Source organism: Delphinapterus leucas, chromosome 7, assembly GCF_059928025.1.
Source record: "Delphinapterus leucas isolate spDelLeu-1000000601 "Yukka" chromosome 7, BTC_Dleu_Yukka2, whole genome shotgun sequence".
NCBI classification, from domain to species: domain Eukaryota; kingdom Metazoa; phylum Chordata; class Mammalia; order Artiodactyla; family Monodontidae; genus Delphinapterus; species Delphinapterus leucas.
In genome coordinates, this window is record NC_143135.1 from 87,320,614 (window position 1) to 87,392,702 (window position 72,089).

Sequence of the window (72,089 nt, forward strand, 5' to 3'; positions counted from 1 at the left end):
TGAGTTCATTGAGTTCATTTCAGGCTCCTTCCCCTCCCCCCACACCAACTGACTGGAGAGAGCCCTGGCTGGATGCCTAATGGGCTCTTAGGGGCTGGAATCCACAGTAGATTCCCCATTCTAATCTCTCTGTGAGATTTCAAAATCTGCCAAAAATTGTGTCTTTTCTACTCTGGCTCCATCTATTGGACGAAAATGACCAATGCTGCCTAAATTTCCCCATTATGGCTTTGTCTGCAGTCTTCAAATTAAGCAGAACTCTACTACATCTTCCCTTAACATTATACTTAAATGTGACTCTGTGAAGCTCTATTCCTGGACAGAAGGAGTTTAAATGGTTTGTTGTTTTTTTCTTTTGCGGTACGCGGGCCTCTCACCGCTGTGGCCTCTCCCGCTGCGGAGCACAGGCTCCGGACGCTCAGGCCCAGCGGCCATGGCTCACGGGCCCAGCCGCTCCGCGGCACGTGGGATCCTCCCGGACCGGGGCACGAACCCGCATCCCCTGCATCGGCAGGCGGACTCCCAACCACTGCGCCACCAGGGAAGCCCTTAAATGGTTTTTGATCGTACCTCCTGGACACATTTTCTTCTTTGGAGGAAAGTTCCAGCGTTCCATAAGAGTAAATACTTACTTTGGTTAGTGGGAGCTTATGGAAGCTGGAAACTTCCATTCATTTTCAGTGATCCTTGGTTACTATTTTCAATATGCAAAGGTTCCCTTTCTGGAAGATCTTCTGTGGTAATTGCTACCTCTATTAGAATCACAGGAACTGACCTGGGTCTTGAGTTCTAAGTGAACGCATTGCTTATATAGCTTTCTAGTTCCTTTGCCTTCCTTATCTCAGGGAAATCTGGTCCACCATGTTATCTACATATTTCTAACCTTGGAATTGCATTTCTGGTGGTTTCACTTTACTTCTACTCTCAAGTCCAAGGATAAATATCTTTAGTTCATTAATTCTTTCAGCTAATATTTATTGACTGCCTACTATGAAAAAACATTGATTTATTTAAATAAGAGTATTAATATACTCGTTGGGAGTATATTAAAATTGCTACCCTCTTGGTGGGGAGCAAAAGGAACACTTCTACACTATTAGTGGGAATGTAAATTGGTACACCCACCAACTATGGAGAAGAGTATGGAGGTTCCTTTAAAAACTAAAAATAGAGCTACCATATGATCCTGCAATCCCACTCCTGGGCATATATCCAGAGAAAACCATAATTCAAAAAGATACATGTACCTCAATGTTCATAGCACTATTTACAATAGCCAGGACATGGAAGCAAACTAAATGTCCATCAGCAGATGAATGGATAAAGAAGATGTGGTATATATATGAATATTACTCAGCCATGAAATAGAATGAAATAATGCCATTTGCAGCAACATGGATGGACCTAGAGATGATCACACTAAGTGAAGTAAGCCAGACAAAGACAAATATCATATGATACCACTTATATGTGGAATCTAAAAAGTGATACAAAATGAACTTATTTCCAAAACAGAAAGAGACTCACAGACATAGAAAACAAATTTATGGTTACCAAAGGGGAAAGAGGGGTGGGGGGAGGGATAAATTAGGAGGCTGGGATTAACATATACACATACCACGTATATAACAGATAACCAAAACGGACCTGCTGTATAGCACAAGGAACTATCCTCAGTATTTCATAATAACCTATAAGAGAAATGAATCTGAAAAGGAATATATATATATATCTATCTATCACTGTGCAGTACACCTGAAACTAACATGATATTGTAAATTAACTATACTTCAATTAAAAAATTAAATTAAATTTAAAAAATTAAGTTGCTACCCTCCTGAAGAGTATCTTCTACGAGATGGGGAAGGGTGGATATGGAGACCGACAGTAAATAAGCAAGTAAACATAAAGAATGTGAGATAGCAAATAAGTGCTGTAGAAAACAGTAAAGCAAGGGAGAGGAGATAAGGAGTATGGGGTGGTGGGCAGTTGCTATTCTGTGATTTTCAAGGACCTCACTAAAAATGTAATATTTGAAAAGGTACCTAAAGAAAGTGAGTGAGTGAGGTATGTAGTTATCTGCGGGAAAACATTTTGGGCAGAAGGAACAGCAAGTGAAAGGCCCTGAGGTAGAAGACCTGAGTGGCTGGAACAGAACAGGTGAGGGGTAGGAAATAAATCAGGAGGGAGCAGACCAGGTGGGGTCTTATAAGCCACTGTAAGGCTCTTACTCCTGCACTGAATGAAATGGGAATCCATTTGAGTATTTTGAGCAGAGGAATGACATGATCCGACTTAAATTTTTAATAAAACCTGTGTTGAGAAGAAACTACAGGGATAGCAAATGTATAAGGAGAGATACAATAGGGGGATATTACAATAATACAGGCAAGAAAGGATGGTGGCTTGCTACCAGGGTGGTAGCAGCTGAAGCATAAGAAGTGGGCTAATTTTAAAACATCCTAAGGATAGAGCTGACAGGATTTGCTGGTGGATTGATTGGATGAGGAGTAAGGCCTCAAGGATGGCTACAAGGTTTTTAGCCTGAGAAAAGCAGAGGACAGAGTTTCCATTAGTTGAGACAGAGAAGACTAGGAAGAGGAAATTTTTCTCATGGAGATGATTCAGAAGTCAGTAATGTGATTTAGCATATGTTAATTTGAGAGGCCTTTTAGACATTCAAGTAGAGATGTCAAGTAAGTTGTTAGAAAACCAGATTTGGAATCCTGACTAGAGGCCTGAGCTGGAGGTATACATTTATGCTTCTGTATGTGTGTGTGTGTGTGTGTGTGTGTGTGTGTGTGTGTGTGTGTTTATTTATTTATTTATTTAGCTCACACAGCTTGCAGTATCTTAGTTCCCTGACCAGGGGTTGAACTGGGGCCCTGGCAGTGAGAGCACCAAGTCCTAACCACTGGACCACCAGGGAATTCCTTATAGATATACTTTTAATGTCAGGAGCCTGCATGAGATCACCCAGCAGAAAAAGGACAAATAGAAGGTTTGAGGACTGATCTCAGGGGCACTCCAACAAGGGCTTAATTTCCAAAAATACAAACAGCTCATACAGCTCAATATCAAAAAATCAAACAACCCAACCAAAAAAATGGGCAGAAGACCTAAATAGACATTTCTCCAAAGGAGAAATACAGATGGCCAATAGGTACATGAAAAGTTGCTCAACATCACTAATTATCAGAGAAATGCCAATCAAAACTTCAATGAGGCAGCACCTCACACTGGTCAGAATGGCCATCATCAAAAAGTCTACAAATAGGGTTTCCCTGGTGGTGCAGTGGTTGAGAGTCCGCCTGCCAATGCAGGGAACACGGGTTCGTGCCCGGGTCCGGGAAGATCCCACATGCCGTGGAGCGGCTGGACCCGTGAGCCATGGCCACTGAGCCTACGCGTCCGGAGCCTGTGCTCCGCAACGGGAGAGGCCACAACAGTGAGAGGCCCGCATACCGCAAAAAAAAAAAAAAAAAAAAAAAAAGTCTACAAATAATAAATGCTGGAGAGGGTGTGGAGAAAAAAGAATCCTCCTACACTGTTGGTGGGAATGTAAATTGGTGCAGCCACTATGGAGAACAATATGGAGGTTCCTTAAAAAGCTAAAAATAGAGTTGCCATATGATCCAGCAATCCCACTCTTGGTCATGCATCTGGAGAAAACTCTAATTCGAGACACACCCCACTGTGCATAGCAGCACTATTTACAACAGTCAAGACATGGAAGCAACGTAAGTGTCCATCAACATAAGAATGGATAAAGAAGATGTGATATATATATACAATGGAATACTACTCACTTATATATATAATGGAATACTAGTCAGCCATAAAAAGAATGAAATAATGCATTTGCATTATTTCCACATGAATGGACCTAGAGATTATCATACTAAGTGAAGTAAGCCAAATATATGATATTATGTGGAATCTAAAAAATAAATGATACAAATGAACTTATTTACAAAACAGAAACAGACTCACAGACATAGAAAACAAATGTATGGTTACCAAAGGGGAAAGGGGGTGGGGGAAGGAACAAAATAGGAGTTTGGGATAACAGATACACACTACTATATATAAAATAAATAACAACAAGGTCCTACTGTATAGCACAGGGAACTATATTCAATACCTTGTAATAACCTATAATGGCAAAGAATCTGAAAAAGAATATAAACATATATATATAACTGAATCACTTTGCTGTACACCAGAAACTAACACAACATTGTAAATCAACTACTATACTTCAGTTTAAAAAAATGTGTCCTTGGGACTTCCCTGGTGGTCCAGTGGTTAAGACCCCATGCTTCCACTGCAGGGGGTGCGGGTTCAATCCCTGGTCAGGGAACTAAGATCTTGTATGCTCCCGTGTGGCACGGCAAAAAAAAAAAAAAAATTAAAAATTTAAAAATGAGTCCTTAAAGACGAGGGGAGGAAGCATTTGTAGAGGGGAAAAGTAATTAACATGACAAATGCTGCTGGTCGATCAGAGAGGGCTGAAAATTGACCATGATATTTACCACGAGGAAGTCATTGATTACCTTGATTCAGGCAATCTCAGTGAAGTGATGAAGTGGAAGTCTGACTTTAATGGTTTGAATAGAGAACGGGAGAAGAGAAAAGGAACACAGAATACACATAACTCTTTTAAGGAATTTTTCTGTAAAAGGGAACAGAGAAATAGAACAGTAGATGGAGGGAGATGTGTTTTTAAGCCAACTTCATGGAGGCATATTTTATATACAATATAATATAAAATAAAATGCTTACATTTTAAGTATACTCTTCTATGAGTTTTGACAAATATACACAAACTAGTTATCTCCACTACAATGAACATATCGGATATTTGCATCACCTCAGAAAGTTCCTTCACACTTCCTGCTGTCAGCACTTCCTCATCCTCAAACCCAGGCAACCACTGATCAGATTTTTATCACCATTGACTTTGCGTCCATTCTAGACTTAATATCCTGGAATCATACAATATGCAATCTTTTGTGTTTGGCTTCTTTCTCTTCTTTCTCCGTTGTTGTGTTTATCAGCAAATCATTCCTTTTTTTATTGCTGACTTGTATTCTATTGATGGACATAACACGATTCGGTTATCTATTTACTTGCTGATGGGATATTGGAGTTGTTTATAAATTATATAAAAATATATACGTATAATGTATATATGAGTATAGTATATACAGAAGCAAAAAAAATTGTAACTATGTGTGGTGATGGATGTTAACTAGACTTATTGTGGTGGTCATTTTGCAATACATACAAATATAGAATCATTGTTATACACTTGGATGTTAACTTCTTCACATTTTTATAATACAAAGACATTTTATTGAATTCTGCACATGTGCAGAAATTGTAAACATGTAAACATTTATATATAATATGTATACTTTTATAAAAATAATATATATCATTTATGTGTATATAATTCATTGTATCATTTATACATAAATAATTTTTACATACTTGTATTTATATATATTATACATTTAATCTTGTCTGGATTAAATCAGCTTCTTTATGTGAGAAAAACCTTTTCTAACCAACAATTAGATGTCAATGAATATAATGTTAGCATACACAAAATAATTAACATTTATTTATAATCTGTTAGATCCTATGATGACAACAAAATAAAATCTGATTGCATACAAGAGATTTTTTCCTTTGCTCCCATCCAAATACATCAGGTTATCTTTTCTTTTTTCTACAAAGGCTCATATTGACTGAGCAAGCCAAAGTAGAAAAACTGCTGTAATGAGAGGAAAACGAAGTGCATTGAATCTAAGGATTATATAGGGATGGAAAGAGTATGAGAATTTTAAGTGAGAAAAGCTAGATTGAGTTCTTGACCCACCACTTCTTAACTATGCGTCCTTGGGCAAGATACTCAACCATTCCCCCAAATCCCAGTTTCTCATCTGTAAAATAAAAGCAATAACAGAAATAACATTCAGGGAGCACATGTTAGGTGCCAAGCTAGCGCTTCATGTGCATTACTCCATTTACTCTTCACATCAACCCTTTCAGGTGGGTACTGTTATATTCTCAATCTGCAAATGAGGAAGCTGAGGCTTGAGAAGTTAAATAATTTGTCCAAGATCTCACAGCGAGTAAGCGATGAGGCAGAGATTCAAAGTTTGATTCCAGAGCCCACAATCTTAACTATTACACTATACTACCTTACCATAATAATATAATGTGATAATCGAACTAGTTAATGTATGTTAAAACGCTTAAGTTACTTGGCACGTGTTATTTCCACCTCATTAGAGGGGGTATCATTAATCAATAGAGAGCATCAAGATTTAAAGAAATGAGCACTGAGATTGTTAATCAGGGGCCCTGGGATTGTCCGTAAATCAGAGCAGTGGTTGTGGCAACACCGCTTAACACTTCCAGCCTCAGTTTGATTAACCTGTAAAAATGATTAGGTAACATTTAACTCTTTCTAGCTAGAAAATTATGTCACTTTGTCATTTTATGACTTTCTGGACCTAGCTTTCTCTCATCTGATGGTTCTAAGTTTTCTTCTCGGAGACTTTGTTGTGTTTTCCTCCCTTGTTCACACCTCCTGAATGCCTTGAGTTCATATACAAGATTTTCAAAACGTATAACATGCTTAGAAATATTTGTGAACAATGGAATGACAAATCTTTTTTTCCTTTGGAAAGTTTTGTTTATTTTGTTTTGTTTTGAGAAGGTAATGCATTTTCACTGTCCAAAAGTCAAAACCCTATCACAAGTCATACACTGAGGAGTTTTGCTCCCCACCCTGACCCTGTCTATCCTTTTTCCCCTGCCTCCATTTCTTACTTTCTGATTCATCCTTCCAGTGATTATCTATCTATGCAAGTTCAAGCAATATGAGTATAAATATTCCTATTTTCTCCCCCTTTTACACAAAAAATGATACATTATATTGAGTGTTCCACACTTTGCCTTTTTCTCTTAACAATGTACCTTGGAAGTTACCTTACATCAGTACACACAAAGAGCTTCCTTTACTTTATTAATTTTTTTAGTTGTGTATTATTCAATTGTGGGACAATACCATCATTTATTTAGCTAATCTCCTAATGAAGGACACTTGAAGGGCATTTCTAATATTTGCTATTACAGACTATGCTGCAAATGAATAAAACTGTACACATATCATTTCATATTATACACAGCTGTATCTGTAGGACAAATTCCCAGAAGTGGAATTCCTGGGTTTTAGAGTAAATGAGTTTGTAACTTTTATAAATATTATCATATTGCCCTGCATAGAAGTCAGACCATTTTACACACCAGCTAGGAATATATCAGAGTGTCTACTTCCCCACAGATTTGCCAACATCGTGCTGTCAAACATTGGATTTTTAAGAAATCTGACAGGGAAAATGGTATGCAGAGTGAGTTTAATTTGCATGAAGATGTAGCTTTTAAAAAAGAGTTGGAACCGTGGTGGGGTGGGGATGGTGGTGTGATTGGGCAATTGGGATTGACGTGTATACGCTGATATGTATAAAATTGATGACTAATAAGAACCTGCAGTATAAAAAAACAAACAAACAAACAACTAATACTAAACTTCCTTTGGGTTATTTGTATGGAAATATGTTAATATAAATGTTTCAGACATTACATGAAATTTCTAAAAATCTTATATGTTCTGGTATAATGTTATAAGTCATAATTCTAGTTATTACTTTAAAATGTATACCTCAGAAATAACTAAATTTCCTTGTCAATTGCTATGAACTTTCATCAAATCTTTAACCGTGGTCATTTTTAAGTCTTTTGTCATTTACAGACAGTTCTGGGTGTACTCTGATGCTTTTGCAAAAATGTTCCTATAAAGGGGTTTCATCTTCAGGGAATTCATGGAAAAGACTCTGACAAGTACAGGTTTCTGGTAACTGACTCTACTGCTGAACTGAAAGAATAAGCATTTTCAGAACACTAATGGAAAACTGACGAATTCATAAAAGTACTAACAAAGATCAAGATTTAAAAAAATTAATTACATGGGACTGAGTGAACTGATGAGGCTGATTATAATTTTTGTGACTTTCTGTTTGAATAAAAAAAAAGATAAGTACTAGAGATGTAATGTACAACATGATAAATATAATTAACAGTTCTGTATGTTATATATGAAAGTTAAGAGAGTAAACCCTAAGAGTTCTTATCACAAAAAAAAAAAAAAAGAGTTGGGAAGTTGAAATGCTGGCCAAAATTCAAGGTAAATTTTGGTAGAAAGGGATTCTTCAAAGCAGACCCTAAGTCTAAAGCTTTGCAGCAGACTAATACGTAAAACTGACTTTGGAACAAAACAAAAATATTTTTCAGTAACTCAAAGATTTATGTCAAGGAAGTTCACAGAAATTTGGCAACTGCTCTGTAGTTACTCAATCTTAATCCAGAAAGATCAAATGCTGCATTCCTGCAGACTGGCCTTGAGCTCTCCCGCAGCCCTGTTAACTGAATTTTATTTATTGTTGGGTTCTAGTGTGGCCTGCATATTAGTAACTCCAAATTAATAACTGCATATTAATAAACACCAAAGGCAAAATAATACACATATAATGTCTTGAACAGATATCATAGAGCAAAAATGGCACAAATGATGAAAAATAGAACTGGAGGAAATCCCTTTTGTTAGTGAGTCAATCTCTCCCTCTCCTTCCCCCTTCCTCTCTCTCTCTCTCTCTCTCTCACACACACACACACGCACACACACACACACACACACAATCCCAGCAGAAGCATTTCTTTCAGAATCAAAGAAACAGAAATGTGCAGATTCTGTTCTACTTTTCCCCTTGACTCCAAGGGAGGAAAGGAATAAATCCATTTTGGGGGGTAGAATGTAATGTAAAATATGTAGTGTTTCTGCTATGTTTGTATGTTATAGAAACTACTGTACTGAAGGTCATCTAGTATCATTTCTTTTGGTAACACTTCACACCTCATTTAATTTAACTACAAATTATGCCTCATCTTATTCATCAAAATAAAATGGTAATAATGCTGATAGCCACCTCATAGGGTTTTTGGTGAAGATTTAAAAAGTCTAACATATAAAGTGAGTGCTTGGCACAGAGTCAAGCATTCAGTAAATATTAGCTGTTATCATATTTACTTTTTGTTAGTAAGAAATTTCATGTGACCGTAGAATCTTTGGACATGGTATCCATGGAAGGCATAATATGCATTGCTTTTATATATTTAGGAAAGTCTTGAAAACTTAATGCACAGTGGTCAAAATCGACACAGAAAGTGAGAGTGATGATGGAAAGAGTCCTGCAATGGTTAGCGTTAATGCTAAACTTGTTTGATTTTTAAACTCAAGTGTGAGAGGCAAAATAATGGCCCACACAGATGTTCATGCCCTAATACTTGGAACCCATGAAAATGTTCACTTATATGTCAAAAGAGTTTTTGCAGATGTTATTTTGGATAGGACCCTTGAAAATGATTATCCTGTATCATCCAGATGGGCCCAAACTAATCATGAGTCCTTAAAAGAGAGAACCTGCTGTGGTCAGAGGGAGAGATACGATGATGGAAAAAGGGTCAGAGAGAAGTGATGTGAGATCTCACCCAGCAGACCAGCTGTTGTTGGCTCTAAAAAATAGAAGTGAGCTAATGGAACACAGGAGGCCCCTAAAACTGGGAAAGGCAAGGAAGCAGACTCTCTCCTTGAGCATCCAGAAAGGAACAAGGCCCTGTCCACACCTTGATTTTAGCCCAGTGAGTCCCAGTTTGGATCCATCCTATAGAACTGTGAGATAGTCAATTTGTTACAGTAGCAAAAGAGAACTAATAAACTGTCTACTGAAAAAACTGCACAACATGAGAGCTGTGAGTTTCAGTTTTACTTGGGGACTTACTGAGGACTATAGCCCAGGAGACACCTCTCAAATAGCTCTGAGGAGCTGCTCCAGAGAGCCTGGGGGTGGGGAGGTCAGTAGATTTGTGATTTTGGAGAAGAGGTATGTGCAATCAAGCACACATCTTGGTAGAAGGTTACTGTTAGTATGAGGAACAGGTCTCTCAGTTAATGATTTTAGTGCTTTTCTAAGTATGGGAAGATGCAAGAATCTGGGTTCATGAAATTTTCTCCTAAAAGTATCTAACTATCTGAGGGCCTGTTCTGCCTCTTTTCCCAGAGCACAGAGGGCCTCATCGCTGATCTTCACCCTGAGTTCTTTCCAGGGCGTGCGGCAAGTCAGTGCGTGCAGTGGCTAATGACTCAATTCTTGTAGAAATGGGTGGCGAGTGACATTCCTTAGTTGGCAACACCAAGGTAGCAATCTTTTGCAAGGACATAGAACTTAGGTACATTTATTACATGTTTTGTACTAAAAAAAGTTTAAATGAAACATGCCATGAATAAGTAAACAGCACCAAAACTATATATTCCGCTGGCTTGAACTGTAGATGAATTAGGTACACAATATGCCAGTTTGCTGTTCTACAACATTTGAGATGGCTTAGCCCAGGCCTGAGGCTGAAGACTTTTGAGGTGTTGGCAATAAAGTCGAATCACTGGTATTTCAGGGCAATGTTGAATCCATCTCTGTTGAGACATTCAGACATACATTTATAAACGCACTGGGTGGTTTTATCATGCTTGGTGAAATTACATCTTTTGGAAACTCTTTTGGCAAGAAATAGTTTGGCCCACATTTCAGAAATTTAAAATATGGCATACCCTACATTTCTAAAATTGTAGAATTGAAGGACTTTCAGATCATTTTGTGTGACAAAACTTAATGAAAATAAATTAACATTGTGCAGTTCACCTTTTACAATAGCAATAGTGTGAATGAAGACTACTGATGTTTGTTACTGACTCACAGTGCAATATGGTCTTGAAAAAAAATATGCCAACATTGAAATATCAGAATTTTATAAATATCTCCGGGGTAACTTACATATAAATCCATTTGGAAAGTTTCTGTCTATCTTCTGATGTACTTACACTGTAGAACAAAAATATGTAAAAGACACATTCTAACATTTCAACTATATTGTGTTCTCTATATCATTTTTTTGAAACTTACTGACACTTTATTACCTAGTACATTGTCAAGTTTATAAGTACTCTCTCTGAACTTATCAGAAAATTGGATTACTTAAGTACAGGTTACTACATGTCTGAAATTTATTATATTCTTTTTTTTTTTTTTTTTTGCGGTACGCGGGCCTCTCACTGTTGGGGCCTCCCCCGTTGCCGAGCACAGGGTCCGGACGTGCAGGTCCAGCGGCCATGGCTCACGGGCGCAGCCGCTCCACGGCATGTGGGATCTTCCCGGACCGGGGCACGAACCTGTGTCCCCTGCATTGGCAGGTGGACTCTCAACCACTGCGCCACCAGGGAAGCCCCTGAAATTTATTATATTCTTATTGATAGTTTGATCTATTACTGAAAGAGGTATGTTAAAAGAGTCTCCAATATGATTGCATATTTTTCCATTTCCATGAAATTCTGTTTTATAAATAATACGTATATATACATATATACACATCACATATACATAGGCTATGTTATGTTTGGAGTCACAAGATATTTCAGGTTAATTTAAATGTTTAGCATTAGATAGTGGTCCCATTTATATTTTATAATGCAATTTTCCCCTCAAAGTCCATTTAATCAAACAGCAATACAGCAAATTAACTTTCTTTGAATTATTTTTACCTAGTATTTGTTTTTCTATTCTTTTGTCTTCAACCTTTTTGTTTTCATGATTTTGATGAGTCTCTTCTAAATGTGGTAGAGTCAGAATTTTTGCTTCCTAAATGAAAGTCTGCCTTTTATATTGGTGTATTTAATCCTTTTGATATATTGGAATTTATTTTCAAGATTTCATTTTACTCTTTTAAAACACGTGCCTTTTAAATGTTTTCCCCCTCCTTTTATTCATTCTTTTGGAGCTTAAATGATGTACTTGTCAGGATAGAGGCCAAACTGCAAGAATAACAAAAAGACTTTAAAATAAGTACCTTAAAGAGCATAAATGTTGACTTCTCTCTCATGGAACATTTCAGAAGTGGGCCAGGATGGGGGTAGGGGTGGGGGAGGCGCTGCCACATCAACATAGGTAGGCAACTCTACTACCTGAGGTCCTTCAGGTATTCAGGCTGGTAGATTGGTTCTGTCACTCTGCTATCTTTAATGCTTAATTTCAATTTTTTTTGCATCTCATGTGATCACTCTGGTTGTTGCCATTTTCTAGCCTGTGGAAAAGGAAAATAGAGAAGGCTTCCTTATAAAAAGTTTATCTGTTTTCACACATCACTTCCACTTGCAGACAACTAGCAAAAACTGTAATAGGGACACAACTAGCTGACAATGAAGTTGAGAAATGTGGCCTCTGGCTGGTAACTCATGTGCTCAGCTAAGATTCAGGGTACTCTGTTCCTAAAAGGAACAAAGGGAAAAAGGATTCTGCCAATAACACTTTGGCTCATTACTCCTTTCCTGCTTTATATGATATATTCATCCAGTAATAGAAATAGTTCTATCTTGCTTTTATTTTTATCCTTTGATGAGATCATAGTTACTGTTACAATCAAGTGTTATTTAGATTTACCCATACGTTTGCTAATTTTTTTGCTTATCAATTCTCCTTGCCCCTTAGTCCTTCCTTTTGGGTTCAATTTTTCTATTCTTGAAGAACATTGTGTTGTCTATTGCTGCATAACAAATTGCTCTAATATGTAATGGATTGAAACACCTATTATCTCACAGTTTCTGGATGTCAGAATCTGGTGCGGCTTTGCTGTGACCTCTGCTTCTGGGTCTCTCCCAGGCTGCAATCAACGTGTCAATGGGGGATATGGTCATCTGAAGGCTCAACTGAGGAGGTATCTGTTTCCACCTCACTCAATTGTTTGTTGACAGGATTCAGTTCTTCGAGGGTGGGCAATTGGACTAAGGTCTTGGTTCCTTGCTGGCTGTTTGCCAGAGGCCACCCTCTGTTCTTTGCCCTGTGAGCCTCTCCAACGTGGCAGCTTCTTCATCATGTCATATAAGCATAAGGGCAATAGAGGAAGAAAGCCAGCAAGACAGAAGTCACAGTCTTTTATAACCTAATACCGGAAGTGACATCCCATCACTTTTGCTGTATTTATTTGTTAGAAGCAAATCACTCAGTCCAGCCCACGCTCAAGAGGAGCGGATTTTACCTAGGCATGAATCCCAACAGGTGGGGATCAGTGGGAGCCAGGTCAGAAGTTGCCTGCTACAAACATCCTCTTTATGAGTTCTTTTAGTAAGAGTCTTAGGGCAATAGCTCTATCAATTGTTGTTGACTTAAAAATGTCTTTATTTCAGCCTCATCTATTTCTTCTGGGACTTCAAATAGAAGTATGTCAGACCCCTTGATATTGTAACACAAGCCAATGCTGCCATGTTCTTTTTTTTCTCCCCCAGTCTTTTTTATCTTTGGATGTCATTTTGGGAGTTTATATTGCTGTGTTTTCAGGCTCACTGATCTTTGCTTGTGCAATGTCATTGATTTCTAACCTTTGTACATTTAGACATTTCAAAACACACTTCCAGATGGCTCACCATCAAAGGATAAACAGAGTAGAAATTTGAAAATATTTAAACTAAACAATAAAGAAAGTATTTTGTTTCAAACTCTGTATGCAGCCAAACATAGAACTTAGGAAATTTTAAATAGAGGACTTTAAATACTTCTTTAAAAAACAAAATTGAAAATTAGTGAGATTGTATCTAGATCAGGAAGTTAGGAAAAGAACAAACAAGTAAATCTAAGGAACTTAGAATGAAGGAAATTATAAATATAAATGAATAAATAAAATTAGAAAACAAAGATACAGGTGAGATCAATGCCAAAATTGTTATTTGAAAAGCCTAATAAAATCAACTTTTGGCAGAATTATTCAAAGAATATAGGGAGATGACCCAGAAAATAATATGTGAAATATAAAAAACAGTATACCTATAGATATATCAGAGGTTTTTTTTAAAGATAAGTAAATAATAGGAAAATTTTATGCTAATAAGTATTGCAAATTAGGTAAAATACACAATTTGCTAGAGATTTATAACTTTCTAAACCAGCTTTTGAATAAATAGAAAACACGAATAAACCTGTAAGTATGACAGATAAATAAAGGGAGGCAATCGAGCATTTATTCCGCTTTTCCTATACAAGCTCTATTTTTATTCCGCTTTTCCTATACAGGCTCTATTTCAGGATATCTGAATAGAAGATGAGGGCAAGTCTGTCTTTGCAGAAGTGGCCTAGGTAATCAATGAAGAAGGATTGGTAGAATTAGAACACCAGCATTTTGCATGCCCAAGTGAACTGTTCATCAGGAGTGGCTAAGATCACAAAAAGAGACAACCAACTATTAACATTTGAGGGGCATGTTTAAAAGTTTAGAAGTACCTAAAAAGTAAATTTAACAAAGAAATGGGACCTAAAACTGAGCAAGCCACTTGGTTCAAGTTCTTATTTGCATATAATGATTTAATTGTAACCAATGACAGAGGGATTTAATGATTTAATTATAAGCAATGACAGAGGGATTTATAGTGTTGTAAGGTTCACAAAAGTTGTGTTATGTCAGAGAATGGTTCTTGCAAGAGCTGAACTGAGTCCTGGAGGCTGGCTACACTTTAGCCAGGTGCAGGCAGAGGAGTACATAACATAATGCAGGGGAGAAAGGCATGAGGCAGGACGAATGGGTGGTGGAAAGAGCTTGAGGGACATTGTGGGTCCAGCTGAGCAGTTTCTTTTATTTTACTAATAAATGGTCATTTCAATGGCGATGGAATATCACATAATGATGATAGAATGTCATTCAAGGATTTCATCCAGAAAGTGAAAATAAGGAAACCTTATTTGAAATGGAGTTGGGAAGCCCTGAAGGGGGAGCTCTCACACACCACCATTCATTGCCCTTTGCAGACTCCATCAGGAAGGAGCATACCTTTCACTCCCTAACAGGAAGTAGCTTACTTTACACACCTCAGCAGGAGAAAAGATGATTTTTCTCCTTGCCCAGCCAATGGGAAACCACTACACTTCAGCCAACGAAAAGCTGCCACCACCCTGAATTCTCATTGGCCTCCAATGAACTTTTGTTCAAAACAGCCCCTCCCAACTTCCTCCTCTCCTCTATAAAAGCAAGCCCCTATTCTCTATTCTCTGACCTTGCCTGTAGTATGCCATAGCTTGCACGTCCTGAGTTGCAATTCCTCTTCTATTCCTGAATAAACTTATTTTGCTAGTTGAATAACTGGCTATTTTATTTTAAGGCTGACAAAAGTAACTTGATCATATCAATATTTTAATAGGATTGGCCTACTGGCAATATGAAGCATACTTTAGAGCAAGATAAGATTGCAGGAAGGAAGGTCAATTAAAACAAAGATAGCAATTTATTTAAATATCAGTGATTTAATTTAAGTTAGAAAACCCACCAATATCATCAGCCATATTAATAAATCACCTGGGAGTGGAATGAGTAATTTCTTAGAGTGAATATATGTGTATATATATATATATATATATATATATATATATATATATAATTAAATATAATAAAAATAATAAAATGGTAATTTCTTGTGCTTATGTTCTGGACTTGGGACCGGGAAGACCTAGACTTAAATTTTGGATTCACAATTTAATAGCAGTATAATTCTAAGAAAGTCACAACCACTGTGCACCTCAGTAGGTTCATCTTTAAAATAAGATGGCAGGGATTGTTTTGTTCACTGCTGTGTCTCCAGCACTAGCATAGTGATTTAAACACTGCTAATGTCAATAAATATTTACTGATTAAAGGCATGTCTACTCTACAGAGTTGCTGTGCTAATGAAATGAGATAAAAATTGTGAAAGTTTCTAGAACAAATAACTCTAAAATTTATATGGAATCACAAAAGTCCCAGAATTGTCAAAGCAATCCTGAGGAAAAAAGAACAAAACTGGAGGCATAACCCTTCCAGACCTCACACTATACTACAAAGCTACAGTAATCAAAACATCATGGTATTGGCTCAAAACAGACATATAGATCAATGGAAGAGAATAGACACCTGGAAATAAACCCACACACCTTTGGTCAATTAATCTATGACAAAGGAAGCAAGAATATACAATGCAGAAAAGACAATCTTTTCAATAAGTGTTGGGAAAGCGGGACAGCTACATGTAAATCAGTGAAATTAGAACACTTGGTCACACCATACACAAAAATAAACTCAAAATGGATTAAAGACCTAAATGTAAGGCCAGAAACTATCAAACTCTTAGAGGAAAACATAGGCAGAACACTCTATGACATAAATCACAGCAAGATCCTTTTTGACCCACCTCCTAGAGAAATGGAAATAAAAACAAAAATAAACAAATGGGACCTAATGAAACTCAAAAGCTTTTGCACAGCAAAGGAAACCATAAACAAGACCAAAAGACAACCCTAAGAATGGGAGAAAATATTTGCAAATGAAGCAACTGACAAAGGATTAATCTCCAAAATTTACAAGCAGCTCATGCAGCTCAATATTAAGAAAACAAACAACCCAATCCAAAAATGGGCAGAAGACCTAAATAGACATTTCTCCAAAGAAGATATACAGATTGCCAACAAACACATGAAAGAATACTCAACATCATTAATCATAAGAGAAATGCAAATCAAAAGTACAATGAGATATCATCTCCCACCAGTCAGAATGGCCATCATCAAAAAATCTAGAAACAATAAATGCTGGAGAGGGTGTGGAGAAAAGGGAACCCTTCTACACTGTTGGTGGGAATGTAAATTGGTGCAGCCAGTATGGAAAACAGTATGGAGGTTCCTTAAAAAACTAAAAATAGAGCTACCACATGACCCAGCAATCCGCTCCTGAGTGTATATCCAGAAAAGATGAAAACTCGAATTCAAAAATATACATGTACCCCAATGTTCATAGCAGCACTATTTACAACAGCCAAGACACAGTAACAACCAAAGTGCCCATCAACAGACAACTGGTTTAAGAAGATGTGGTTATCATATATACAATAGAATATTACTCAGCCATAAAAAAGAATGAAATATTGCCATCTGTGGCAACATGGATGGACCTAGAGATTATTATACTCAGTGAAGTAAGTCAGACAGAGAAAGACAAGTATTACATGATATCACTTATATGTGGAATTTAAAAAGTAATACCAATGAATCTATATACAAAACAGAAACAGACTCACAGACATAGAAAAAAAACTTATGGTTACCAAAGGTGAAAGGGAGGATGGGAGGGATAAATTAGGAGTATGGGATTAACAGATACAAACTACTATACATAAAATCGATAAGCAAAAAGGATTTATTGTGTAGCAAAAGGAACTATATTCAATATCTTGTAATAACATATAATGGAAAATAATCTGAAAATATATATATAACTGAATCACTTTGCTGTATACCTGAAACAATGACAATTTTGTAAATCAAATATACTTTAATTTTAAAAAATTGTGAAAGTTCCTAACACAGTTCTTAACAAAGATACTATTAAATGGCTGCTTTGTGCCAGGAACTATGCCAGCTGCTGGGGATATGAAGATGCATAAGACAGCCTTCCTACTCTTGGGAGCTTCAGTCTAAAGGAGCTACACAAAGTATTTGTGATGGAGCACAAGGTACTGCGAAGCTCAGAGTAGGTGCTCTATAAACATGGAACCTAAATTTTATAACACTTTACAGTTTACAAAGCACTTTCATGAACACTATCCTATTTGAAACAATGGGTACCATAAATTTTACAAGAATAAACAAAGGTCTTAGGCATTCAGCAGAGGGAGGGATGATCTTTTGTGATGAGTAAGCATGACTTCATGGGAAAGATGGAATTTTAGTTGAGTTTCAGAATACAGATGGATTTTGACAGGAGTGAAAGATGGAAGGGTGGGAGTTTCATAAGACAGAGAAATACGCAAGCAAAAGCTTGTCCTCCGTAATTCCGTATCACCTTTTTATCTGTGTTCACAAACCATATGTTTATAAATTCCCTCTGGAATACTGCCGAATCTTGATATCTGTAATTTTTGGAATCTACCCTTACTGGCCTTTGAAAATCTGGAAAACCTTTTTTTGTTCATCTTTAATTTTCATGCACGTGATTCATGAATTCTGATGATTACTAATGGAAGTTACATGACAGTATTCACTTATTCACAAATACTTATTGAAACCTTGATAAGCTCAAGGCCTTGTCCCTGGCAGTGCCGGGCCTACTAAGATGAACTATGTATACAAGCAACTACCCCACAAAGCAGAGAGCTGTAAGTGCCCTAACGGAGCTGAAGCTGGATTTACACTAGGAGGGCTGAGAGGAGAGGGATCATCTGCAGCGGGTTTTTTTGGTTTGTTTTTTTTATCCAGTTCTCCTCCTACAAGTCATTCATCTGACTTTGGAGATTTGACCTTATAAAAAAAGATTAACTGTTCTGTTACAACCTCCTCTTCCGGATTACTTGCAGGGTTTGTTGTGACCGGTTCAACTCGAACGTCTTTCTCTTTACCAGAAGACTGAGGCAATTTAGGAGCCGAATGACTGCCGACTCTCTGCCCTCAGGTTCAGAACTCACCATACATTGTCTCGAGGGACTTTACTCAGGCCTGTACTTTCTTGTTCTGAATATTCTTTAACGTATCTTTTATTGTGTTTAGCATATTTGCAATATCCAGCTGACTTTAGCCTTTGAAGAGTAGCCTTAGGCAGGAAGGCCCAGGAAAAGTTACTGCTCTTTGTGACGCACTATCCCATCCTGCCTGTCAGTTTTTCTAACCCTCAGGATGGCCCTGAAGGATGGAACATCTTATCCATGTAAAACTGTTATGGAGATTCTGACCCTCTAAAAGAAAAATTTATCCAAGGTCTCAAAGCTCAGAAGTGGTAGACCTTGGATTTGAACATCGCTATTTCTGACCTTAAAGCCCATGCTTTTCCCACCACAACCTATTAACCGTGATAAAGTGTATTTTAAAATTAATCTTCCTGGTTTTTTAAAATTCTTTAAAAAAATCTCAGTTCACCAGTTTCCTGTTCAGGCTCATGGATTTCAGGTGCTCAACGAGCATCTATTTGCCATTCAAAGCCTAGGATCATTATCTGCCTTCTTCGGTATCCTCGTTTATTCATTACCGTGATCATTTGTAACTTTATAGTCATAGTTATTCTCCTGGGTGTCTGCCTATTGGCTTTCTGAAATTTCCCACTGTCCTTGTTGACAATGGCTAGAATTCCCTTTTATCATAGTTTTTGAACTCCAAGATGACAATCTCCCATTTTTTTTTTTCTTAATGGGCAGGAGGAGGAGGGAAGCGCAGGACAAAAGAAAGTGGTTTAGTTAACTGGGGATTGTTTTACTGTATCTTTCCGTCAGACGTTCAGCTATCTTGTAAAATTTATTGTTCCTGCTTGGCAACCCCAGAAGGTAACAAAGCAGGAAGGTCATCAATACAAAACCTCGTCAGTAGGTAGAACAACAAGGCGCGTAGCCCCGCCTCTATAACCACGCCCGGGAGGCGGGGCCGCCCTCGCGGCCCGCGGGACTTATAGGTCAGCCGGAAGGCGCGTGAGGCCTTGGCAGTGCACTGAGCAGGCCCTCGCCGGGACCCCGGGCGTCAGGCAGGCGCAGCGTCAGCCCGCCCCCAGTCTTGGAGCCTCCCTCTCGTGGCGGCTGCAGTGCGGCCTGCGTCGTCTCCCGTAGTTATCCGACCGGCTATGGCCGCTCGTCTCCTGCGTGTCGCCTCCGCCGCCCTTGGCGACACAGCCGGCCGGTGGCTGCTCCTCGCCGGACCCCGCGCGGGAGCCGGCGGTCTCCGGGGGAGCCGGGGGCAGGGCGGGAGCGCCAGGCCGGGCCTGGGCGGCGGCGCAGCTGCGGCGACGCGGACGCTGAGCGTGTCGGCGCGCGCGCGAAGCAGGTGAGGCGCAGGGGGCGCGTGGGCGTTGGGTCCCTGGCAGAACTGCCACGCTCCTTCCGCCCGCTTTCCGGTTCCGTCTGCTTCCCCCGGCGACGGCGTGCGGGCCACACGCCCGGCCCCGCCCGCCTCTTGCTCCGCCTTCTCCGTGTCACCGGCAGGTCGCTCGGTGTGGTCACGGCCTCCTTTACTTACCGCTGCCAAGTTGCCTTTCAGATCCACTGACGCCTGGCGGGGAATGGAGGCCCGGGACCCCCGATCTCCTTGTCCCAGTGCCTCCTGTGCCCTCAGGAAAACCGGGCACTTTGCTGCCGCTGGTTCTCCGTGCGGTTTGGCGAGGATCTAACCTTTTCTATGCTCTTAACCGCGGTGACCTTCGTAAGATGCGCCCCGTTCGTGTCCTGGCCTGCAGTTTCTTATCGTGCCTTCCTCCTGCTAGGTCAGGACGTTCTGTCTCCAAGTCCGTGTCCATTTAGGATACACCCGCTCTGTCCCCGAGCTTCCCTGTTTGCTCTCTTGTGGTTGCTGTCGGGGTAAAAGCCCCAGCGTTGGACTGGCAAGGCAGGGTTTTAAACTGGGCTTTGACACTTATTGTCCAGTTTGTCTAACGTCAGTGGAGGATAATAATCGTGTCGGCCTCACAGGATTATTTGAAGAACAAATGAGAGCATACAGGTAATGCAGGGAGTCTTGTGTCTGGCCAGTATCGAGGACTCAGTAGATCCCACCTGTTAGCATCAGTTGCCTCCTAGGCTCACAGCGTTGTGTTTTGTATTAAGTGTCGAAAGAGGTGAGAGAAAATTTGCCCAAAATATGTTGCAGTCTTATATTCTTGGGCAGATTCGTTTTTCAAAGACAGACTCCCCTTAGATATAATAGAGAGAAAATTTCCTCATAATTTCAGAGTATAGCACTGTGTTGGCGCCTTACATAATGCAGGTCTCGGAACAGCTCTTTGACTCCCTTGCTGTTGTGTAGCAGCAAGAAGGAGCTGCAGGGAGAAAGGGCTGGATTTGTATTCCTCTCTAGTTTCTTCTTCATGAGGTTCCTGAGAATAGGGTGGAGGAGTTACTCATCTTTTCTCCTGTAATCCCATAATATAGTGGGTGCTCAATACATTTTTGTTGCATGAACTGTGAGGGAGATAGTGGGGAAGGCAAGCAGGGGTTATTTGTCCCTGTTTCCGTTACACTTTCCTGTCTTTGACCTTCCTCTGCCTGGATGCCTTGTTTTCTGCATTGTATGCTTTCTTGAAAATTTGTGTATAAATTGGGACATATGTTGAACATATTTGTGTAACTAGTATTTAAAGGAACATGATTGCTTTTGTAAATGGGAATTATATCCCCCAAACTTACTGTTTGAATCGGTACATCAAGTTGTCTTAAAGGGAAGCACATCTGTCTGCTCCCTTATAAACCTGCTTTCCCCCTCATTGGCACAGTTTCCATTGGTGCCCTGTGCTTCCTATCACAGACTTTGGAGCTACAACTAGGTTTTCTGACTCTTATCATCTAAGACTTATGCTATCCAATATGGTCACTACTAACCACATGTAGTCATTTAAGTTTAAGATAATTAAAGTTAAATAAAATTAAAGAATCATTTTCCCAGTTCCACTGGCCACATTTCAAGTACTGGATAAACACACATGGCTAGAAGCTACTGTCTGGGACATCACAGCTATAGAATATCTCTGTTATTGCACAAAGTTTGGACAGAACAGTCTAGAAGCTGTAGTTCTGACTTTGAAGTTTAACATTTAGATAAGCTTTCAGTAATTGAGAGTCGAAAAACTCCTTTTACTCCAAAATACTCTGATATAGTACTTTATATTTTGTAGTGATTTAGGTTGTAAAGGGCTTTCACATGTATTATTTCCCTTGACTCTTAAGAAAATCCTGAGATAGGTGAGGTAGATAAACGAGAATAAAAATTTATATTAAGTAGCATGCAAAACTAGGACTAGAACTCACATAGTTTTTGTTTGTTTTTTGAGCACCATTAGAGTTGATAATTCTTTAGCCCATAGGGTCTTTTGGAAGAGTTAAGGTGGCTATGGAAGTGGGGAGCCCTAGACGGGGCCCTTTTCTTGGACCAACTACCCCAGGCTACCCCACATAATGAAAGGGTGGGCATCAGCAGCCATAACTCCTCTCCCTGTTAGAAGTCTGTTAAGAGCTTTACCACAGCAGCCCCTGGAGAGCTTTGTCAAAATATCTGCTGTGGTTGAGCAGAATAAGTGGTGGTGCATAAAGGGTAAACAAGTGAAGAAAATAGTTGTTTGTGGTGCTGGCTAACTCATTGATGATAGAGGATTTAGAAGGATCCTAATTACTTCCCAGTGCATGAAATCTTATCCTTTTTGGAAACAGCTAGAAGCTTTTTGCTAGTTCTTAGAATTGGAGAAGCAAACTATAGAAAACCTACAAATACCACTTGTTAATAGTGAATGGATAAAGTTACCTGGATAAAGTGCATGTGTATAATGCTTTAAGGAACAAAATATTTCCACAAACTTTCTCTCCTTTAATTCTCTCAGCAGCTGGGTGAAGTCACTGTTATTGCCATTTTACCCATGGTCACCTAATGAGTATACGTATGTCAGAACCAGGGCTAGAATCTACGTTTTCTCTTACATCTTATATTCCATACTTTCTCAGCTGCAAAATTACTTTTTCTCTCTCATTTCTGCTTCCTCTCCTGTTCTTTGATAAACCTGTTATTACTCTTACTCTGTAGTTTTTTTCTGGGGCTGTATACCTTTTTTAATATGTAGCAGCAGTTCAGGCTCCTTAACAACAAAAGGACTTTTAAATAAAAGTTATCAATCAGTGTTTGTTGAGCTCTACAGTATGTTAGGAATTTTGCATATGTTGTCAAAACTATGAGATAAACGTTACCCTGATTTTACAGAAGAGGAGTCTGACGTCAGAGTTGCAATTCCTTGGCTGTAGCTCATCTCTAGAGTGCTGCAGAAGAGCAGCAGTGCCCAAACCTCCGGCCTTCAGTAGTGTGTATAAATGATGGAATTCTTTCTGCTGCACTTCTTGTACCTTAGGCTACCAGGCATTTTTTGATGTCAAATCTCTAGGCTTCTGCAGGGCTCAGACCCATATTTCCATCAGGCTTCTGGACATTTGCATCTGTTTATTATTAAATCAAACAGGTCTAAAGTTGTACTCATTTCCAATATTCCCCAAAGCTCCTTCTCCTCCTAAGTTAAACTTAAGTTAAACTGTACTCCCTCATTGTCCGAGCTAGAAATTTCAACATTATTTCTTCCCTCTCCAAAAGTTTTTAATTCTGCCTCCTGAATATCTCTCAGTATCTCTCAAATCAGTGTCTCCTATGTCCCTGCTTTGTTTATGACCTCCAGTGTGGTCTCCCTGCCTCCAGAGTATCTTCATTACTAGTCATTTTTCTTCGAAAAAATAGCAGTTGCCTAGTTGAAAATCATGAATGTTTGGGAATACTTGCTTTAAAGCATTTTTTGCTACAAAAAGAAGTCAGAGAGCACATGCCCATTTAAGGGACATTCTCTCTCTCTTTCTCTCTCTCACACACACACACACACACACACACACACTTCTGATCAAAATTTTTAATTACTAGGATCCTCATTTTTCATCATTGAGTTATCAAGGATGACATTATCTGATAAGGCCTCAGCTGCCTTGTTTGGGAAATGAGATGATGGACTTGGTAACTTGCAAGATATTTACAGCTCTGAAATTATGTAATTCTAGGTTTTACTTAAACTAAACAACGTTTTCTTTGATGGACTATTACCATCTATTGGCAGTAGTGGAAATTACAACTAATTCGTTTAAGCTGAAGTACATCTTTTCAATTGTGAGGTAAAAATTTAAATGACCAGTAGTGGAGGATAAGTAGTTGATAATATGATTTCTTTTTTTTTTTTTTTTGGCGGTACACGGGCCTCTCACTGTTGTGGCCTCTCCCGTTGCGGAGCACAGGCTCCGGACTCACAGGCTCAGCGGCCATGGCTCAAGGGCCCAGCCACTCCGCGGCATGTGGGATCTTCCCAGACCCGGGCACGAACCCGTGTCCCCTGCATCGGCAGACGGACTCTCAACCACTGCGCCACCAGGGAAGCCCAATAATAATATGATTTCTTTTCCCAAAGTTTGGACTGATGTTTGTGAGAAGGGTAAGAAATTTAAGTTAGTTAGCTAACTGATAACTAGCTGATAGCTATCCTATAGTAATGAAACATGTAAGGAGATATTATATTTATTTTCTGACATATTCAAGCAAAGAAAACCCTTTTTCTAGTCCCTTTGTTTTTTGAGTACACTATATGGACCAAAATGAGATGTTCAAATACTCAGAAAACTATCAAACTGCTGGCTCTCAGTGACCGTACTTATCAGACACTTGCATAACAATTGCCTTATCAATAGCAGAATGATTTGTTTTTAAAGCTCTCCACAACCGTCACCTAGTCTTTTAGGGACACATTCATAGAAACATTGTTTTTCAGAGAGCTATGTGAGAGCAAAGCAAACTTCACGAGTGATAATGATTGCTAAGCATTTCATGTAACTGTGACCTGAGAGTGACCACTGGGGAGACACATACTACAGGTGGCCTTGATAGTGATGTACTTGCTATTTCCTTTAAGGTGGCAGAGCTTCCCTCCTGGTAGGTGGGCAGATAGATATGCCTGTGGTTTGTGGTGTCTCCTTCCCAAATGAACTTGGGAAAGAAAAGAAAATACCGTAAAGGAGGATATTTGCATGCACACAGGCACACACACAACCTATTTTTTGACGTTACAGGTTCTTAGAACAATTATTTTAAAGTATCTTTTGAAATTATTAAAAATAATAAAGGACTGCTTCCTTTTCCAGCTCAGAAGATAAAATAACAGTCCACTTTATAAACCGTGACGGTGAAACATTAACAAGCAAAGGAAAAGTTGGTGACACTCTACTAGATATTGTGGTTGAAAATAATCTTGATATTGATGGTTTTGGTGAGTATGGAACATTCTTTAAAATTTATAAGTGAAACTATTGAATAGGTTTCAGCTTTGTTTTTTCGAAGAATTTTAACTAGAGTATGCTAAGTGAAATATTAAAATTCAGGATGTGTTAGTGTTATATTCTCACCTATAAAGAATAAGTGACACTGTGTTTCTCTTCTTTGAACATTAATTAGCTATATGCCCCAAAGTCTGTTGCTTCATTACCTTATTGATTATGTGTGCAATGCAAAGCTGGGAGTAGGAAGTGGAATTGAAAGATACCAGGTTGAGATAATAAATGTCATATCAGTGGGTAGTTAAATCATTTTAACTTAGTCTTTTTTTAAACTTTTTAGTTTGAAATAATCTTTGACTTATAGAAAAGTTGCAAAAATAGTACAGAGAGTTTCTGTATAATCTTCACTCAGCTTCCCCTACTGTTAACAATTTATATAACCATAATACAATAATCAAAACACAGAAATTAGCATTGGTTCAATAACTAAAAAACTACAGATTTATAGAATTTTGCTAGCTTTTCCACTAATGTCTCTGTTTTGGGATTCAATCCAGGATCCCACATTGCATTTAGTTATCATATCTCCTTAGTCTCCTTCAGTCTGACATTTCCTCAGTCTTGTTTTTCATGACCTTGATACTTTTGAAAAGTACTGGTAAGTATTTTGTAAAATGTTCCTCAATTTGGGTTTGGTGCTTTCTTTTTCTTTTTAATTTAATTTTTTAAAAATTATTTTATTTATTTATTTATGTATGTCTGCGCCACGTGGCTTATGGGATCTTAGTTCCCAACCGGAGATTGAACCTGGGCCCTTGGCAGTGAAAGCATCGAGTCCTAACCACTGGACTGCCAGGGAATTCCCAGACTGGTGTTTTCTTAATTACATTGAGCTTATGCATTCTTTTTATTTTAAGTGAGTTTTATTTTACTTACTACTTTATTATTTTATTTTATTTTTATTGAGATATAATTGATATCAAACCAACATAATGGTTTGATATTTGTATACACTGTGAAGTGATCACCTGAACAGTAAGTCTAGTTAGCATTCATCACCATACGTAGTCTTGAACGTCATCTCACCTTCCTAGAAAGGGTACTTAATCTACCTCTTACTAGAGAAGGAAGTGTTTTGTTTAGAAAGTTTTCATTTCTAGGCTTTTGACCATATTCCTTAGCCACTCACACAAAGCCCATGTCCTGGAAGCTGACATCTTAGAGCTCAGGGATACCCTGTATATCACTTGTCAGTTTTGCTCGAGCATTCTCTCTATCTAGAACGGTGGTTCTTTAAGAGGGTTCCATCAGTGTCACTTGGGAAATGCACATTCTCAGGCCCCACTCCAGATCTACTGATTCAGAAAGTCTGGGGTGTGGCCCAGAAATGTGTGTTTTAACAAGCCCTCCATGTGATTTGGTTGCATGTTTAAGTTTGAGAACCATTGGTCTGCAATCAGGTCCGGGGAGCATATCTGACTATTCTTCTTTCAAGGCACTGTTCACATTGCATTTTTTTTTTTTTTTTTTTTTTGCGGTACGCGGGCCTCTCACTGCTGTGGCCTCTCCCGTTGCGGAGCACAGGCTCCGGATGCGCAGGCTCAGCGGCCATGGCTCACGGGCCCAGCCGCTCTGCGGCACGTGGGATCTTCCCGGACCGGGGCACGAACCCGCGTCCCCTGCATCGGCAGGCGGAAGCCCCACATTGCACTTTTAAGAACACTTTTCAGATCAGAATTATTTCTCCTCCTCCATTTTCCCATGATACATTAAATATACTTCTCTATGTTAATATTCATCTCAGTTTTCCTTTTTAGAGGGAATATCTCTTTCCTTTATTAGACTTTGTGCTTTTGGAAGACTGTTATCACTCAGGTAACCAGAGTTGGCAGTCAGTAATATTTGCTGAATTTCTCAATCTAATGTCAGTTTCAGGGATAACTGTAACAACTACCATTTGAGTGCATACTGCATCCCAGCATATGTTATCTATTATTGTAATAACTCTAAGAGGTAGATTTTTTTTTTAACTTCCACTTTATAGATGAAGAAACTAAAGTTCAGAGAAATTAATGTTCCCTGGGTCATACAGGTAGCAAGTGAGAAGGCTAAGATTCAAACCTAAGTCTCTCTAACTCCTAAACCTCTGCTTTTTCCTTTATGCCTTTTTCTCTAAGAAGCATCTTTCCTTTGTGAACACTTGTTACAGAAATTAGGTGATGAAATAGTTGATATAGTTCCAGTTTTAAGGAATTTTTTACTCTAATGCAGTGGTTCTTGGCTAGGACTGAGTTTCAGAATTCTGCAGAACTTTAAAAAATGTTACATCCTTGATGGTAAGGGAGAAAGGGAAGTTGTACAGGTATCCTTTTAAAAAGCTCCACGTGGTTCAGATCCATACCATGGTTAAGAACAACTAATTTATGGAAAAGAACCCATTTATAATTTATATATATATATTCTATAAAATTTATATATAATTGATCTCCCTCATGAGTTCATATTCAGCAACACTTTTGACTAAGCTGGGTTTCTCTGAATTATTCTCTCACAAATGAAAAGTAGTACATTGCACAGTAATTGAGAATAGACTCTGGAATTAGACAAATTGTGGTTCATAAACCAACATTGTCACTTACTAGCCATGAGACCTGGAGCAAGCTACTTTACGTCTGTATGCCTCAGTTTCCTCTTCTGTAAAATAGTATTGTAATAGTTCTAACCTCATAGGGTTGTTAAAGATTAAATAGGGTATTGGAAGTGAAGTGCTTAGCATAGTGGCTACGTTGGTAAGAACAGTAGGATTTGTGGCATTTTAACTTGCCCTATTCACCTTCTCCTCTCCCCAGTTCAACAGTAGCCTTAAAAACCAGCAGCCTATAAAAAAAAAAAAAAAAAAAAAAAAAAACCAGCAGCCTTGTGGCCACTGGAGGGGCAAACTGGTTTGAGTTCCTCAGAAGGTCCCATCTCCAGAACGTTGTCACTTGTCTTGCAGCTTCTCAGAAAAGCTCCGTTCCAGGGAGTTGTTATTTGACCTGCCTCAGAGATTCCTCTGTGGGAAGTCTCTGTCCCTAGGACTTCCATCTAAAATAATTACCTGCAGTCGTTGAACACTGTGCTGCCTGAGGCTGTGATGCCACTTGGAGCAAACAAGAGCTTGGCCAAAAATCTAAAAGGAAGATCTGGGGAACGAGATATCTGTAGTGGGCTTTGAAATGCTTCAGGGATCTAGAAGGCCACACACAAATGCAGGACTGTGTTTGTGCCCAGGAAAGACCCGACAGGGCCCCAGTCTCTCATCTCTGGCTGACTTTGAGGTCCCATGCAGGTGAAGGCCAAGACAGACATGTAGACTGCTTGAACGCTGAAGGTGCGCCTAATCACGCACTGAGCTCCTCAGCGAAGGGTAGAAGCCATATTGGTTCAGAGCACTGAAGGAAACCTCCATCCAGTCATCTAGCTGACCACTAAGCTCACTGAGTGGAGACATTGGTGGTCACGTGCTACAGGGAATACAGACCTCAGAGTTAGTCTGGGAAAGTCACTAGAGAAACAAATAGCAGCAACAACAGAAACCAAAAAGCCAGCCACAACAACAAACCCAGGGGAGACAGTGGTGATCTGACTTCCAGAGTTACCATATTATATTACTTAGAATGTCCACTTGGCAATAAAAAAATTCAAGACACCCAAAGAAACAGGAAAGTATGGTCCATACTCAGAAAAAAAAAAAAAAAGCAGTCAATAGAGACTGTCCCCAAGGAGGCCCAGGTATTAGACTTACTAGACAAAGATGTTAAATCAGCTGTTATAAAAGTTCGGAGAGCTTAAGGAAAGTATGTGGAGATATTCTTGGGCCTTTGCACATCTGTGTATGTGGACCCTGTTACCACTCTGTATAAGGGTATGTAAAATAAATAGTGAACTTTGTTCCTGCCCTTGAGAAAGCTGATCTCTTGTGCTCTGGGAAGGCTAATGTGGAGGCTGTGAACCGGTAAATCTCTTTCTGTAAATTTCTCCACAGATTCCATCTCAGCTTTAGGAAAGGACATGTATACTAGGCTGTTTACTGCAAAGATGTTTGTAACAGCAAAAGATTTGAAAGAAACAAATGCCCATCAATAGAGGACTGATCTATATAGTCCTACAAGGGGATACTATATGGCTGTGTTTAAAAAAGAAAAAAAATCTCTGAAAGGAGTCTTAAAAACAAATATCAGTGATTACCTGTTGATAGGAGGGAGGCAGAGGGGAGACTTTAAGTGCCATGGTGTATTTAATCCATCTCTTTCTTTGGACATTTAGGTGGCTTCCAATTTTCAACTATTGTAAATAACCTTAAGGTGAACATCCCCAGAAATACCTTTCTGTGTTTATGTTCTATAATTTTCTTGCATTAAATTCCTGGGGATGGAATTACTTAGTAAAGCTTGTTTTATAAATTGTTTGCTCAAACTGTTTGCCTGTTTTTCAGATGAGGTATTATTTTCAGCCGTTAGGAAAGCCTCTTTAAATGTGTAAAAAAAAAAAGAAAATTAATTTTAAACATTTATTTGAAAGGCTTTTAACTTCTTTTTTACATGAAGGTACATTCAGTAGCTACATAAAGTATTTTACATTACTTTATTTATAGTAGATAGTTTTCATAAGTTGCTTTCCATTACTTTGAAATAAAAGTATAAGTATTTTGACCTTAATACTTGAACGTATCTTTAAAATTTTTAAAAAGTATTTTTCTTTAATTTTTAAAAGGTATATATTGTAGTACACTGTTTTTCAAACTGCAGGTTGCAACCATTTGTGGGTCATATAATCAACTTAATAGCTTTCAACTAGAATTTAAAGTAATTAAAAAGAACATGTAAAAACACACCATCTTTTGTATTATTCCATGAAATGCTTGTTTAGCTATTTTACAAAGTATATGTATACTAGGTTGTGATGTAAAATAGAACTCAAAATTAAAACATTCTTTTTGGAAGCCATTGGTTAGAATGATTAAGAATGGAGTCTTCCAGCCTTGATTTGTTCCCCAGCTCTGTCACTTTGCCAGCCTTGTGACCTTGGGTTAGGTCTCTAACCCCTTCATACCTCGTCTCCTTTAGGGTAAAATGGGAATAATGTTAGTATCTACCTCGTAAGTTTCCTGTAAAGATCCAGTGAGTTTATCTAAGCAAGGCTAAATAGATGTTAGCTAGTTTTGTTAACATAGTTATTACTACAGGCTCATTGTTCATTATAACAAATTTAAGAAGTACATTAAAAAAATCAGAACTTCCTATAATTTTTACTTTTCTTTTGGGGGGGGAGATTTTTTTTTCTTGAATTTTAGAATTTTATTTTATTTATCTTTTTATACAGCAGGTTCTTATTAGTTATCCATTTTATACATAATAGTGTATATATGTCAATCCCAGTCTCCCAATTCATCACACCACCACACCCATCCCCCGCCGCTTTCCCCCTTTGGTGTCCATACGTTTGTTCTCTACATCTGTGTCTCAATTTCTGCCCTGCAAACCGGTTCATCTGTACCATTTTTCTAGGTTACAAATATAGGCGTTAATATACAATATTTTTCTCTTTCTGACTTCACTCTGTATGACAGTGTCTAGATTCATCCACGTCTCTACAAATGACCCAATTTCCTTCCTTTTTATGGCTGAGTAATATTCCATTGTATATATGTACCACTCCTTCTTTATCCATTTGTCAGTTGATGGGCATTTAGGTTGCTTCCATGACCTGGCTACTGTAAATAGTGCTGCAGTGAACATTGGGGTGCATGTGTCTTTTTGAATTATGGTTTTCTCTGTGTATATGCCCAGTAGTGGGATTGCTGGGTCATATGGTAATTCTATTTTTAGTTTTTTAAGGAACCTCCATACTGTTCTCCATAGTGGCTGTATCAATTTACATTCCCACCAACAGTGCAAGAGGGTTCCCTTTTCTCCACACCCTCTCCAGCATTTGTTGTTTGTAGATTTTCTGATGATGCCCATTCTAACTGGTGTGAGTTTTGTAGTTTTGATTTGCATTTCTCTAATAATTTGTGATGTTGAGCAGCTATTCATGTGCTTCTTGGCGATCTGTATGCCTTCTTTGGAGAAATGTCTGTTTAGGTCTTCTGCCCATTTTTTGATTGGGTTGTTTGTTTTTTTAATATTGAGCTGCATGAGCTGTTTATATATTTTGGAGATGAATCCTTTGTTGAAACATTTGCAAACACTTTCGCTCATTCTGAGGGTTGTCTTTTCCTCTTGTTCGTAGTTTCCTTTGCTTTGCAAAACTTTTAAGTTTCATTAGGTCCATTTTTGTTTATTTTTGTTTTTATTTCCATTACTCTAGGAAAAAAGATCTTGCTGTGATTTATGTCAAAGAGTGTTCTTCCTATGTTTTCCTCTAAGAGTTTGATAGTTTCTGGCCTTACATTTAGCTCTTTAATCCATTTTGAGCTTATTTTTGTGTATGGTGTTAGGGAGTGATCTAATCTCATACTTTTACATGTACCTGTCCAGTTTTCCCAGCACCACTTATTGAAGAGGCTGTCCTTTCTCCACTGTACATTCGTGCCTCCTTTATCAAAGATAAGGTGACCATATGTGCGTGGGTTTGTCTCTGGGCTTTCCATCCTGTTCCATTGATCTGTATTTCTGTTTTCCTGCCAGTACCATATTGTCTTGATTACTGTAGCTTTGTAGTATAGTCTGAAGTCAGGGAGTCTGATTCCTCCAGCTCCGATTTTTTCCCTCAAGACTGCTTTGGCTACTTGGGTCTTTTGTGTCTCCATACAGATTTTAAGGTTTTTTGTTCTAGTTCTGTAAAAAATACCATTGGTAATTTGATAGGGATTGCATTGAATCTGTAGATTGCTTTGGGTAGTGTAGTCATTTTCACAGTACTGATTCTTCCAATCCAAGAATATGGTATATCTCTCCATCTGTTTGTATCATCTTTAATTTCTTTCATCAGTGTCTTATAGTTTTCTGTATACAGGTCTTTTGTCTCCCTAGGTAGGTTTATTCCTAGGTATTTTATTCTTTTTGTTGCAATGGTAAATGGGAGTGTCTCCTTAATTTCTCTTTCAGATTTTTCATCATTAGTGTATAGAAATGCAAGAGATTTCTGTGCATTAATTTTGTATCCTGCAACTTTACCAAATTCATTGATTAGCTCTAGTAGTTTTCTGGTGGCATCTTTAAGATTCTCTATGTATAGTATCATGTCATCTGCAAACAGTGACAGTTTTACTTCTTCTTTTCCAATTTGTATTCCTTTTATTTCTTTTTCTTCTCTGATTGCCATGGCTAGGACTTCCAAAATTAAGTTGAATAATAGTGGTGAGAGTGGGTATCCTTGTCTTGTTCCTGATCTTAGAGGAAATGCTTTCAGTTTTTCACCACTGAGAATGATGTTTGCTGTGGGTTTGTCATATATGGCCTTTATTATTTTGAGGTAGGTTCCCTCTATGCCCACTTTCTGGAGAGTTTTTATCATAATGGGTGTTGAATTTTGTCAAAAGCTTTTTCTGCATCTATTGAGATGATCATATGGTTTTTCTTCTTAAATTTGTTAATATGGTGTATCACATTGATTGATTTGCATATATTAAAGAATCCTTGCATCCCTGGGATAAATCCCTTTTGATCATGGTGTATGATCCTTTTGATGTGTTGTTGGAATCGGTTTGCTACTATTTTGAGGATTTTTGCATCTATATTCATCAGTGATATTGGTCTGTAATTTTCTTTTTTTGTAGTATCTTTGTCTGGTTTTGGGATCGGGGATGGTGGCCTCATAGAATGAGTTTGGGAGTGTTCCTTCCTCTGCAATTTTTTGGAAGAGTTTGAGAAGGATGGGTGTTAGCTCTTCTCTAAATGTTTGATAGAAATCACCTGTGAAGCCATCTGGCTCTGGGCTTTTGTTTCTTGGAAGATTTTTAATCACAGTTTCAATTTCATTCCTTGTGATTGGTCTATTCATATTTTCTATTTCTTCCTGGTTCAGTCATGGAAGGATATACCTTTCTAAGAATTTGTCCATTTCTTCCAGGTTGTCCATTTTATTGGCATAGAGTTGCTTGTAGTAGTCTCTTAGGATTCTTTGTATTTCTGCGGTGTGTGTTGTAACTTCTTTTTCATTTCTAATTTTATTGATTTGAGTCCTCTCCCTCTTTTTCTTGATGAGTCTGCCTAATGGTTTATCAAATTTTGTTTATCTTCTCAAAGAATCAGCTTTTAGTTTAATTGATCTTTGCTATTGTTTTCTTTGTTTCTATTTCATTTATTTCTGCTGTGATCTTTATGATTTCTTTCCTTCTGCTATCTTTGGGTTTTGTTTGTTCTTCTTTCTCTAGTTCCTTTAGGTGTAAGGGTAGATTGTTTATTTGAGATTTTTCTTGTTTCTTGAGGTAGGCTTGTATTGCTATAAACTTCCCTCTTAGAACTGCTTTTTCTGCGTCCCATAGGTTTTGAATAGTCGTGTTTTCATTGTCATTTTTCTCTAGGTATTTTTTGATTTTTCTTTGATTTCTTCAGTGATCTCTTGGTTATTTAGTAACGTATTTTTTAGCCTCCATGTGTTTGTGTTTTTTACATTTTTTCCCTTTAATTCATTTCTAATCTTATAGAGTTGTGGTCAGAAAAGATGCTTGATATTATTTCAGTTTCCTTAAATTTACTGAGGCTATATTTGTGACCCAAGATGTGATCTATCCTGGAGAATGTTTCGTGCGCACTTGAGAAGAAAGTGTAATCTGCTGTTTTTGGATGGAACGTCCCATAAATATCAGTTAAATCTATCTGATCTATTTTATCATTTAAAGTTTGTGTTTCCTTATTAATTTTCTGTTTGGATGATCTGTCCATTGGTATAAGTGAGGTGTTAAAGTCCCCCACTATTACTGTGTTACTGTTGATTTCCTTTTTTATAGCTGTTAGCAGTTGCCTTATGTATTGAGGTGCTCCTATGTTGGGTGCATATATATTTATAATTGTTACCTTCTTCTTGGATTGATCCCTTGATCATTATGTAGTGTCCTTCCTTGTCTCTTGTAGCATTCTTTATTTTAAAGTCTATTTTATCTGATATGAGTATTACTGCTCCAGCTTTCTTTTGATTTCCATTTGCATGGAATATATTTTCCATCCCCTCACTTTCAGTCTGTATGTGTCCCTAGGTCTGAAGTGGGTCTCTTGTAGACAGCATATATGTGGGTCTTGTTTTTGTATCCATTCAACGAGCCTGTGTCTTTTGGTTGGAGCATTTAATCAATGCACGTTTAAGGTAGTTATTGATATGTATGTTCCTATTACCATTTTCGTAATTGTTTTGGGTTTGTTTTTGTAGGTCCTTCTCTTGTGTTTCCCACTTAGAGAAGTTCTTTTAGCATATGTTGTAGAGCTGGTTTGGTGGTGCTGAATTCTCTTAGCTTTTGCCTGTCTGTAAAGCTTTTGATTTCTCCATCAAATCTGAATGAGATCCTTGACAGGTCGTTTAATCTCGGTAGTAGGTTCTTCCCTTTCATCACTTTAAGTATATCATGCCACTCCCTTCTGGCTTGTAGAGTTTCTGCTGAGACATCATCTGTTAACCTTATGGGAGTTCCCTTGTATGTTGTTTGTCATTTTTCCCTTGCTGCTTTCAATAATTTTTCTTTGTCTTTAATTTTTGCCAATTGGATTATTGTGTGTCTCGGCATGTTTCTCCTTGCATTTATCCTGTATGGGACTCTCTGCCTTTCCTGGAGTTGGGTGGCTATTTCCTTTCCCATGTTAGGGAAGTTTTCAATTATAATTTCTTCAAATATATTCTTATGTCCTTTCTCTCTTTCTTCTCCTTCTGGGACCCCTATAATGCGAACGTTGTTGCATTTCATGTTGTCCCAGTGGTCTCTTAGGCTGTCTTCATTTCTTTTCATTCTTTTTTTTTATTCTGTTCCACAGCAGTGAATTCCACCATTCTGTCTTCCAGGTCACTTATCTGTTCTTCTGCCTCAGTTATTCTGCTATTGATTCCTTCTAGTGTAGTTTTCATTTCATTTATTGTATTGTTCATCTCTGTTTGTTTGTTCTTTTATTCTTCTAGGTCTTTGTTTAACACTTCTTGCATCTTCTTGATCTTTGCCTCCATTCTTTTTCCGAGTTCCTGGATCATCTTCACTCTCATTATTCTGAATTCTTTTTCTGGAAGGTTGCCTATCCACTTCAGTTAGTTGTTTTTCTGGGGTTTTATCTTCTTCCTTCATCTGGTACATAGCTGTCTGCCTTTTCATGTTGTCTATCTTTCTGTGAATGTGGTTTTTGTTCCACAGGCTGCAGGATTGTAGTTCTTCTTGCTTGTCCCTATAGTCTTATCACACAGAGATAACCACTAACAGAATCTTTTTTCCCTGATGCCCCAGAAATACAGAAAATTTAATGCCAATACAGTCTTCAGTAGTTTGATAAGATTTCTGCATTCATTTATACAGACTTAGAAGAGAAACTTTAAAGATCAAGGATCCTAATGTGTCTAGAAATTTTGGCATGTACATACACATTTGAGATAAGCTAAACTAGGTTCACAAAAGATAGCCACTTTCTAGAACAAAGATGACAGAAATGCAGTCAAGAAGTCTGAAATATTATGTTTATAAAGAAGAGGTTTTGATAACAACATTATAGGGGCAACTATTTAATTCATTTCTAAAGTTGAATGCTGGACACCCTTTACATATTGCCTTTGTTATAGTCATGCTCATAGGTGAACACCATATGCAGACGAGGGTGGCCAAGTACAGAGTGTCTGTACAGTTTCTCCCTGGATGATCTTATCCCTTCTGTGACCTTAAATCCCATCCAGATGCTCATAGACTCTTTTTTTTTGTATAAAATTTACTTTATTTAACATCTGTTTTGGCATATAATTGCCTTACAATGGTGTGTTAGTTTCTGCTTTATAACAAAGTGAATCAGTTATACATATACATATGTCCCCATATCTCTTCCCTCTTGCATCTCCCTCCCTCCCTCCCACCCTCCCTATCCCACCCCTCTAGGTGGTCACAGACCACCGGGCTGATCTCCCTGTGCTATGCAGCTGCTTCCCACTAGCTATCTATGTTACGTTTGGTAGTGTATATATGTCCATGCCTCTCTCTCACTTTGTCCCATCTTACCCTTCCCCCTCCCCATATCCTCAAGTCCATTCTCTAGTAGGTCTGTGTCTTTATTTCCATCTTACCCCTAGGTTCTTCATGACCCTTTTTTTTTTTTTTTAGATTCCATATATATGTTAGCATACGGTATTTGTTTTTCTCTTTCTGACTTACTTCACTCTGTACGACAGTCTCTGGGTCCATCCACCTCACTACGAATACTTCGGTTTCGTTTCTTTTTATGGCTGAGTAATATTCCATTCTATATATGTGCCACATCTTTATTCATTCATCTGTTGATGGACACTTAGGTAGCTTCCATATCCTGGCTATTGTAAATAGAGCTGCAATGAACATTTTGGTACATGACTCTTTTTGAATTATGGTTTTCTCAGGGTATATGCCCAGTAGTGGGATTGCTTGGTCGTATGGTAGTTCTCTTTTTAGTTTTTTAAGGAACGTCCATACTGTTCTCTGTAGTGGCTTTATCAATTTACATTCCCACCAACAGTGCAAGAGGGTTCCCTTTTCTCCACACCCTCTCCAGCATTTATTGTTTGTAGTATTTTTGATGATGACCATTCTGACTGGTGTGCAGATGCTCATAGACTCTTAAGTTTACATTGTTAGCTCACACCATTCCTCTGAGCCCTGGACTTATAGAGTCAACTTCCTACTTTATGTCTTTTCTTGGAAATTGCACAGACATTTAAACAAGTCAACATATTTAAACAGATTTTGATTCTTTCCCCCCCACTGAAACTTATCTTTCTGAGAATCTTTTCTGCCAGTAGCGAGCATCACTCAGGTGCTCCAGCCTGAAACTGGAGAACGTCTTTTATTCTTCCTTCTTCCCTATCCTCTACCTTCAGTCCATCAGCAGCTCCTGTCAGATGTGCTCCATGTATGTCTCCAATGTGTCCTGTGTTCACCATCCCTGCAGTCACTACTTGGGGCTGGCTAGTTACTGTGTTCCAGGAACTGCACTACTCTGCTTCTGCTCTTGAGCCCAGCAGCTAGGGTGATTCATCATAATGCACATCAGACAGGTTCCTTGATTTAAATCCATGAATAACTTTTCATTTAGGTTAAAATCCACATTCCTTACCCTAGCCTAAAAGTTTTTGCATTAATGGCCCCATCTGCCTTTCTTCCTCTTCCCCATTTCTCATTGTTCTTTCTCTCAGTTTGGCCACACTGGCCTTTTATCAAGAGCTGAACTCACCCAGAATTTCTAGCTTGGAGACTTTGTACACACTTTGCATTTTCTTCTGCCTGGGACACTTCCCTCTCACTCCACCCTGAATATCCTGTATGTGTTTGCTTTTTATCCATCTGGTCTCAGTTTATCTTATATTGTAATACTTCCTTAGTGGGTCTTTGCCCAACCACCCAGTCCAAAATGTTCTTTCATTACCCTGAACCTGTTATTCTCCATCGCAGCATCCTGTTCATTTTTTTCATGGCATTTATCACAACCTGTTAATTGTATATTTGTTTACTTGTGCATTTTTCTCCTAAGAGACTGTGATGAAGTATAAAATCATCTTGTTTTATTTATATATGAAGTGAAGTAGTGAATGGACAAGTGAGTAAAAAGGGACAATTGTAAATTTTGGAAGCAATAAATTTATGAACATTCCTTTCCAGCTTTTAAGTTAATGTAGATTTTTTAGATGATCTTTAAGTTTTCAGATTGTATTATAGTATTCTGTCACTAGGGGGCAGTTACACCTCTCTGATCAAATTTACCTAGTTTATTATCTCAGACTTTGTTTTTTTCTTAAATATTATGTATTTCCTTCATGTGTCTGTTTGGAGGGAAATTATTCAAATTGGGTGACCCTGATAATGATCATATAAATCTCTATTTGTATTATGTTTATTGACTCCTTATTAACATACTGTATTTCCAGCTCTGGTGGATCAAGGTTTACTCTAGAAAATTAGGTTTTATATTTTTATATAGTTTCATATTTTTAATATATAATATTTCCACATAGCTATCCCTTGGAGTTTTGTTTGGGAAAGGGGTTAGGCAGTCTGTCTTGTCAGCATCATTACAGATCTCCAAATTATCTTAGTATGGTTACACACACATGAAACAATCTTTTCCTGGTGGAAAACTCTCAAATTACATGAAAGGAGCAATAGTCTGCTGATAGCTAATTTTCTCTGGGAATAGTTTTATGGCAGGAATTTCTAAGCTTTTGTGCAAAACCTTAGTATCGGTCTTTTTAAAAAAACAAACACCTCAGTTCAGAGTTTTATTCATCATCAACCTTGAAATTAGCCAGTAACCATGTCTTATTCTTTTTTTTTTTGCGGTACATGGGCCTCTCACTGTTGTGGCCTCTCTCATTGTGGAGCACAGGCTCTGGATGCACAGGCTCAGCAGTCATGGCTCATGGGCCTAGCCGCTCCGCGGCATGTGGGATCTTCCTGGACCATCGGCAGGCGGACTCTCAACCACTACGCCATCAGGGAAGCCCCATGCCTTACTTATTCTTAATGTAATTTTTAAATTATGCAAATTTGAAATTGTACAGGTTAACAATATTAAGGTTCTTACTCTAGTAAAATCAGAAATACTGTGAAAACCAAACCTTTTGTCAAGAATCCCATAATTTCAAGCTGGCAGGCTGTGCGAATTATAAATTTTATATTTGCTTCCATGCCTTTTACAATTGTAAACAAATACCTGTCAGCCTTTGTCAGTATCATGTGAACTGTGCTGTTTCCAGACATCTGATGTCCGTGTGATTTTTGTTGACTGTAGTGCTGATATTTTAAACTGTGGTTATAATTTAATATCATTTTAAAGCCTATGACAGTTTCAGCCAAGCATTCATTAAGTGTTAATGCCGAAAAATGCATCCGAAAGCGAGTTATTTTGGGACAGAAGTTAAATGTGACAGAATGCAATGAAGAAAGCCAAAAACCTATCATGATTTGTATTACTGTTAATTTAGGAGACAGAACTGAATCATTAGCCAGAATGCCAGCAATATTAAAGCAGCACTAAACTGTACATACCTTTAAGTTCATGACAGTTGTTGTGTAACTAAGCAAGGATGATGGATAAAATGCTGGCATCAGGGGCTAATACGGCTGTAATGTGTCCCTAAGTCAGTTCAGATTATCGTCTGTTGTAAGCCATGGAGTATCTTTGATTATTTGAAATGTGGACATAGTAATGGAAAAAGTTTCACTTCAAATGTTTGTTCTAAGTATATTTTGCAGCAAAAATATGATATGAGGATTATAGATTTACGAACTATAAGAACCCACTCCTTACTTTGCATTTTGTTTCATTGAGAATATAATTCGAATTATGAGACTTCAACAATTTCAAAATCTTTGAGAATGTATTCCTCATAAAATGTGATCACTTTATGTTTAATATATGTGTATGTATCTCTATATTTACATATGTATATACACACATATGTACACATTTCCCCTATTAATTTACTCTTATGTAACCAACCACTTATAAAGACACTAAAAGCTGACAGCTGTCAGTGCTGCTTTGGGGCTGTATATAAGCATAAGTCACATAACTTTTGCACTTTCAATCCCCAACTCTCCACATGTATTATTATATCGGTGTACCCATATTTTGATCAGCTATCAGTTTTAGATTGAAGGTTCTATAGTTGTTGCTTTTGTATCCTTTTTCCTTTGATAGGTTGCCTCCCACTGTGTGTTTTGTATAGTTGTTCCCTGTGTATGTGATAAGCATAAAAAACAACAAACACTTCCCATTTTAGGGATAGGTTTTGTTTACCAAATCCATTTTCAGGTCAACTAGTTGGCATTTGGAATTTGTTTTCCGATGGAAATACTGTTATACGTGGTGGCTAAATTTTTCGGGCTAACCCACAGAACCTGTTTCTTCACAACTAACTTAATCACCATTTATAGCCTGGCTTCTATGAGAAAATGCATTGCAACTTCTAACTTTTAATACCAGATCAAGAACTCCTTAACTCCTTGGGCCCACCTACTGCACACACACAATGCACACACCCCACATACACTATGGGGACTCCACTTTGCAGTCTGGCATTGGGAATATATATACTGCTGATTTTCAATGCAGATAATTTCATGTTAGATAGGAGCCTGGGAATTCTGTGATGCTGAAAAGGAGTTAGAAGATGAGGCCCAACAGGAATCTCATCCACTTTGTTCTTGCCTATAGCCTTTGGGTTGTGGCTCTAGTGGAGTTGGGAGCAGCAGGGACGTTCAATAACGATGTGAATTCTGTTCAAATGGGATATAGAATTGGTGGCAGCTCCCGTGTTTTAACTGAAAGCAAGTGGGCAGCTGTGGTGCAAAATCAGATGCTGATAAAGGATATCTATGAAAAGCCTACAGCTAACGTCATGCTTAATGCTGAAGAATGAAATGTCTTTCTCCTAAGATTAGGAACAAGGCAAGGATGTCTGTTCTCACCACCCTACTAACATCATGCTGGAAGTCTTTGTGTAATGAAGCAAAAAAAGAAAAAAGAGGACTTCCCTGGTGGCACAGTGGTTAAGTATCCGCCCGCCAATGCAGGGGACACAGGTTCGATCCCTGGTCCAGGAAGATCCCACATGCTGTGGAGCAGCTAAGCCCGTGCGCCACAACTACTGAGCCTGCACTCTAGAGCCTGCGAGCCACAACTAGTGAGCCCGTGTGCCGCAACTGCTGAAGCCCGCGTGCCCTAGAGCCTGCGTGCCACAACTACTGAGCCCACCGCAACTGCTGAAGCCCGTGCGCTTTAGGGCCTGTGTGCCACAGCTGCTGAGCCCGTGTGCTACAACTTCTGAAGCCCGCACACCTAGAGCCTGTGCTCCACAACAAGAGAAGCCACCACAATGAGAAGCCTGCATGCCTCAGTGAAGAGTAGCCCCTGCTCACCGCAACTAGAGAAAGCCCGTGCGCAGCAATGAAAACCCAATGCAGCCAAAAATAAATAAAATTTTAAAAAATAAGTAAAATAAGATAAAAATAAAATAATGAAAAAATAAAACAATTAAAAGGCATACAGGTTGAAAAGAAAACTGTCTTGTTTTTAGATGATTATTTACATAGAAAATCACAAGGGATCTATTAAAAAAGTCTTAGAACTAAGTGAGCTTAGCAAGGTCCTAGGATACAAGGTCAACACACAAAAATCAATTGTATTTCTGTGTACCAGCCATGAACAGTTGGAAACCAAAAAAATTTTTAAAAGAACATTTACAAAAAAAAGGACATTTACAATAGCTCCTCAAAATGAAATTTTTAGGTTTAAATCTAATAAAATATGTATAGCATCAGTATCCTGAAAGTTATATAACTCTGATGAAAGAGAGCAAAGACCTAAGTGGTAGAGAGACATACTGTATTCATGGATTGGAAGACAACATAGTAAAGATGTCAGTTTTTATTGATATATAGATTTAATACATTTCCCATTAAAATCTCAGCAGGATTTTTTCTAGATACAGACAAGCTGATTCTAAACTTTTTACAGAAAAACAAATGAACTAGAATAGCCAAACAATTTTAGAAGAGAAAGATAAAGCTGGAAGACATATGTATAGTACAGATCTTAAAACTTGATGCTACAGTAATCAAGACAGTGTAATATTAGCAAAAACATAGACATGTAGATGAGTGAAATAGAATTAAGAGTTCAGTGGTAGACCCATTAAAAATATATCTAGTTCTTTTTTTTGGAAGAGCTTTACCGAGATGTAATTCACATACCATACAGTTAACTCATTGAAAGTATACGTTGTTTTTTAGTATATTCAGAGAGTTGTGCAGCCATTACCACGGTTTTGTTTTATTTATTTTCTAGCTTTATTGAGATATAATTGACAACTAACGTTGTGTAAGTTTAAGGTGTACAACGTGATGGTTTGATACACATCTCAGTTGCAAAATGATTACAATAGGGTTAACTTCACATCATTCCTTTTTTGTGTGTGTGTGGTTAAAACATTTAAGATTACTCTCAGCAAATTTCAAGTGTATAATACAGTATTATATCTGTAGTCATCATGTTTTACAGTAGATCCTCAGACCGTATTCATCTTATAGCTGAAAGTTTACACCCTTTGACCATCCTCCCCATCTCCTTTAGCCCCCACCACTACTCTCTGTTTCTACGAGTTTGACTTCTTTAGATTCCACATATAAGTGATGTCATACACTGTTTGTCTATCTCTGTCTTATTTATTTCACTTAGCATAATCCCCTCAAGGTCTATTTATGTTTCACAAATGGCAGGATTTTCTTCTATTTTATTGCTGAATAGCATTCCATTGTGTGTGTATCTGTACACACACACACACACACACACACACACACACCCCACATCTTATTCATTCATCCATGGACATACACTTGGGTTGTCTCCATATCTTGGCTATTGTGAATAATGCTGCAGTGAACATGGGAGTGCAGATATTTCTTTGATGTAGTTATTTCATTTCCTTTAAATTTATGCCTAGAAATCGGATTGCTAGGTCATATGGTAGTTCTATTTTTAATTTTTTGAGGAACCTCCATACTGTATTACATTGTGGCTATACTCTTCAGATCTGCCCATTTTTAAATTGGGATGTTTGGTTTTTTTGATGTTGATTTGTATAAGCTGCTTATATATTTTGGAGATTAATCCCTTATTGGTCGTATCATTTGCAGATATTTTCTCACATTCAGTAGATTGTCTTTTCATTTTGTCAGTGGTTTTCTTTGCTATATGCAAAAGCTTTTAAGTTTAATTAGGTTCCATTTGTTTATTTTTGCTTTTATTTCCTTTGCTTTATGAGACAGATTTAAAAAGTATTGCTGTGGTGACAAAGAGTGTTCTGTTTTCTTCTGGGAGTTTTATGGTTTCAGGTCTTACAGTTAGGTCTTTAATCCATTTTGAGTTTATGTTTGTATATGTGTTAGAGAGTGTTCTAATTTCATTCTTTTACATGTAGTATCCAGTTTTCCCAGCACCATTTACTGAAGAAACTGTCTTTTCTCTGTTGTATATTCTTCTTTGTCATAGATTAATTGACCATAGGTGTGTGGGTTTGTTTCTGGGCTCTCTGTTCTGTTCCATTAATCTATGTTTCTGTTTTTATGCCAGTACCATACTGTTTTGGTTACTATAGCTTTGTAGTATAGTCTGAGTCAGGGAGATTGATACGTCCAGTTCTGTTCTTCTTTCTCAAGTTATTTTGGCTGTTTGGGATCTTTTGTGTTTCCATACAAATTAAAAAAAAATTTGTTCTAGTTTTGTGAAAAATGCCACTGGTAATTTGATAGGGATTGCATTGAATCTGTAGATTGCCTTGGGTAGTATGGTCATTTTAACAATATTAATTCTTCGAACCCATGAACACAGTGTATGTTTCCATCTGTTTGTGTTGTCTTTACTTTATTTGATCAGTGTCTTATAGTTTTCTGAGTACAGATCTTTTACCTCCTTAGGTACATTTACCCCTAGGTATTTTATTCTTTTTGATGCCATTGTAAATGGAATTGTTTTTCTTAATTTGTCTTTGTGGTTCGTTGTTACTGTATAGAAATGCAGGCTGTGACTCCAAAGGCACAGCAACACAGGGGAGTTTCTTTTGGATGACGAACCTATTTTGTATCCTGGTTATGGTAGTGGGTACACAGACTTATACATGTGTTAAGATTCATAGACCTGTATACCAAAAAGGCAAAAGTCAGATGCTTATTAATTGGGGAGCTCCCTCTAATTACCAGACCAGGAAACAAATAAATTGGCAGAAATACCCATCATGAAATCATGAGATGAAAAAAAAAACAAAAACGGAGTAACTTTTTCTTAAAGTTTTCTTCTCACAGTTTTAGGCTCACTTTTAAAATCTTTTCTTCCTCCTAATACCTTTTCAGAGACATGTCTTCACTGTTCTCTAATTTTTTTTTCTTTTTTATAGAACATATAGTTTAAATCTAAGAAAAAAAAACCCTCCAAAAAACTGCTCAGATTGTCTTATTATTTTGGAGTTTTGCAGGATTGACTATTTCTTCTTATAAGTACTATCCACAGGGTTTGTAAATCTTTGCTCCATATTTTTTTCTGTAGTGATACTTGTACCACTATATGACCATATGTGTCTCTGGTTCAGTGGTAGCCATCTTATGCATGCTGAGTTGATTCATTCTGAGCTTTAAAGTTTCTATTATATTTGAGTTTCTTCCTAGTACAAAGAATAAGAAAAGCATACCTGTTGACAACTTGTGATAGAAAAAGTTTGAAAGGAACTGTAAAATAAGGAATCCTGAGCATGGTGCGTTTATCTAAAGAATAAATATGGGACTAGAATCTATAATAGGAACTTGAGTGTAGGAACCAAAAGTTAATCTTCTGTATATATTCAACATTTGTCAAATTCTTACTAGAATACTCTCTTCAGCTCTGAAATTGGCAACTTAAGCAAGATGTGGAAATAATTGGCAAGGTTCCTGAAAGGAGCAACGAAAACTATTAGAGAATGAAAATAAAGCCTTTAAGAGAAGGTTAAAAGAATTGACGTTTCCTAGGGAAGAAAGTGAAGAGCTGGAACACGGATGGTAACTCTTCATTTTGACTGACCAGGTGGCAAAAAAAGGAATGTCCTAAATTTTCTGGAGGGATTTATTAGCATGTGAACTTTACTCTGCATTCCGAGATGATTGAGACCATATTGTATGCACTCGCTTCTTCCCTGGGCTTTTCTCATGTCACACTTTCTGGTTCTCTCTCTAGCATTTGACACATTTGTATTTTGACTCCTTTTCTTGGAGGGGGCGGGCCTCTCCTTGACTCAGTTTCTTATCTTTCTTTTCCTCTTTTTCCCCCTCCTCCTTGGTGAAATCTCATGACTTTTGCTTCTGTCTTGTTCATGTCAAATCCATCCTTTACACACAGGTACCAGCAAGATCCATCCAAAATAAACATACCATGTCACTTTCCTACTCAGAATCCTTTAGAATCTTCCCGTAACTTCAACAGCAACCACTGTCCTCCAGGGTCTGGATCCAGGAGAGGGACAGTGAAGTGACAGGTGCTCATAACCCCTGGCCAGAAACATCTCTGTCAACCCACCCACTACGAGCATGCTAGTTTGCCCACCGTGTCAGGAAACAGGGAGTGCGCTTATAGGACAGCTCAAGCTCCTTAGGAGAGCATGAGAGACCTCCATGCTTGGTCCCCTGTCTGCCTCTATAGCCCCTAGCACCGCATCCCACCCTGGACTGTGAGTTTTGTTTTTCTTGCATATTCTGTTACACATGGCTTGCAGTTCTCAGGATTTGTCTTTTTTTAATAATAAAAATATGAAGGGAGTTATAAGCTTTTTAAATTAGGAGAGTTGCTTGGTATATTTTATAAGGAGGTTTTACGTACTTTTTAAGACAAAAGATGCTGGATTTCCTGAATTTTGTCCCATAGTATCTTCAGAGCGATTTGCCATTTTAGTTTTGAGTTTGTCTGGATTGGGTATTGATGAGATAAAAACAGCAAACAAAGTTAGTATATATTTATTGAATACTAGGGAACAAATCCATTAAGAACTGTAATTCTTCTTTGTGGAGTCATAAAATGTTAGCGAGAACAGGCCCTTAGATATCATCTGCTTCAGTCTCTCATGGTACAGATGAGAAGGAAACCGAGGCCCTTGAGAGGCTTGCCCAGGACATAGCAGACGGTATGGCAGATTCATCTAGAGCCCAGATGGCCTCAGGGTTGTACTACACCAGTTCTCCTTTTACTGCAGGGGTTTCCTCCCTCCCTCTCCCTCCCTTCCTTCCTTCCTCTCTCTCCCTCCCTCCCTCCTTCCCTCTCTTTCTTCCTACCTACCTACCTATCTGTATTTTTTTAAGCAGAGGAAGCTTACTTCTTTTTAAGTAAAATATATCCATTTACCTTTTTCTGTGAAATGCCTCATATTTATACAAAAGTAGAAAAGGAAAGTGCTTGTTCAAATAACCAATTGGTGTGGGTATATATTTGTGTATTACATAAATGTACTGAATATATGTATATATATGTTTATATATTTAATATTCACATAAGGTGAATTAGATTATTGAGTGGCAGGAATTCATAGTTGATTCATTTAACTTCTTGGGTTTAATTCTTACTCTTACGTTTAAAAAAGTTGAATGACTCTTTCTTATAACTTCCAAATCATAATAATTACCAACACTTGAATAGTTCTTATTCTCTACCAGTCAGTTGCGGTTGCAAGTACATATGTTAAGTACACACTTATATGTAATTCTTGCAACTATTATGTGAGGTTGGTACAGTTACTATTGAGGAAATTAAGGCAGGAGGGTGTAGTGGCCCAAGGTGATGCCATTAGTAAAATGTGGAGCTGGGATTGAAGCCAGGGAATCTGGCTCTACAGTCCATGCTTATGGCTCCTGTACATCACTATATGGTGTCTCTGTGCTTTATCTTGTTACTGCTTTGAATGAGATTTAATAAAAATGAATGTTTAAGGAAGGCTGTCTCTTCTTTCTTGATGTTTTAAAAAATAAAATATGAGTAACAAATGTTTAACTTATGAAAGAACAACTCTTTTTAAAATGATAAATTCGTTCTGAGGAAAATTAAGAAGTTCACTAATTATTGATAGCAGTTCTATTAATATTTTATATAGTGTTTATTGGCCAAAAGAATCTAAATCAAACTGAAGTTACTCCTAGGACTCTGTAATCTTTACAGTTGTATAGTGGCTTTAAAAAATATTATTCAGAAACAAACCAGAATAACTTTTTTAGGTAGAATTTAATGAGAACATGATTCTGGATGATTCTGTTTTGTCAGGTCCTCTTCTGGATGCTGTATTTTAAGAAAAGCCCAACCAGACTGAGGGAAGGGATTGAGAACTATGTCATTACGTAAGAAAAATTTGGAGGGCCTGGTTACGCTCAGCCTGGAGAGGAAAGAACATTCTCAAATATATGAACAGCTGTTGTTTAGAAGGATTCACTAACTAAACTCATAGAAACAGAGAGTAGAAAAGTGGTTTCCAGAGGCTTGGGGGAGGTTGGGAAATAGGGAGTTGAATAGGTAAAAGGGTACAAAATTTCAGCTCTGAGATGATTAAAGACTGAGGATCTAATGTAAATCATGGTGACTGCAGTGATAACACTGTATTGCTGAGAGAGTAGAACTTACATGTTCTCACTAAAAATAAATAAGTACATATATGAGGTTACAGATGTGTTAACTAAATGAGAGGAGTCCTTTCACAGTGTATACGTATATCAAATCATCACGATGTATGCTTTAAATATCTTACAATTTTATTTGTCAGTTATACCTCGGTAGAGCCAGAGAGAAAAAACAGATTTGACTTCATGGGATAGAATTGGAGCAGTAGGTGGAAAGTTACAGAGTGACAGACTTTTAGCTCAGTAGAAGCCGAGTGTGAAATTGGCTGGCTTAAGCAGTGAGGATTTCTTTGTCAGGAAGTTTTCAAGCAAAAGCTGGGTAACCCCTGGGAAAAGGATTTTGCAGAGCAGATTCATAGTTTAGTTGGACTAGATGACTTTTCAGTTCCCTTTTCACAGTCCTTGGCATGTTAATATGCACTCAATAAATAACTGTTAAGTTAGTGACTTTTAAAAACATGGAACGGGAGAAATATTCTTCTCTATTTTAAACCAGTGTGACTCTCTTTTTTTAATGTACAAAGAACTCTTTTAAAATTAATTAATTTTTGGCTGCGTTGGGTCTTAGTTGCTGCACGTGGGCTTTCTCTAGTTGCATCGAGCTGGGGCTACTCTTCATTGCGGTGTGCGGGCTTCTCATTGCGGTGGCTTCTCTTGTTGCAGAGCAGTGGCTCTAGGTGCGCGGGCTTCAGTAGTTGTGGCACATGGGCTCAGTAGTTGTGGCTCACGGGCTCTAGAGCTCAGGCTTAGTTGTGGCACACAGACTTAGTTGCTCCACAGCATGTGGGATCTTCCCGCACCAGGGGTCGAACCCGTGTCCCCTGCATTTAAGAGTCACCAATGTGACTCTTAAAGTGACTTATTTGATTCTGTCCTGATTATAAGGAGAGATTGAGAGGGAAAAATATTTAACTTTAGATGTCAGTTTGGTTACTTTCTGGTTCCTCTTATATACTGTGAGGCATTATAAATTGTGTTGTGCTCTCCAGGAAACGGTAAGTAACTTGCATAGCTGTTATATAAATCATTACCATATAAGTTTAAAATGCATACATTTTTGTATGTATGCATATCTGAGTTTATTAACTTGTAAGCTCTTTGGTATTAGGATTTGTATTTTTATGTTTCCCCTCACAGCATCTAGTTCATACCTTTTAAAAATAATATTTGAAAGTGATTTCAAACTCTGTGTGTGTGTGTGTGTGTGTGTGTGTGTGTGTGTGTGTGTGTGTGTGTGTGTTGGGTATGGGGGGGTTGTCCCTAATTCTTATTCAGGAATAAAGTCCTATCATTGATGTATGCTAATGCTGATTTTTAAATTTAGAAATTATTTAATTTAATTAATTCAAGTCAATTTTGAATTGTGTTGAATGTAGAGGGGAGCATATTCAATGTTTGTTGCTTTTGTAGGTGCATGTGAGGGAACCTTGGCTTGCTCCACCTGTCACCTCATCTTTGAACAGCACATATTTGAGAAATTAGAAGCAATCAGTGATGAGGAGAATGACATGCTTGATCTGGCATATGGACTAACAGATAGGTAAGATTTTTGGACCACTTCTGTTGTAATAATAATATAGGAGGATAAAAGTTTTATTAGTTCATGTCTGTCTCTGACCAGCAACATGTAATATGCATGCATGTAATAGGGTCTCCCAGTGTAGACAGATAACAGTCACAGACTTTGAATATCAAATATGTGACATTTCTCTTATGTATTCTACAGTTTAACCCTTATGAAACTTTTAACAAAAGTAAAAAAAAAATAATTGGAAGTATTAGAAGCATAAGTTCTAGATCCTAATAAATCTTCTTTCATCTATTTTTATTCCAGGAATTAATATTTATCACAATTTAATGAGTTGGGATTAAATTTAATGCTTTTTATGGTATTCTTGAAGGACAGATTTGATAATTGAAAGAAATTATAATGGAAAATTTTACCTACTTGAGAGAATACAATTTTTAAAAGAACTTAATATATAATAGTAATTATGTTAAAATGAATACTTCTGTTTCTAACTGTACATTAAAGTAAATCAGAGCTTATTCTTGTTATTAATAAGTAGAATTACTCTTAAAAGTGGTAAGATTTATAGTAGCAAGAGATATCAAGTGATACCTTATTTTTTTTTAATTATCTAGTCTTTTGGTTTGAGTTAGGGAAGATAGGTAGTTAATTTACTGTTTCAAGGGACGAGATAACAAGAGTTTATTTAATTAAGGTTGGCTTTGGTGTTTAACTGTAATTTGGTGGCCCTAATGAAAAATAGTTTAAAAAAATAAGAAATAATAGTAATAATAATAGCTTTATTTCATGTGTATCATGTAACCACAATTTTATTAGATCCTTAAGATAAACCCTCTTATCTAATGACCTCAAAAAGCTTTTAGGTCATTGGTATTTATTGTGGCTGCCATCTGCCTGTCTCCCCTCACATCTTCAGGTGCCACATTCTCTATCAACACCTCCTTTTTTTTCCCTAAAGGATAACACACAGAATACACTCAATGTTGTGTTAATTTGGTTCTGAAAATTGTTTCTTTCAATGTGAGGGGTAAATCATAGCTAACTGCTTGCCCTTTTATTCAGGTGAAATTTGTAGGCGCATGTAACAGATAATATTCTGAATGAAAAGAAAAAAAAATGAGAGGAAATGGAGAGCTACATTTAGGAAAGATACATGAGTGTGAGAAGATACAAGAGACCTATTGTAAATGTAAACTAGCCAAGAACTTTGATAATATTCAGAAGTTTTAGAACAAGATAATGGAAAGCAGGAAATAGCTTTTATGGCATTTTATAGCTGATATTCTTAAGTACACAGAATTTTAGTAGAAATGCTTTGTGGGGAAAGAGTATAATGCTTTTCACAGGTAGGATTTAGAAAACACTGACATATTTGGAATGAAAATAATTTTGTTCAAAGATAGTAACTGCGTGTAAACTTCTATTTCTAGGGTTCCATATACTTCCAAACAAAGAAACAAGGAAACTCAGTCTTTAGTTCTTAGGTTTATTTTATTTAATTACTTACTTACTTACTTATTTGGCTGCACCAGGTCTTAGTTGAGGCACGTGGGATCTTCATTGCCATATACGGGATCTTCATTGTAGCATGTGGGATCTTTAGTTGCAGCATGTGGGATCTTTAGTTGTGGCTTGCAAATTCTTAGTTGTGGCATCCATGTGGGATCTAGTTCCCTGACCAGGGATCAAACCCGGGCCCTCTGCATTGGGAGCGTGGAGTCTTAACCACTTGACCACCAGGGCAGTCCTATAGGTTTATTTTTAAAATTAAGTGCTATGTAAATGTCTATAATTTTTAAGATAAAACAGCATCATTTTAATGTTTACTTTAGGGTGTACTTAACCTTGATTTAATGATGGCTTGTTGATACACGGGTGCATAGGGCACTTATTTTACTGGTTACATGTCTCCTTTTCCCCATTAGAGCAGGGGCCATGTCTTATTTCATCATTGTGTCTCCAGTGCCTGATTCACAAAAGGCACCACCAACTGTTTTTGGAATTAGTGGTTGGTAGAGAGATTCAGGAATTATCTGTGAATCTATTTTTGATGGTTGTCATTGCTCCCTGCTACCAGTTTCCATGGATAATCTACACAGAGACCTCAGTTTCCATATTTGTAAAATGAGGATAATAGTACCTACCTCATAGGGTTGTTGTGTCGTGTCAACTAATAAATGTACGTGAAGCTCCTTGAACAGTGTCTGGTGAAGAAAGCATTCATTAAATGGTTGTTGTTGGCATTCTGACTATAATAATATTAATTCAAATGCCGGAAACTTACTATAATGCCTACAAACTTAACAAAGATTATTTCTAACCTTCAGAGTTAGGCAGTATTATCACCATTTTATAGAACGAAGCTTAGTTCTTGTGGATTTGCTCAAGGCCACACAGCTAGAGAATGACAGAGTCCTGGTTTGAATCAGTTACGTTAGACCCCAAAACCCTTGGTTTTTTACTATTTGAAGCTTCTTCTCTGCATTGAAAACCAAACTTTAGAAGTAAAGTTAACGTAACACCTAGTATATTTCCACTGTCGGGTGTATATGGATAAAATGGCTTCAAGGTTTGCACAGGTGTGAGATTTTGTAGGATTAATAGTGAAATCAAGAAAGACTTGCTGTCCGTCTCCTTCTGTAGAAGTGTAAGACACTTTCTACACTGGTAGACCCTAGAGCCAGAGACCTTCCAGGAGGAAGCAGGGGAGTGAGAACAGCCACGGTGCCACTGCCTTATCTTCTAGGGTTATAGAACCAGCAAGGGCTTTCGGTGCCACCCCTCCCTGTGTTCCCCCACACAGTTCTTGTTCTTCTGTTACTACACTTACTTTATTCTGCTCTGTATCACTGGTAGCTCTTTCTGTCCTGTTCCCCTTACTAAAAGTTCCTTGAAGGCTAGCATTACCCTACTCATCTTTGTATGGATACCAAGAGTAACCAACAGTCTCTCTAGGGCTCACCACAGTCCTAATGAATTTGTCTAAATTGGCTTGCCTTATTTTTTCTCTTGCAGACAGAGCTTAATGCATAATTGAGTATTGTCAGGGCTGTTTCTATTCAACAAATAGGAATTATTGGTAAAAGGGGATTTTTTTCTATCTGCAATCAATATTTCCCATGGCAGTAGTACTTACTCCTTACTCAGAAACCTCCCAGTGGTCCCTCATTGCCCACCAGTAAAAACCTGAACCCCTTCACTGGTGTTCAGAGCTGTCTATGGCTTGGCCACCTTTCTAGCCCATCACTCCCCTGTCCTCGTCTGGCCTGCACAGCAGCCAGGCCAAAAACCCATATTGCCTCAAACATGCCTTGAATCCCTATTAGCTTTGCCTCAAATGCCTTTCTCCTCTTAAGTTCTAGCCAGCCTTCAAAGCCCATTAGAAACACCATCTCCCCCGTCAGAAGTCAGTGCTTTCTCCTCAGCCCTTTCAGCTTTCTCTCTCTGTGGCATTTGTCACAGTCTCACATGTTAATTATCTGCAAATGTGTCTCAGCTCTTCTATTTGATTGAAATCATGCCTTAATACTGATATTAGCAACTAATCCTCATGGCAGTCCTGTGAGGAGCCCACTTATTATCCATGTTTAGGATGAGGTTGGGAAACTAATATTTGGCATGGTTAAGAAAGTTGCTTGTGAACACATCATGTTCAGTGCTGGATTCTGTACCACTGGTCTGTTTGGCTCTAACCCCTGCATCCCTGGCACCCAGCATGTAAGAGGTGTTCAGTAAGGATTGAAGTGAGTTGCTGTTCTTTTACAAACCCACTGACATTTAGTTCTGTGCCTTTTGATGCTTAGCAGGTGCTTGACGAATATGTTGACAAAACCAAGACCTACATACCACATTCCATCAAATTGAAGGCAGTTTGATTATAAGACTAATATAATATTTATTTTTATGTGCCATTAAGAAGGAAAAAGCTCTGCTGATTAAAATATGGTGTAAAATGATCTTATCACTTAACGTTTTATGCATATTGAAAGAGCTATTTATACTTAGATTTAGAGCTATTTAGACAGATTTGTACATCACTGTTTTAAAAGGAAAATATAAATAAAATTGGTCACAATACTGAAAAAAATATAAGAAAATGGAATTACAGTTATTCTTCTAATGACAAATATTTACTTTCCTAATATCAATTTATGCTGGGTCTCTGTATTGTTAATTTTTGTTTTGTAATCTTTTTGGACTTATTTTGAATGGTAATGAAATTCAACACATAATATTAACATACTTCCCATAACTCAATTTGAAGAGACACCTCTGATGTGACTGCCACCTCACAGTATAGCTGTGATTGTAAGATGGCATTGATTTTAAGATGCATTTGGTTTCAGAGATGTTAAAATTGTGGGAAAAATATGCATCTGATAATTGATGACTTACATCTATGTGTTTATTCCAAATTTCTTGTTTTAAAGGCTTTAAAAAGTGTAGCTTTCTTTCATAGACTGTATGGTTTTAATTATCTGGGAATTGATTAGTCATTCTCTTGGCATTGCTAAAACCTCAGTTCTCTCCTCCACTGTTGTGCCTTCTCATCATTTCATTGCTTGTCAGTCCTGTCACCAAAAAAGCAGTAGTTCCAGTGAAACAATTAGTAGAAACATTAAAATGAAGCTTTGGCGTATCACACTTTTTGTTTTTCATATTTACATTCTGTTATCCTCTAGTTGAAAGGGTTGGATGTATCTTTTTCTACTTAATGGAAATTTAAAAGGTAAATAAATCCCTATGCTTTGGGTAAGAAAAGGTCCTGGTAACTGCATTGCTTTGTGAATAATATATACTTAATACTAAATCATACCTCCCCCCTTTTTTCTACAGATCGCGGTTGGGCTGCCAAATCTGTTTGACAAAGGCTATGGACAATATGACTGTTCGAGTACCTGATGCTGTGTCTGATGCCAGAGAGTCCATTGATATGGGCATGAACTCCTCTAAGCGAGAATAAATAGGAATATTTTCACAACATTTTACCTATTTTTATAATTATTATTTCTTAATGTAATTAAATGAGAACATGGATGAATGCATTTATTATTATGACTAGATTTATTACTTTAATTCACCTTGTGTAACTGCTGAATTTTGTAGTTCTGAAAGAATGTCATCTTTATTTTGATTAAATTATAAAAACAAATCAAATATTAGAAAGTAGTTAATATGATAAAACCTTATATATTTTACCTGTGTTTGATTAGCAACATTAGCAAAATGTTTTCACATAAATCTTATGCCTACTTACCTATAAAATAGGTTAAAAAAGGTATCATTATCTCTGTTAGACGTGGTGGAGGCAGAGATGTAAAATGGCTTGTCTAGGGCCATACAACAAATTAGAAGGTCAGTACTAGAACTGTATCTTGTTATTACAAGTTATGTGTTGAGATCGAAAGTGGAGAAATTAAGAATATCATAGCTGTAGTTAAATGTGAATGTGTATGGATGTGTATTTAATTGCTCAGTAAGCTGATTAATTTCAAAGATAGGTATGACCTTATAAATCATTATTCCAAAATTTTGATTCAGTGAAAGCACAGGTAATGTGCTGAGCAACGACTGAGCACAGGTAATGGAGTGCTGTCAAAGATGTTTGGTGTCAGTTCTGACTGAACTGGAGAAATAAACTAAAAATTACATGTCTTTATTTTTTTATCCTAATCAGAATGGCCTGTCTTTGTAATCTTTTAAAAATAATGCCTGTGACAGAATGGACATCTTATGGATTAGGTTTTCTCTGTCCTGAGCCGCAGAAGGAAGCGAGTGGGCTGCCATCCCCTTGGCGAGGACAGAGCCTCACAGTGTGCACTGAGCACGATGGGCATGGTCCTGGAGGAGGGTGGGCTCGAACACCTCAGATCACTGTCTGTGCATGGCAGACCTTTGTACTTTATCTTTACTGTGAATACACAGTAAATGATAATAAAGGGGTACAAAGTGTGCTCTTGGAAGTATAATAAAACATTAGTTTGGACTAATGGTGGGAAAGGGCAGAAAAAACTAGTTAAAAGTGAATTATAAAGTTGAGTTAGCTTCAGGTACATCTGTGCACTTTGAGCATTTGCACAAATATTTGTCAAGTATGGTGTTGGACCTACAACATTGTGTTATGTCCATTGGGGTACAGAGATGAACATGATCAGGAATGCCCTCAGGGAGCTCACCTTTTTTTTTTTTTTTTTTTTTTGCGGTACACGGGCCTCTCACTGTTGTGGCCTCTCCCTTTGCGGAGCACAGGCTCCAGACGTGCAGGCCCAGCGACCATGGCTCACGGGCCTAGCCGCTTCGCGGCATGTGGGATCTTCCCGGACCGGGGCACGATCCCGTGTCCCCTGCATCGGCAGGCGGACTCTCAACCACTGCACCACCAGGGAAGCCCCGGGAGCTCACCTTTTATTAGGAAAAGATAAAATATATGTATGCACAAATCATTTGCTTCAACTAAACTGACCAATTTGCCAAATAGAATACTTTTAAACTAATTAACATGTATAAAGTGATTAAGGAAGAACTCAGGGCTTCTCATGTTCATTTGACACTTGATAACCATCGAGTGCCTTCTTTGTGGGGAGTGTTCCACTGTTAGAGTACTTCAAAACAATCTGACCTCTTAGTTAGCTTCCATATTCTCCTCGTATTCTTGCATGGATTCCCTAAATTCTCCTTTCCAGAGCACTTTAATGATGACATCCAGCTTAAGACTCTAAACTTTAGTCTAATTGTCTCAGATTTCAAATTAAGAGAGCTTCTTATTAATGAAGTTTAATTGTATTACTTAAATAAAACCTACTAAACTTACTAAGTGGAGCATATATCCTATAATTGTTTTGTATAAAAGTTATTTTTTCAGTTTCAAAAAAAAAATCCATGTTTGATGTGTGTGCGTTCTAGGTAATTGTTATTCAGTTATCTATTGCTGCAATTTTATTGTCTCTGTTTCTATGGGTCAGGAATTCAGAGAGTGCAGAGCAGGGGTGGCTTATCTCTGCTTCACGATGTCTGTGGCCTAAGCTAGAGGACTTCAGGGCCAGGTGCTGGAATCATCTGAAGGCTTATGATTTCCTCATGTGACTAGCAAGTTGATGCTGGTATCAGCTGGGGGTCTAGCAGGGGCTGTTGACTGAAACACCCGTGTATGGCCCCTGCACGTGGCCTGGGCTTCCTCACAACATGGTGGCTGGCTTCTGAGTGCCAGTGCCCTAAGAGAGCGTATAAGCATTGCTAGGCATTAGCTGACCGTCACACAGTATCACTTCTGCCCGTTTTTTTCATTAGAAGTGAGGCATCAAGTCTGACCCATCATTTGAATTGAGGGGTGTCAAAGAATTTGCAGACATGTTTTAAAGCCATCACAGTAACCGTTATTTTCAGATTAATTTACTGGCACATCATTGCCTGTGAAAACGGGCCTTTTACTAACAGTGTTCTAAACTTTTGAAGAGGGGTAGGATTTTATTCTTGTATTGTGTTTCAGAAGATTCTTGTGTCTTCTTTGTTATGACGGTTCATTTGTTTTATTCTCTGACTCCTTGCAGTTTTCTTGACAGTTGATTTAAATCAGAGGGAAGAGTGGTGGGTTTCCCTTTCAATGCTGTATAATTTTAGTTTACATCTCTCTGTCATTTTTGTCATCAAGAAAGGCATCTTCCTTTGGTATAGTACTCCATATAATTGTTGGTTACATGCTAATACTTAATGTTATATTTGGTTTTCACAGATAAAACCAGCCTGTAATTATATAAGTAATTCAGAATTGCTGAATTTGTTTTTCTTTTTAAGTGAACCATTCTAAAAATTTCCAAAACCTTTTGCTTAACTTTCAGTGTGAAACTACTGTCTAATTTTTGTCTTAAAGGACTGCTTTCCTGTTTTTAAATTTAAGTATCATATGGTGATCCATGTGATTTTTTATAATGGTCATTCAGCAATAGAATAATTACGTTTCACTTGGAAAAATGTTTTCTAAGGGAAATTTAGATTCAGTATATGTTTTCCCATCTTTTATTTTTCTTCCTTTTTACAACTCTTTTAATTGCTTTCCTTTTTTTAAACTACTTGAAATTTTGTGGTAAACCACATTTTGGGATCAGAATTTCTTAAATGGCTTTCTTATTTATAGGATAATATCACTCTAAATGAAAAGACAAATAATTGTATTACATTTCTAAAAATAGCCTGTGAAACTTTATTCTAAGTGTAAACCATTCAGAGATGTTCAAACATTACACATAAACTTTGTTTCCTATTGGAGAAACATTTAAGAATAGAAGTATGATCTTGGCTAAGCAACAACAGGATTCCTTTAATATGTCAACACATCACATGATATCAAGTTATTTTTATCAGATTTTCTTCTGTTTAAAAGTTTCTAGAAGCTGAAAAATTAGAAAACCAGCTGGCGGGAGGAAGGCATGATCACTTGCAGACAGAAATAAATGTGGCTATAACAACAGAAATAGGAAGTTAAAAGATGATTTAAGTCTACCAGAAGCAACTTAAGAGAGAAGTTGGTGGGAAAGATCTTTACAGTGAGAGGCATTACCTCTCCAAAAACTGTTAGTAATAACCTAATCAATGTCTTATTCCTCTTTCCTTTTGACTCCCATTTGCTTATCTTATTATCTGGATGTATTATTTGTCATTTAATTTTTAGACTTGATTTGGTAATAATTTATAAAATTAAGCAGAGCCATTGTGCCTTTCTGGCTTCCTTTGTCTGCTAATCATTTCTGAAGCCATTAACACTCAGTTTGATTTACCCCAGTGAGTTTCACTGCTCCCTCATCTTTCCCAGTCCTCTGTCTCAGACTGTCCTTTTTAGTATTTGTTACATGTGGCACTTCCTACATTTTTCTCCTGATAGGTTAAGCTTTTTAAGAGTAAAGATTAGGTTTTGTTCAACTTTGTAACTGCAGTTTCTTTTGTGGTATTTAGTCCACAGTAGGTATATAATACATAGTTGAATTAATCAAAACCTGGTCTTATGCTTCTAGCATTTTGCTCTTTGGCAGTCACCTGATATTGATGAGATTACATTCAGCCTGTGCCTGAATCTTAACTCTTAACAGGAGTCCGGATACATACGAGTGTTTTCTTGAGAGGTCAGGTAGTCTGCAATATATATATATATATATATATTTTTTTTTTTTATTTTGCGGTATGCGGGCCTCTCACTGTTGTGGCCTCTCCCGCTGCGGAGCACAGGCTCCGGACGTGCAGGCTCAGCGGCCATGGCTCACGTGCCCAGACGCTCCACGGCATGTGGTATCTTCCCGGACCAGGGCACGAACCCGTGCCCCCTGCATCGGCAGGCGGACTCTCAACCACTGCGCCACCAGGGAAGCCCTGTCTCCACTGTATTTAAAAGGACAGTGTTCAACTTGCCATCTTTTTAATTTTTTTTTTTTACTGAAGTATAGTTCATGTACAATATAATGTAAGTTACAGGTGTACAATGTAGTGATTCACAATTTTAAAGCTTGTAGTCCATTTATAGTTATAATAAAATACTGGCTATATTCCCTGTGTTGTATAATATATCCTTGTAGCTTATACATAATAGTTTGTACCACTTAATCCACTACCCTTATCTTGCCCCTCCCCACTTCCCTCTCTCCACTGGTAACCACTAGTTGGTTCTCTGTATCTGTGAGTTTGTTTCTTTTTTTGTTATATTCACTAGTTTGTTGTATTTTTTGGATTTCACATGTAAGTGATACCGTACAGTATTTGTCTGACTTACTTCACTTAGCATGGGATCCTCCAAGTCCGTCCATGTTGTTGTTGTAAATGGCAAAATTTGACTTAAATCGTTGCAAAACTTTTTGGATCCATCTCCTAAAGCAAAAGAAATAAAAGGAAAAATAAACAAGTGGGGGCTTCCCTGGTGGCGCAGTGGTTGAGAGTCCGCCTGCCGAGGCAGGGGACGTGGGTTCGTGCCCTGGTCCGGGAAGATGCCACATGCCGCGGAGCGGCTGGGCCCATGAGCCATGGCCTCTGAGCCTGCGCATCCGGAGCCTGTGCTCCGCAACGGGAGAGGCCACAACAGTGAGAGGCCCGCGTACCACAAAAACAAAAACAAATGGGACCTAATTAAACTTAAAAGCTTTTGCACAGCAAGGGAAACCATCGACAAAATGAAAAGACACCCTACTGAATGGGAGAAAATATTTGCAAATGATATGACTGCTAAGGGGTTAATATCCAAAACATGAACACCCTCTACACATCAACATCAGAAAAACAATTCAATTAAAAAATGGGCAGAAGACATGAATAGCCATTTTTCCAAAGAGGACTTGCACATGGCTAACAGGCACACGAAAAGATGCTCAACATTGCTAATCAGGGAAATTCAAATCAAAACCACAATGAGATATCACCTCACACCTGTCAGAATGGCTATCAGCAAAAAGAACACAACAAATGTCAGCAAGGATGTGGAGAAAAGGGAACCCTTATACAGTGTTGGTGGTGCAGCCACTGTGGAAAACAGTGTGGAGGTTTCTCAAAAAAGTAAAAATAGAATTACCATATGATCCAGCAATCCCACTCCTGGGCATATAACCAGAAAAGATGAAAACTCTTAATTCAAAAAGATACGTGTACCCCTGTTCCTAGCAGCATTATTTATAATAGCCAAGGTATGGAAGCAACCAAAATGCCCATCAATAGATGAATGGATAAGGAAGATGTAGTGTATATATACAATGGAATGCTACTCAGCCATAGAAAGAATGAAATTTTGTCTTTTTCTTTTAACATCTTGGCTGAAACAGTTTTTGAATGAGCTGAATGCAGGTCCATCTGCCGGGTCTTACATCTTGCAGGTCACTGGTTCCTGAAGTCTGAGTGCTGAGGTCCTACAGGTGGTACATGGACTCCATCCCTTTGAATCATGTGACACTGTTACGACCACGCCTGCAAATCAGTGCTTCCTCATCTTGGAAGTGTCTGGCATCCTGTATTTCTGATAGCGCTCAGCAAGTTCTCATTGGCATTATGTTTCCTGTTGGTCCTGATGGGCATTCTTCAGGGCTGGGGCAAAGGGGTAGGGAGTCACAGAATCTTACCAAACCAAGCAAGTTGAAGACATGTTGAAAAACACTCAGTAATTTTGTTCTAATGTTCTTTAATAGAGCCTTACTTTGTTTTGTAACAGAAGTCCAAAGTCTGAATGAGCCTTAGAGGGCAAAGTAAGCTCTCTTATGTAGTGTGGGAAAAGCACTACAAAAGTTATCATTTGAAAACCTGGGTACGTTTTAAAAAAATTATCTAAAACTTGGAAATAAAGCAAAAAAATTACTGCAGGTCTCTTCAAAGTTGTACTTAGAGGATTGCCTAACTGAGCCACCTAAGGATCATCTGATGTTCTGGGGCAGGGGAGTTGACAAACTATCCTGTGGGTCAAATCAAGCCCATCACCTGTTTTATGTAAATAATGGCTTATGGCAACATAGCCATTCTCATGCATTATTTATTGCCTACTGCTGCTTTGATGCTACAACAACAGAGGTGAGTAGTTGCGACAGGGACTAAATGGCCTATAATGCCTTAAGTATTTGTTCTCTGGCCATATACAGTAAAAGTTTGCTGACTTCTGCTCCAGAGGAGGTAACTTTAACTTGGTACTTACTATTGACTAGGACCCGGTCCCTCTGAAGTTAGATGTTAAGTAACTTAGAGAAGCTTGATAAGTTGCAAAGGATTTGTTTGCTAAAAACGGTAACTCCAAGAGTTATGGTTTTCTTGCCTTGTAAGGCATCATCCAGTTTTGTATCTATCTCTGCAGTCTTACTACAGCATTCTTTTTCTCCTCTGTGAATGCGTGTGTGTGTGTGTGTGTGTGTATCAGTTTCTTATGTCTTTGAACCAGCCTTGTCATTCTGCTGATCCCCTTACTAATGAGTTAAATCTTTGACATGTGATCACTATATATTTGTATGAGAGTTCTTTATAATTTGTAGAAAATTGTACAGTGACCGCTTGAGGCCTGGCTATGCCTCCTCATGAATGTTCCATCTTGAGATAGTCACTTAACCCTACTGAGTCTCTGGTTACATATCTGTTAAGTAGAGATGATGATACCCATACTTCAGCCAAACTACTCTCTCATCCGGATAGTAATATCCACTGGACAAAGTTTAGTAATTATTTAAATTCAAAAATGATGCGTGTAAACACCTTTGTCAACTGGAAAGCACTGTGTGGTTTTTGGTTGTTGCTTCTTGACAAAATTTAACCCTTAGGTATTAAAACATAGAATTCCTATTATGTATGAATTGCAAACTGAGACTTGATTATTTGACTTTTATATTCAGAATAGTTATTTTTAAAAAGCGGATGTATAAAGGGATTAATTTTAAACATAACTACTCATCTGATAAATGCACTAAATATGGAAGTGCTTTATTATATTTTATGTTAGAGACATATTCCATTGATAACCACATATATTAAATTCTCAAGAAGTAGTTATGAGTTGAAAATTTCTAGGCTGTAATAACTACGAAAGGAAGCAAATAAGAATACAGCTGTGTATGTGGTCTGGAAATAACTCTGCCTTTTTCTTGATAGAAAAAGCAAGGAGCAACTTCTATAAAAGTGAAAGAAGGGAAGGACGTGTTGTTGAAAGTGGAAGTATAAATTGTTTGGTTTTTTAAATCGTTCTGAAGAACCTAGGGGCAGGACAGGAATAAAGACGCAGCTGTAGAGAATGGACTTGACACGGGGAGGGGGAAGGGTAAGATGGGACCAAGTGAGAGAGTGGCATGGACATATATACACTACCAAATGTAAAATAGATAGCTAGTGGGAAGCAGCCGCATAGCACAGGGAGATCAGCTCGGTGCTCTGTGACCACCTAGAGGGGTGGGATAGGGAGGGTGGGAGAGAGACACAAGAGGGAGGGGATGTGGGGATACATGTATAGGTATAGCTGATTCACTTTTGTTATGAATCAGAAGCTAACACAACATTGTAAAGCAATTATACTCCAATAAAGTTGTTAAAAAATTTGTTTGGTTTTTAGAGCAACATCAATTCTTTCAAACCACATAGTTCCTCATAATACTGAAATACAAATTGCTGTATGGAAACCTGTTTTAAAAGGGGTAACAGCACTACCGTGTTCAGCTTACTCCCCACCCACTAAATTGGGATATACGTAAGAGTTTTAATATAGTTTTTAAATCAAGCTCAAAAAAATTTTTTTACATATTTCTTGACAGCCCAATCTAATTTTTAAAAGTATGATCATTGGATAGATCTTGCATGATAGGTAAACCATTCTTCAAACAAAAGCTAAAACACTTTGGGGAAATTTTTGTAATTCTGTTTGTTATAGGGAGTACCATGCTCTGGCTGCTCAGTTTTGAGCTGGGTCCTGGCAACCAAGTGAACTTGCCAGTCAGATTCTCATGTATACAGTAATTTCAGGTGATGAGATCTACTTAAGATCAGATTTCAAGACCATGGCTCCATAGCTCCTGTGGTGTTTTTTTAAAAAAATTCAGGCTCTTTTATTCATTGTTACATTCCAAATGGCTTGAGGGGAGTATCTGATGCATAACAGGTGGTCAATCAATATTGGTTGAATTTATTGAATGAAGCTCCTCTGAAAGGACCTACTTCCTTTGCCCACCCCTATGCCCTGAAAGGTTTCTGGGGTAAAAATAGGAGGGGCTTGAGAGGAGAAAATCTCGGGTTAGAGTTTTGGACTAAATAAATGGGATTATGTTAAATGAGTTCGCTAAACCAAACAGAAAAGCAAGAAGGTTATATACCATCAACAGCTTTTGAGGTTAAAGTCTTGGGTTATAGCTCTTATCAGGAGGATGAGGAGACAAACTCTCAAGTGTTTTTTTTTAGTCTTTATTACTTTTGCCAGACAGTTGAACTCTTCAGGAGGACAAAATGATTATTTGTTTTCAGGATGCTGCCAGAATTAAAAAACTGAAAATAAAGTGTTCATATACCCAGCAGGGGAGTGGACATACTTTGACCTGGCAACCAGCTCTACTAGCTTCTACTGTGTGTCCTGGGGTGCCCTGCCTGGCGATCACACCTTTAGGGTATGGAGGCTTCTTTTATAGTAGAGGACGAAGAGAGGGCAGTAGGAAGCTGACTTCCCTGGCTTTTCCTTTCGCCACCAGGGACTAAAACGTTTGTCTAGCAATTGCAGCAGCTCTCAGCCAGCCGGCTGGTTACCTTTGTGTAGTCATCATGCACAGTCTTGGAGCTCTTCCATAGCCCCAGTGAAACCCCATCCCCTGCAGGTGAGAGCCTCATCTTGATGTGGTTAATGTGCACACCTCAAAACATCCATCCTCAAGCTCAGAATTCATGCCAAGCAGCAGGATAACAGAATTTATCACAACGCATTAGATTGTGAAGCCACCTGTTGGCACTCATGTGTCTCCATTATTACACAACATTTTTTTTTTTTTTTTTGGCTGCACCTTGCAGCACGTGGGATCTTAGTTCCCCAGCTAGGGATTGAACCTGTGCCCCGTGCTTTGGGAGCACAGAGTCTTAATCACTGGACCGCCAGGGAAGTGCCACACAGGTTTATATATATATATATATAAATTTATTTAATTTTTGGCTGCCTTGGGTCTTCGTTTCTGCACGTGGACTTTCTCTAGTTGCGGCGAGAAGGGGCTACTCTTCTTTGCGGTGCGCGGGCTTCTCATTGGGGTGGCTTCTCTTGTTGTGGAGCACGGGCTCTAGGCACGTGGGCTTCCGTAGTTGTGGGGTGCGGGCTCAGTAGTTGTGGCACACGGGCTTAGTTGCTCTGCAGCATGTGGGATCTTCCAGGACCAGGGCTCGAACCCGTGTCGCCTGCATTGGCAGGTGGATTCTTAACCACTGCGCCACCAAGGAAGTCCCCACACAAGTTTTTATGCCACAAGTCCAATTTTGTGGACTGACTACAGCCTTCCAAACTAAAAGTTGTTTGGGGAGAGAGCAAAGGAAAAACTGAACAGGAAATAAGAAAGTCAGCAGTCATCAACTAATGCAACTGCACAGAAAAGTTGAAAAATATTTTACATGTTTTCAAAATGCTTGGAGATATTAAAGAGCCAAACCATCTGGGTGAAACATTCCATTGCTCTCATTTTTTGTAGGGGCATTAATTTTGAACTGGAAAAATCTCACCCCTGCCCAAGTTAACATACTTTGTACTTATCACCTCATCCTAAACTCCCAAGCATGTTAAATTCTAATTCATAATAAAACTTAGAAGTACATGGCTATTAATGCTTTTCTTTTAAACATTTGACCATGAGGTTTGAGAAGGAGGGGAATCCCTCCCCATCCCACTCCCACCTCCTGCCAAGATATTAATTCCACACTAGCTCCTTCTCTCCAGCCCGTCCTGCCCCTCCCCACATCATGTCTTTTTTTTTTTTTTTTTAAATCAGCTCCTTAAAGCCCTCTGATCTGATTCTTTGGGGTGCTCTGCCTACCCCGAGTCCTACCTGACCCTACCTTGTCTCTTTCCTCCTCTTTGTTAGTGCCCATTATGTTCTCCTTTACTAAGGTAACTTCCTTATCTAACCCAATATTAGCACCGAGTACTTGGCTGGAGAGAGCTTATTGGTAGGACTCATTAGTCTTGAAAGAATTTTTCAATTTGATCACCTGATAAACCCAGACTGCAGATGAGGGGCTATGATTTTGACTAAGGTGGAGACATTTAAGAATGTTTAGGGTCAGTTTCTGAAGTCTCAGAAGTTACCTGTAGGCTCCCCTACACATGAGGGCACATGCGGTCATGGCCTGTCTAGGGAGGATGAGGACAGGAGGGCGGCAGCAGCTGCTATTTCACTCCAGCCAGTTGTTGCCCCGTCGGAAGGCAGGCCAGTATTTTCAGATTTCTTTTCTCCAAGACAAGCTGGGACCCATATTTTCATGTGAATTCTCCTGACTGTGACATGTTTGCAAGGATTTTAAGTTGTTTTAGCCTTTGTTTTTAATATTATATGGGATAAATAAAACAGCAATGAGCAGATAAAGTGGGCTGCCACCTTGCAACCTCTGGTCTAAGAATCCCTGGGAAGTGAGTCAGTTGGGTCCTAACTATTAGTACTTACATTATACTCAAAAAGGTCTGAAATGTCAACGTGGGTCTCTTTCAGTGAATCTGATTTTCGAGGAGCCTCAAAGTTGATTCACTTGCTCAGGGATCTCCAGTGTTAGGAGACTTGCCAGACCTGGGGTGAGCCTGCAGACTGACCATGGGCTGGAGTGGATCACTCAACCTCTCTAGGTATTCTGCCTGATTCTAAGAAGGCCTCCAGGCTACGGGGGCTTCTGAAGGGTCTGTATCCTCTGCTGTCATCATATGGAAAGGGCTAGGTGTGTCATCCAAGATCTCACCAAGACCTAAGAAACCTTCCACAAGCCTGGAGTAAAACTATCCTCCATTAGGATGATCAGTCTGCAAGCAAATCTGATCATTTCATGTTCCACAGGTGAAGTCCGTGCCCCTGCATATAGCATGTAAGTGACTCTGAGCCTCATAGATTATGCTCTAGTAGCACAAACTCCCTGGTAGTTCCCTGAATACATCATGCAGTTTCATAACTGCATTTAGACTGATCCCTGGAGCACCCTTCTGCCCCTTCCTGTCCTGGCTAACTCTTGATCCTCTTGTAGATGTCTCTGGGAAGTCTTCTCTGGATTCCCAGCTGGGGTTAAATTCCCCCTTTCTGGGCCCCCCCAGGGTATTTGCCATATTAGAATGTGCTGAGGCTGGCTGTTGGTGTTTGTCTGCCACTAAGCCCCATCCTGTGTATCATAGTGCCCAGAACATGGTGCCTGACACACACTCATCAGTCAATAGATGCTTTTTCTGAAGTGTTGGAAGGCAGGGAGTGGGTGCCTTCATGCTAGGGGGGTAAGCCATGTGAACACTAAAGACAAAACCAAAAAGCCATAAAGTCCTAAACATCCCAAACTCAGCAAGGAGTTATAGTATGAATAAAGAAGCCCTGGTAACATGGCTTGTTCCTGGTTTGGGCATGTTCTTTGTCTTGGAGCCCTTTAAACGTGTTTCATAGTTACTTATGGTTAAGTTTTGTTCTTGTCTTTTTCATGTTTTGGAAGGGCAGAGACTTTTGATCTAACAAGGTGTGTGACCTTGAAAGAGAAAGGAGGGGAAGGAGAAAGGAAGATAATATCCATTTATTCATTTAGCAAATATTTATTGAGCATCTACTAGGTGCTGGGGATTCAGCAAGGACAAAAACCAAGCAAATGAAAAAAAAACCAAATTCCTGTCCTCACAGCTTACTTTCCAGGGCAGGGGTAGGATAGAAAATAAGTGAAAATATAGGATATTTTAGATGGCAGTAAGTGCTTTGGGGAACAGCAAAGCAGAGGAGAGATAAAGGCATTGAGGTGGGGAGAGTGAAGAGCTGAATTTTAAGTGAAGTGGTCCTTGAGGTGGAGAGCATGCCAGCGAGGTGGACGGGCCCGAGAGCGGCAGGGGCCGGGGAGGACCAGGACGGGTTAAAAGGTCAGTGAGTGAAGGTGCCTTTCCAGAGGGAGCAGGCCCTGGAGGCTGGCATGGACTCGGCTTTATTGCTGTGGGATGGAAGCTGCAGGAGGGTTTTGAGAAAAGAAGTGTGATGTTCTGACTCATCATATGCCCAGCCTTCTGTGCTAGGTGTTCACATAAACGACCCCATTTAATCTTGTAAAGCACCCTGCAAGGTACGTGGTAGTGTCATCGTTTTGTAGGCGAGAGCTTGTAGGACCTTTTTCAAAGTCAAACATGCAGTAAGTGGGCGAGTCAGGGAGACCTGACCTCTGTGTAAGCCCTGGATTCATCCTCTGCAAATTAGGAATGATTTCTGTAAACCCTATGCAGTTATTGTGAAAATCAAATGCTAATGTATATAAAGGGCCTAGCAAAGATCTTGAGGAACACAATGAATGCTAATTTCCTTCTTTGTCCCAAGGTCGCACTCAAAATTAAGAACAAAGTCATGCTAGATAAAAGGCCTCCACATTCAGAGAGCCTGAAGCGGGCACATGCATGCACTTCATAGATCTTAGTTTCCTTCTCTCTCCTTTTCCCCTCCTGTCTATGGGTTCAGTTTGCATATCTATCTATGACGCCTGTTGGACTGCTCTCTAAGGCATTTCCAGTTAGAAAGTTCTTTATTGGTTCTACATTGTCTGAGAGGATTATTACACCCCCTCAGCAACCAGTGGAGGCGTGTGCACACTGTGGGAGCTCCATCCGTCTCCATGGGTGATTGGAGATGGGCGATGATGGGATGGGCAGGCTAAATGCCAATGTTGCCCTCAAGTTTGATTGGGCCAGTGGTCTTCCCAGCGGGGCATGTCTGAGTGCCCCAAGGAAGATCTTAGAGTTTCTGAAAATGAATGCAAAATACAAAATGTCACTGCTTCCCAAACGATGCTGGGGTGATTCTGCCTCTCGTATGTCATCCTTATTACTTTATAATTACCTTCTGCCCTTTACTGACTCTGACAGTTGTGAGTCTTTAAAAAAGATTCAAGAATATTACCGTTATGCGGTTGCTTAGAAACAGGGCCTAAAATACATCTGGCTTTAATAGAAGAGCTAAAATGAATTTTCATTTTTTGGCATTGTCTCCCTTTTCTCTGTTCTCTCCTCCCCCCGCCCTTATTTGGTATCAACCATGAATTGCAGTAGAATTTCTCACTAATCCTTTCTGAACTGTCTGAAGCCAAGATATTTAACATCGAGAGCATTTTTCCATCATGGGAAACTTTAGCAACACTAACTTGGTATTAGGAAACCTAATCCCAAACCCACTTACGCACAGCATGTATAAAATCTGTATTGTCAAATCTCTCACCACTCTCTCTGAGGAAGCTTTTGCCAGCACTCCTTGAGAATGCTAGAAGGAGGAGGTATTTGTCTCTTCATCAAGGCATGTTCTATTACAGTTTGCCAGATGGCTACAAACATAGTTTTCTGACCCATAGAAATTTCTATTCACCGCTCCAACCCCTATTCCAGTGTGCACTTCTGCAAGGGGGAGGGGCGGAGGTAGGGAGATGAGGATTCATTTCGTTAAGAACTGGTCTAGAATTAGCTCTCATTGACCAATATCACCTCCAGGCTGTTTCCAAATTTGTTTGGTCATAAGAGCCACCTGAGGGCTTGTTAGAAGGCCTCAGTCAGAGCCTCTCCTCTAAGACTCTGATGCAGCAGACCTGTTGTAGAACTTGAAAGGCAGCTTTTAACAAGCACCTGGGTGATTCTTATCGGCACATTTAGGAAACACAGGGGCCAACAAGGTAGAGTCCAGGCACCCTTGACCTGCAGACAAGGCTTTCTGTGGCCTGGCTGCAGATTCCACCGTTTCTCGCACACCCTTTTGACTCCAGCCATACCACCCACGTGTGCCACCCTGTGGCACGACTCCACACCTTTTCTTGTGGCTCTGAACGCTGCCCTGGGGACCACACACCTTCTTCACCAAGCCTCCCAGCATTAGGACTCCTTGCAGGTATCACTTCCTTGTGTTTCTGGAGCATCCAGCTCTCGCTTCTAACACAGGAACAGCACCTACCAACGTTTATTACAGTTGGTGGTTTTCCTGCCACTACCCCATGTCCTGCTTGCTTTAGTTCACCTCTACCTCAGGCTCCTCATTTTGAACACAAGGGACTCAACATGTTTTATGTTCCCGTGTGCTCCATCCCACGCATCTGCAAGAGGGCCTGGCACATGGTAGACGCTCGATAACTCTGTCCATTAACTTCCGTCTGCAGCTCTAGACTGTGAGCTCCCTGAGAGCTGGGCCTTTATCTCTGTTACACCAGCACCTTGTGCAGTGCCAGTCGCTCAAATGTGAGCTGAATGAATCATTGAGAAATTTGACTTTACAACCAGGCTTTGTCCACTCAGGACTCTGAGTGGAGGGGGGTTTAAGCAACTGTAACTTTGAAAGGGAAGAAAGGAGCCAAACAATGGGAAACCACAGAAACCTGGAGAAGGGTAGAGGAAAGAGACACAGAGGGGAGCACCTAAGAGCCCAGGCTTTCGGATGCAATAGGTGTGGTTTAGAGAACTCGCTCCACTGCCTCCCAGATTTGTGACCTCAGGCAAATTACTTAATTTCTCTGAGCCTCACATCTTCATGTATAAAGTGGGGATAATAGTTACTATTTATTGAGCATTTACTATATGCTGAGCACTTTGCATCCATTAACTTGTATGAGCCAAACAACCATACTATAAGAATACTACCCCCATATACCCATCACCCAGTTTCAACACGTATCAGCTCTCAGTGATGACTGTTCCATCTATAACCTCACCCCCTCAAACCCCCACCCTCCACGCCCCTGTCAACTGAAATAAAAATGCATAATGTGAGAGCCGTGAGTTTCAGTTTTATTTGGGGACTTACTGAGGACTATAGCCCAGGAGACGCCTCTCAGATAGCTCTGAGGAACTGCTCCAGAGAGGCTGGGGTAGGGAGGTCAGTAGATAGATACGGGGTTTTGGAGAAGGGGTATGTGCAATCAAGCACACATCTTGGTAGAAGGTTACTGTTAGTCATGAGGAACAGGTCTCTCAGTTAATGATTTTAGTGTTTTTCTAAGTATGGGAAGATGCAAGAATCTGGGTTCCTGGAATTTTCTCCTGAAAATATCTATCTGAGGGCCTGTTCTGCCAGTTTTCCCAGAGCACAGAGGGCCTCATCGCTGATCTTCACTCTGAATTCTTTCCAGGGTGTGTTGTAGGTCAGTGGGTGCAGTGGCTAATGACTCGATTCTTGTAGAACTGGGTGGTGAGTGACATTCCTTAATTGACACCCCTACCCCCAGTCCCACCCCCTAGTTAGTTTCAAGCAGACCCCAGATATAGAATATTGATATGTTTTATAATGTTTTGATAGCTTCACCACATCTGAAGTTATTCTAATCTAAGTAAACAAACTGGGTTCTGGATAAAAAACACAGTCAAACACCTTTCCTGTTGTTGTCGCCATTCTTGTCTTTCAACTTCTGAACCATCCTTCTCAGCCTGCTGATGAGCTGATACCAGTCAGGCTGCAGGTGGCCCTGGAGTTAGAGAAAGAATGAGGCTTAGCACCGCTGCTCACCAAGTGAGAAGGCCGGCTGATGGAGAGCATAATGGAAAACCATCTCTTTTGCCTTGGCCTTGTGCAGATTAGTTGGATAGGATGGCTGAGATGACTGGTCCAGGCCACAGCTAAGCCAGACTCTCCCTCTATAAACCTGCCTCCAGACCTAAAACTCTGTCCACATGGCACAGTGCCATGATTGTCTCGAAGAAACCAGGGTGCTCGCCTGGGGATGATTTGGAGGCCACTGAGACCTCATGAGAACTGGTCTCCTTTAGGTAGCAGCAATGAGCTGTAGCAGCTCTATCGGCAGACAGCAAAAAGAAAACCTCATTTTGACTAAATTGTCCCTTGGTCCTGTCACATCAGCCTATCATTTTGGCTAATTTTTCAAAGGCCTTCGTCCCCAAATCTGAAAGAATTCTAAAGTACCTGAGCTCTATGGTGAGCAGAAAACTGTCTTGAGTATTTTTTCTTCTTTTAGACGTGGATGTCTTTGCCATTTTGAGACTAATGTGCTGTTTAAAAGTTCCCTTTCTTCTTTTCTTCCAGAGCTCACTTTGCTACTTAAGCAATTAGCTCTAAATAGACTGGTTCACCACCGCTACAATAAAAAAAAAAAAAAGCAATCGTTATATAAAGGACACTACAATCAAGCTGCCACTTCCTAATTCTCTCTGTAGATTAATACCAGTTCCCCTTGAATGAGACTCTAACCCCAATGGAATCTCCTAATGTATTCTTTGTGATCACTATAAGGCAAATCTAAGGTAAGCTTGGAGCCAGACAGAGAACTTTATTTACTTATTTTTGGTAGTGCTGCCAATATTCCTATTACAATTTAATTTCTGAGGGAGACAGCATTATGTAACCACTGCATCAGATAAAAACCACCCCCAGTCCTTCCAGTGAGGGAGGACTTCTCTTTTTTCTTAATAATGAGCTGGAGATTGTCAGTGGTGAGGAGTCAAGTACCACACTACTTTCCTTTTTTTTTTTTTACATCTTTATTAGAGTATAACTGCTTTACAATGGTGTGTTAGTTTCTGCTTTATAACAAAGTGAATCAGTTATACATATACATATATCGCCACATCTCTTCCCTCTTGTGTCTCCCTCCCTCCCACCCTCCCTATCCCACCCCTCTAGGTGGTCACAAACCACCGGGCTGATCTCCCTGTGCTATGCAGCTGCTTCCCACTAGCTATTTATGTTACGTTTGGTAGTGTATATATGTCCATGCCTCTCTCTCACTTTGTCCCATCTTACCCTTCCCCCTCCCCATATCCTCAAGTCCATTCTCTAGTAGGTCTGTGTCTTTATTTCCATCTTACCCCTAGGTTCTTCATGATCCCTTTTTTTTTCTTCTTAGATTCCATATATATGTGTTAGCATACGGCATTTGTTTTTCTCTTTCTGACTTACTTCACTCTGTATGACAGACTCTAGGTCCATCCACCTCACTACAAATAACTCAATTTCTTTTCTTTTTGTTGCAAGAAAGTTTTGACGTCAGCCCTTGGCATGAATGAGAAACCAGAGGGTCTCTGGAAGGAAGGCCTGCTTATCTGGGTTCTGCCTAAGGGCTAGCAGAGGTTTCTGCACCTCCATGCCTGCAATTCAAAGCACAGTAAACAGTAGGTGATGAAGTTCTCATCTAGGGGTTACGGAAATTCCTGTTTCAAGACATCATTAAATATATCCACCAAAAGGCTGCTTCCACCACCTTTGGTCATAGTTCTCTGAACGGTGTCTCTGAGTTAACTTACCCTGCTAGTTCAGAAACCTCTAAGGCAAAAAGGTGGCTCTAGTGACTCCCTCCATTTTAGCTAATAGCACCTGATGCCTGAAAGCTCTACTCATCCTGATTCAGTATTAGGCCAAGAGACTGTTTCTCAACCGCATTAATAAGTTTGGCTATATTCACTGACATAATAACAGTAGCTGCCCTAACAGACAAAACGGCAAACCTCAGTGACTTATACAGAAAGGTTTATTTCTCATTTACACGAGGTCCAGTGTGGGTCTGGCTGCCTCCCTCTATCTTGAGGCAGGGCCATCTGGAGCACAGGTACCCCAGGGTCTCTGCTGCAGGGGAAGGAAAAGATGGAGGAGGTGCCTGACTCATAGCCCATTGGCCAG

The 72,089-nt window shown here is 38.8% G+C and overlaps 1 protein-coding gene and 1 long non-coding RNA gene across 3 annotated transcripts; one reads left to right on the forward strand and one right to left on the reverse strand.

The window, feature by feature from the left end:
- Positions 1 to 7,716: 7,716 nt before the first annotated feature.
- Positions 7,717 to 13,859, reverse strand: LOC149748808 (uncharacterized). Its single transcript, XR_016393925.1, has 3 exons — positions 12,028 to 13,859; positions 10,959 to 11,006; positions 7,717 to 10,600 (listed from the first exon to the last, which is right to left on the reverse strand). It is a non-coding gene; the product is annotated as an uncharacterized LOC149748808 (long non-coding RNA).
- A 4,857-nt stretch (positions 13,860 to 18,716) lies between these two features.
- On the forward strand, positions 18,717 to 54,510 carry FDX1 (ferredoxin 1). 2 transcript variants are annotated; one of them, XM_022561576.2, is made up of 4 exons: positions 19,596 to 19,985; positions 24,860 to 24,984; positions 48,711 to 48,840; positions 53,668 to 54,510. In XM_022561576.2, exons 1-4 carry the CDS (start codon positions 19,786 to 19,788, stop codon positions 53,792 to 53,794), a joined length of 582 nt encoding a protein of 193 aa, XP_022417284.1. In that variant the 5' UTR covers positions 19,596 to 19,785; the 3' UTR covers positions 53,795 to 54,510. The 2 variants fall into 2 exon arrangements, with proteins under 2 accessions (XP_089771649.1, XP_022417284.1); XM_089915523.1 differs by lacking the exons at positions 48,711 to 48,840; positions 53,668 to 54,510 and adding an exon at positions 38,503 to 43,110 and having other exon boundaries at positions 18,717 to 19,985.
- Positions 54,511 to 72,089: the final 17,579 nt, after the last annotated feature.

Excerpts from the sequence above, each read along its gene's own strand:
- FDX1 (XM_022561576.2), top strand. The coding sequence starts at position 19,786 with ATGGCCGCTCGTCTCCTGCGTGTCGCCTCCGCCGCCCTTGGCGACACA. Across the intron at positions 24,985-48,710 it reads TCTTGATATTGATGGTTTTG|GTGCATGTGAGGGAACCTTG; the intron begins GTGAGTATGGAA and ends TTGCTTTTGTAG. Across the intron at positions 48,841-53,667 it reads GCATATGGACTAACAGATAG|ATCGCGGTTGGGCTGCCAAA; the intron begins GTAAGATTTTTG and ends TTTTTTCTACAG.